Genomic DNA, 72,089 nt, shown 5'->3' with positions numbered 1-72,089 from the left:
GGGTTTCATTTTATGTTCTAGAGGGGAGTCTGGAGTGGTTCCAATAATTGAAATTAGAAATATAAAATCCATTTATTAATATACACCTTCTTTTCTCAGAGTTGCATGGAACCAGTTTGTATACTGGAGACAGCCACTTGCACATAGCCTAAAACAAAATTGATTACCTACCTTCACTTGAATAAAATTTGCATTTATTAATTATTGTGATAGAGGCACTTTTTAAAACTATTATTAGAATTTAAATAGATAACAGCAGATAATTTTTGACTAGGCAGTTTTTGTAATAAAGGATGTCTTCAAACAAAAGCTGTCCTCTGTAAATTAAAGCAGATATTACTCCATTCGGAAAGTATGGATTCACATGTTGTGTTAAGCCATGAAATATTTTAATTATAATTTGTTGAACAATTCATAATTATTTACTTCATGAATAAGATTAAGCTAAATAACGTGGCTGGGTTCACACAATTAACAACAATTAGGTCAATGTCAAATAACTACATTATAATTTAGTGTGATGTGTGAAAAGTCTGTTGTGTGTTTGCATCATTTTCCTGAAAGGCATTTATGTCATATTTGCACACAGGTTCAGTTCCCCTATTGTACAAGCTATGTTTTGTTCTAACCAGGGTTTGATTAGTAAACAACAATAATCGTACATTGTGCTATGTCAAAACAAACAATTCATATTATTATATAGTGTAATCTACTTGTTGACTACCTTCTTTATGGACTTATACCACCTATGAAAATTATGTTGAAATATACTATTTTGCCACAGGTGCCCTGGATTACATGGATTTATAGTTTAAAATATGGGAGAGCTGGAGGGGGTGTATCTTCTTCCAATGTGAGATATTAAAATGGAAAGATATTTTTGGGCACTCCTAGTAAAGATGATGGCCTCTGAAATCTTGAACTTCCCACAACAATTTTGATTGCAATGATCATCCTTAAGCAATCAAAGTTATTATTGCCAGTCAAACCTTGCTAAAAAGAAATATTAAGAGATGAGGAAACCACAAAGCAGATCTTTTCTGGAAAATTCTGCAAAAATAGATTGTCCATAGTTTGTCACGATGCCCTGATCAAGAGCCAAATGGGTATTGACTTACTCCTGACTTCATCACCATGTGGAAAATAAAAGCTTTGTTTTACAGCATATTAAATAAACTTCACATAGTGAATGGCTTTAGAGATTACTCATTGCCCAGCACAGCATGTTCCCTGTCTGTAAAGCAGACAGGGATTGAGATGTTTACTTTGTTCCTGCTATTAGATGGTACATTCATCTGAATATTTTAAAACAATTTCAAAATCAAGAAGTTTAGAATGTCTGAGGTGCCCTTGACTCTTCAGAAACATTTGTTCTTTCCAGTGCAAAACACAATTTAGAAGACCTCATCACTAGAGTTACTGTTGTGCATCATAGAGGCAAATTGCTTCTGTTTTAAGTATTTTCTATTGGAAGAACTATTAAGTCAGTTTGAAGATAAAGAATTATTTTCCATTGAAACCATTTGGATAGCAGTCTCAGCTGCAGGCAGAGATTATGTGATCTCAGAATCCCTCTTTATGGTGAAAAACTATAATTATTATAATTAAACTTGCAATGTACAACGACAATTGGTCTGAGAGTTGAAGTCCAGACATCTTAAAGGTGCTGAAGTTCAGCAGGAGATCCACTGTAGGACTCTAAGATCAATGATATACCTTTTTGCCTGAGGTCAGATGAGGTACAATGAATCCACTAACAAAACAAACATTACGGGAAGCATGGTCTGCAACAAAGTGGGATTTACCAGAAAGCAAGCTAAATCTCCCCCACCCCAGTGAGAGTTTTCTGAGACCCAACGGATCATTAAAAAATAAATACATTTAAGTATGGGTGTCTGCAGCATGTTAACTTCCTGTGTAAAACAAAAACAAAAATCCAAAATAAACATTTTTAAAAAATCAGATGGAACAGTGAATTTGGAGTGCATCAAGAAAGATTTCTGAGGCTACCCTGAGGCCTATGGCATCATGTGTTTTACCTTATTCCATCCTATCTGATTTAAACTCTAAAAGACAGGTGGTTTGGAGAATGATGGGTTCATATGTGGGGAGTTGCAAAGTATGTGGTACTCTAATATATCATGTGAATAAGAGACTTTATGTTTAGTTCCAAAATTTTTAGAGGGAAATTAGAGTTAGGGTTCTTTTCTTTTTTTCTTTTGTTTTTTAAAGATGTGTAGGTGTTGTTTGCCACCAGGTGGCAGCACCTAGCCAATCTTGAAAAGTAAATCAAGTTTGGCCTAACAGTATTTGAATTTAAGACCACCAGAAATTACCAGAATTATGAGGCTGGACTGGTAGGTTAAAAAGCAACAATTTGCAATAGCAAATCATTTCCAAAATCCTCTCCAAAATTTGCATAAGCACATCCACGTTACAAACTTGAGCTGAAGAAGACACTTTTATTTAAATCTGTTTTAGCTTTTTATGCTTCCAGTTTCAGTGTAACAATTTACTGAAATCCATTAGTGCAGTTACTGGAAGCTCTCAGGTTATAAAAATAGAGGGAGATGTAGATTATACATCATTTTCTTGAAAATGTACTTTTCCATTCTTTGCATAAGATTCTTTGTGAGTGAGAATCACAATTTCCCTATGTTCATGCTTTCAGTAATACAAAATATATTTCCTTTATAGACCCTTCGTAGGCAACAGCTAGTAGAATTGACAATTCTGTACCGACAAACTTCTGTAACTTGAGAGGACGAATTGGCATGTAATTGATCTTACAATTTCTTTATTTTTTTTCTGCAAATATTGAGGTAAATCTAGAGATAAACCTAACCTGAATGTCATCATCACCCTCATCTTTGTCACCATATCAAGGAATGACACTTTAAATAATACCCAGTTACAATCCACTATTAAACCAGCCCCAAAGGCTTTTGGAATAGCCTGGTTGTGAGTTTTCCTAAAGACCAGCAGACTTGGTATTAAGTAAAGGAAGGCTGAGATGTACAAACAGGGATCCCATTTCTGTCTGTTTAACTATCACCTATCTTATTTAATTTTTCCCCCCAAATGCTTTATACTTTTCAAAGTATACAAATGATCCCATTTCTCTCACCAGTAGCCCTTATCCACATACAATATGAAAGGGCCACTGACTTTAACCCACAGAAGAAAAGAAGAAGATTCTCAAAGTATAAGGTGAGACCAGACAGAAATGAATGGGCTCAACTAATTTAATTATTGACTGTTACAGAGGACAAATGGAAAACTAATAAGGGGGAAAGAATATTGTGTCACTGTAATCCTAAACAAAAACATTCTCTATGCTATGTAAGAAGTGGTAATTATTAATTATGAGCATTACATTTTGCTCTCCCAGGGCATGAAATCCTGCCACTGAATTAATAGAGAAAGCTTTTGTATGCTAAAGCTTCTGGGGAATCTATCAGCGAAAATAATGAAACAGAAATAAATTCCTGTTTGATGCATTGCAGATCCTGTTTTTTGCGGACGTCTGGAAAGCACTTGTGGGATTACTATAATATATAGGCCTTTAGTCTAATTTTTAAAAAGGGGGTTCTTTCAAACTTCGTAATGTCCATGGAGGTATAGTGCTGTCCAGAAAATAGTTTTGCCCTGGTCAGTGGAGGAAACAGTGTTACTCAGCTTGTTCTAGATATGGTTTATTATTTATTTATTTGTTCTTAAAATTTATAAACCGCCCCACTCCCACAGGACTCCGGGCGGCTAACAATAAAAACACCATATAACATGACAAAACAAACAATACATTAACAGTCATCCAGGGGTCAGATTTTATAAACCCCAGGCCTGCCGGAAAAGCCAGGTCTTAAGCAGCTTGCGGAAAACCAACAGGGTGGGAGCGGTCCTAATCTCCGGGGGGAGCTGGTTCCAAGACGTGGGCGCCAACACAGAGAAAGCCCTCCCCCGCGGCCCCGCCAAATGGCACTGCTTGGCCGATGGGACCTGAAGGAGGCCCAGCCTGTGGGATCTAACCGGACGAAGGGAACTATGAGATAGTAGGCGGTCTCGCAAATAGCCTGGCCCTGAGCCATATAGAGCTTTAAAGGTAATAACCAACACCTTGAATTGGACCCGGAGACCAATAGACAACCAGTGCAGCTCACGGAGGATAGGTGTAACGTGGGTGTACCGAGGAGCACCCACTATCACTTGCGCGGCTGCATTCTGGACCAACTGTAGTCTCCGAATACTTTTCAAGGGTAGCCCCATGTAGAGCGTGTTGCAGTAGTCCAGACGTGAGGTGACAAGGGCATGAGTGACTGTAAGGAGAGCCTCCCGGTCCAGGTAGGGTCACAATTGGTGCAACAGACGAACTTGTGCAAAGGTCCTCCCAGCCACAGCCGTCAAATGATGTTCCAAATTCAGCTGTGGATCAAGGAGGACACCCAAGTTGCGAACCCGCTCTGAAGGGGGTATGTTTTCCCCTGTAGAGTCAACACTGGACAGTTAACATGATCCTTGGGAGGCAACATCCAAAGCCACTCGGTCTTGTCAGGATTGAGCCTGAGTCTGTTAACCCCCATCCAGACCCTCACGGCTTTAAGGCAATGGCCTATCACATCAGCCGCTTCACTGAGAGAGCTCGGGGAGGAGATATATAGCTGGGTATCATCAGCATACTGATGAAACCTCACCCCGTGCTGTCTGATGATCTCACCCAGCGGCTTCATGTAAATGTTAAATAGGAGGGGGGAGAGCACCGACCCTTGCGGCACGCCGCATTCAAGTGGCCTCGGGGTTGACCTCTGCCCCCCCACCAATACCGATTGCGACCGGCCAGAGAGGTAGGAGGAGGCACCATAAAACGGTGCCTCCCACTCCCACCCCTTCAAGTCGTCGCAAAAGGATACCATGATCGATGGTATCAAAAGCCGCTGAGAGGTCAAGTAGCACCAAGACAGAGGAATAACCCCTGTCTCGGGCCCGCCAGAGATCATCCATCAGCATGACCAAAGCAGTTTCTGTGCTGAAGCCGGGCCTGAAGCCAGATTGAAAAGGGTAATCCGCTTCATCCAGAGACCGTCGGAGCTGGAGCACCACCACTCTCTCTACAACCTTCCCCAAAAAGGGGAGATTGAAGACTGGACAGAAGTTATTTAAGTCAGCCAAGTCCAGGGTAGGCTTCTTGAGAAGGGGCCTCACAACCGCTTCCTTCAAGGATTGCGGGAAAGACCCCTCCCTCAACGAAGCATTGATCAACACCTGGAGCCAGCCTCGTGTTACCTCCTTGGCGGCCGAGACCAACCAGGAAGGACACGGGTCCAATAAACAAGTGGAGGCGCTCATCGCTCCCACCGCTCTGTCAACATCCTCAGCGGTCACAGACTCAAATTCATCCCATAAAACTGGGCTAAGACCTGCCCCAGTCATCTCAGAAGGCCCTGCCCAATCGGAGTCTAGGTCTGTCCGAATCTGAGTGATTTTGTCTGATAGGAACTGCACAAATTCTTCCGCCCTACCCTGTAAGGGCTCCCCAGCTTCCCGAACGTTAAGTAGGGAACGGGTCACCCTAAACAGGGCGGCGGGGCGAGATTCTGCAGACGCAATAAGTGCAGAAAAATGCGAACATTTTGCCGCTCATATTGCCACTAAATAAGTCCTAATATAGGCTCTTAAAAGTGTCCAGTCGGATTCGGAGTTACTAGCCCTCCGGGGTCACTCTAGACGTCTCTTCTGACGCTTCATCTCCCGTAGCTCCTCGGTAAACCAAGGTGCCCTCCGGGATCCACAATCACGGAGAGGTTGCAAAGGCGCGATCCAGTCTAACGCCCCTGATGCCACCTTATTCCAAGCAGCAACCAAGGACTCAGCCGGTTCGTGGTTATCTATTTGTGGTTGTATTTCCCTTTCTGTTCCTTATCCTGTTTTTATCCTGTGACTAAATAAATTTATAAACCATCTTTTAAAATGGACTTTCTACAAGCAGCATACAGCAGTTATAATTTTAAGTAATCACTAAAACCAGCATCTAAAATAGGTCTTGGAATTCTTCTAGTCTAGTGCAACCCCCTGTCAGGAGATCCTATACCACTTCAGACAAATGGTTGTCCAATCTCCTCTTTAAAAACTTCTAATGATGGACCACCCACAACCTTTTGGGGCAAGTTGTTCCACTGGTTAATTGTTCTATCAGGAAATTTCTCCTTAGTTCTAGTTTGCTTTTCTCCTTGATTAGTTTCCATCCATTGCTTCTTGTCCTGCCTTCAGGTGCATATTCATGTGGTAGCTGTATTAGAGAAATTCTTGCTTGGCATAATGTTTGAGAAGGCAGATTTGGCCATAGTATACAGGATAGCTTTGTCCCCAGGTAATTGGTGTAGATGCCATCTTTTTATTATCTTATTCTGCTATCGTTATTTCCTGCCTTCTTACAAATGATAAGCTTAAGCAGTCTTCAACCTGATGATCAGATTATATTAGCTGTGTGGTTTTATAAAAACCTGCTCTTTTTGATTCCAGTTAATTGTAAATTTCATTCTATAGATAACTCACCATTGCCCTATTTCTGCTTATCACTTCAATACAGTTAAAATTTGTTGTAAATTATATGAGCGCAAGCAATGGTCAATAAATGAGTAGCTTCCTAGAATGGGAAGAGAATGGGATAGATAACCAAGAATGCTTCCATCCCATTAATTATTTCATTATTTTTTTACCTTTTATTATCATTGATATTAACATTCAACAAGAAGTCATTTGCAATATCTCTTAAACTGCAATCTGTCCATTTATCTAGTTGTGAGTCACTCTAAACTCCATAACACTCACTCTATCTAGAACTACATATGTTTATTTTATATTTGTAATTTTGTAATCAGGCTTTTCAGCATCATGCCTGTACTTTATAATTGTTTATTCAATCCAGGAACTTCATTGAACATCGTGGTTTTAAAAGGTTTCAAAAATAGCTGTATCTAGTTTAAAAGGCTTTTCTGGTGTTTTGCAATTTTTCAGCTGGGTTGAGAAGATACTCAAAGAAATGGTTAAATTTGTATGCGCATAATTCATTCGAAAGATCTGGAATGTATAAACATTGCATTTTTCTTTCTCTCTCACTTCGTTAGGCCCTTTAAAATTTGATCCAAGCCTGGAAGTTTAAAAATCCCATTTTGTGTAATCAGGTTTGGGTTGAACATGATTGCTGAATTATTTTAAATTGAAGACATATGTTTTAGAGGCTAAGCTCTGTATATTATTCCATGATGGTATCCATTAGTTCTTATCCACTGGGGCTATCTTCATTCCTTATGCACTGGGATTAACAAATAATGAAGCATATCTATGTGGACACAGTAAAAAGAATGTGGTACTAGTTAAGAGGGTAAAGTTGGGGAAATTATCTTGCATGCATTGCTTAAGACTTTTCCATCATCTTCTCCCCCCCCCCTTCCGCCGCTCATTGTCAAGGATTCCTGTGATTGCCTGAAAGCATTGTTTTAACTCAGACATACAGGCATTTGCAAATTTGTGGCACTCATCCATTTTTTAAACTTGTACTTATTTTTGAATCAACAATTTAACCCTTTTGTCACTTCTAAAAGACTCTCAAGAGTTTCGTGTGCATCTAATCATTGGTTTGTCATATGCCATTCTTTGATAACATCCCCAGGATCTTTATTTTATATTTATTCGTATCCTGCCTTTATTATTTTTATAGTTAATTCAAGGTTCAATGTGTATGTTTTAATGCTGTATTTTTCACAGACAGATGAACCTTTATACAAATAAAGTATATTGCCATTGGTATTCCCTTAGGTTTGAGGATGCCATTTTGTACATATTAGTCTTGGAATGCGGTGACTTAAAGTTTCCCAATTTTTTACCTTTTAACCTTTTTACCTTTTAACAAGGATTCCCTCAAGCTCATATTATCAAAGATAAACGAAAAATAGGCCTCAGCAGATGATAGCATCTAACTGATCTTAGAAGCTAAGCAGGATGAGCCCTGATTAGAATTTGGATGAGGGAATCAGTTGGAATTTAGGAGCTATTGACAGAAGTTTTAAAAACAATCACAGAAGACCTAACATTCCTATAGCACTGCTGAAATACCCTGTATACTCTAGACACAATCACAGGGATTTGACTCAAGGTATCTCTACTTTTTGTCTGTTTTTAAACTAGAGATTATCAAAATTTAAAAAGAGAGACTTCCTCATCAAAGCAGTTATCTTTAGAGAAAAGGAGAGATTCTAAATAAAATACTTATTATTCATATGCTTAAAGTTAAAATATCAACCAATATACAGAAGTTTTACTACAACAAAGAAAAAAAATAGTCTAAAACATCATTAGTAGTGATTGGATGAAATAAAGTATCATTAAATTATCATTGGATTTTTCTGTACTTTTAAAATTGTAAACCAGAAACAAAATCTATATTTTTTTTCAATTGAATTGATTTTCTTTTCCATCATGCAAAGCTTAATTATCATCAGAATAGCCACCAAGCTACCACTCTATGTTCCTTACTTCTGTTTAGAACAAAAAGTAATAATAACCCACAAATTTTGTTTAAAGATGGTTCCTTGAAGATACCAAAAAAAAGCAATTTATTTATTTGAATTGTCTCAAATAAATAAGAGGAAGTCTTCAAGGAGTTCTCCATTCAGGTATGGATAAAACCGTAACCGTTTGTCTTAGCTGCAACACTTTTCCTGCACTGAAGGCAATTCTTTACAGGAAACAAATGCATAATTTCACTTCATTTTCTTTTAATGGTGAAATGACAATTATATTAGTGTATTATTTCCTATTTTATTATTATATTTTATTACTTTGATTTTCCCTCAATTTGGTGACACATTGATGACATTATTATATTTTTTTTCCGTTTGAATAAAACTTGTTTTGTCTGGATGTATATAACAGTCTATTCATAAAGAGATTTCTTATAAAAACATTTAGATAAAAATATAACAGGATGTTTATAGCACAAGCTCCCTGATTTACTCCTCTTTTTATTTGTCCTTAATTTTTTTAAATTAAAGTTGGCATGTTGCAAAACAAAGTACCATTTTCTGTTTGAATGGATTGCTTTTTTTTTCTCGGTATCTTCAAGGACGTTTTGATGCCTGGCAAAGACAATAGGACAACTGGCTAACTCACAACAAGACAACTCTCTGTAGGACAGTTCAATGCAGGACAACTGAAGAGAGGGACAAGCAGAATTGCAGTTCACTTCAGTCTCATGGACTTCTAACTTTAGAAGATTCAAACCTAAAGCAAGACACTTCAGTTCACCTGTTCCTCTCTTGAGTTATCCCGCACTGAAGTGTCCCACAGCAAGTAGTTCTGCAGCGAATTGTCCCATGGCAAATCAGCCAGGATGAGTTGACCAATGCAAGACGGCTGAGGCAAATCAACCTGCGTGAGTCAGCTGTGGCAAGTTGTCCTAGACCCCTGACAAATGATTAGACTGCACTGCATTGGTTTGGAAAGATTTTTGAAATGGTTTGTCATTGTCTCCTTCCTAGGGCTGAAAGGGAGTGACTGGCCCAAGGTCATCCAGTTGGCTTTGTGCCTAAGGAGAGACTAGGATTCCCACTTTCTATCTAGTCTGATGCCCTAAGCACTATACCAAATGGGCTTTCAAGATGATCTACTGTAAAGCTGTAAAGACATATCATTTCCAATCCTTGTTACTGAAGCTAAAACTCAGCCATTGGGGCAAACAAATTATGCCAGTATACTTTTTTTGCCAGCTTAAGGACTGGAAGAATGCACATTTATGCAGCCATAAGGAAGAGCCCAAATAGGCTGTATGCTTCATAAAATTGAATCGAACATAACTTAAACGTCTATTCCAGAATTATTTCTTACCTATTATTACAAAGAGCTGTGTTTTATTACTTGTGAAATTCTGCAGTTTCCCATATCAGAAGAGTATATCCATAACCTGAATTTCTCTTTTCCAAAGTTGCTTCCTAGAAATGCTAAGACAATTGATAGTTCTTTAGCAAACAGAAATGAATTTATATCTTGCCAATGTCACGCCTTTTAAAGTATTTGGTAATGTTGTCCTTTCAGAAGAGGAGATTAATTTCTTCACTTCTCTAGTCATGGGTATCTGCAGGAATAAAATAAGTAAAGATAGCATCTGTCACAGTGTGATCAATGCCAATTCAACTATTTTTTTTTTACCACACCCTGTGGACAACTCTGCCTCTAAGTCTTGTGATGTCCACTAATAATGGATACTTGTTCTCTGCATTTCTGCTGTCCTGTTCACATAAGTCTACAAAAACAGACTGGAATCTTCCAGCCACTAAAAACCCCTATCACCCAGCACCCAATCATCTTGCATTTTGGTAGGATTATCACTTAACATATCCAGTGTCTCCTCTGCTAGTTCCATCTGAATCATGAATGATGAGAACCAAATTTTTCCCACTCAATGAGATGTTATTGTACCATTTTTATGATAGTCAGTGGTGAGTTAGATAGAAGACAAATGTCTCATCTTTTCATAGAACGCCCAGAACGGAGTTCCCGCACCTTTTTTAGATGGAACCTTGTAGGGTAGACAAGGCAGGTTGTATGACATGTGTGAGTTCCAGCATCTTTTTTTTTTTTTTTTACAAAAAAAGCACTTTTTTCATTTATTCCTTCTTCTTTTTCTTCCCCCTCTTTGTTATATTCTCATGATTGCCTTTTGGACAAACTATTACATTTACTATCTTATAGTTTCCTGTGATTCTGATGGGCATGATAAATTTTACTCCTTGATTTTTGTGCTAGTTACAGTATCTAATGACATATTGCTTCTGCCTTGCAACACAGGCCTTGTTATATATAGAGAAGGTATTCCAAATTATTGTCTGTGGTTATTTCTTTGATCTTAACTCTGCTACTCTCTGCATTTACAGTAAAGCTAACATACTTGCACATGAGAATTTGACAGCATGGTTCCAGCAGTGCCTGAGCATCTGTAGCTCCCCAAAATTATTTGGTTGATCCCCAAATAATATTAAAGTTAAAATAATTATTTAATTTTCTTTTCATGGCCAAATCTCCCATAACTGCAGACAAGAGAACTACAATCTCCTCAAAATTTGACATTCACACATGCAGTCTGTGAGACTCCAACATTCACTGCATGGACAATGGAATATATACTCACTGGGAGATTTAATTAAGCATTTTTAAGCTGAGCTTGCTAAAAATATGGTTGATATGTTATGGTAAGAAGATTCACAAACTAAACTAAACTTGTTGACTTCAAAATGATGGGCATTCAATACAAGCATGAAATGGAAATATATAAAAATACAAATCACACTAAGGCATAATATAATAAGTTTACTTTTGGTTTTATATGTTGTGTAAACTCAATAAATTAGGGCTTATTTAACAAACTATAACTTAGTTCCACAGATGATCCTATTCTCAAATTACCACAATTCTCAAATTACTGCAAAAAAAGAACATGACTTCCATTCAAAAATAAAATTACTCTCATTGCCAGTGCTTTTTTTGTAAAAAAAAAAAAAAAAAAAAGAAGAAGTGCTGGAACTCATGCACAGCTCCAGCTCCAGTTGAAAGCGCTTTACAGAGCAGGGGGGGACTGCTTTAGGGAGCATCCGAAATGCAGATCACATGAGCAGCATCAGCTGATGGACGCCATTACCGCGGCTTTTGAGAGGACGCTTGTTCCGAGCATGTCTTCTGCCACTTCATCCTCCTCCGCCTCTGATGACACAAAGGCTTCCTCCAGAGCCAGAGTGACCAAGGCAGCAGCAGCGCTCCTGCTTTGGGAGCGTGCTTAGTCCCTCGAAGAGAGTTGCTCCAGGAGTCAGTCCTGGTCCCTGGTGGCCAACGCGGGGGTGAGGACAGGTGGCGGCAGTGGGGAGAGTCCCATGAACCAAGACAGTGAAGAGGATCTGCTTTCAGGGCCATAGAAGTGTTTCTGGGTCGACCTTCGATGCCGCCAATTTTCCTGGGCAGTTTCCTTTCACCGAGCCAGAGCTTTACTCGTGCTGGCAGCTTAGAAGGAGCCGGTTCTTCCGTTCAAAAAAAAGGTGCTGGAACACTGTTCCGTGCATTCTATGACAAAAAAGCACTGCTCATTGCTATAAAAACATGTGCAATTCCACTGAGTGTGTACTCCACAAACAGCTCTCATGGTTCCTCCTTTCCATTCTTTTAATCTTTCTTTTGCTCTCTTTGTATCATTAGTAAAGGCTGCTGACAATACTAATAATTGTATTTTCTTTCCTTTTTTTAAAAAAGAAAAAGAAAGACTTTTTCATTTTCCAGAACATTGATGGGAATAAATTCATATGTGGAGTGTGTATAATTTATGCTTTGTTTAATTGCTTTTGTGATAGACAGAATCTAAGTTATATATGAAAGGAACTCTTTTTTGATCTTCTTCCAATGCTTAATTATAAGTCTGCTCCAACTAATTTACTTCATGCATCCACAGCTGCTATTCCTTTGTCATCCGTTTATTTTTGTTTTGAAATCTGAATGGCATCAAGGCCTTGCCTGAAAGTCATCAGTCTCTGAACAACTCTCCCAGATGTCTCATTTACAGTATTCATTTCACAAGGTTATTTGGCTGCTTAGCGCCTTGCATTCATTTTCCCCCTCTTTATTGAGAGAGAGAGAATACGAGATGGAGAATGTTCCTTTGAAAAACTCTGTGTGGAATATTTGGCTTGTTGCAATCAGCAGATTGTTTGACTTTGTGATACAGAAGACACAGACTGAATGGAAAATAGGGCTGTTTGAGAAAAAAAGCCCTGCCTAATATGATTATGATTTGTCCAAATAGAGGAACTTCCTGCATAGATCCGAAGCCATTTCTGCAGTGCTCTGTATCTTCAGTTGTTTTGTTTGTATTTAAACCTTATGAATGGTCAGTATGAGATGATAGTTTTTAGGTGTTTCATCCATTTCTAGTAACAGCTAGTTTTCTGAATGTGTGGTTGTACTTTCAAGGTTCAACCATGCAATCTAAAAAAGGGATGCTAAAATTGTTTTGTTTATTATTAATTACCTTGGCCATCATTGTGTAGAAAGAGGACGAGAGGGTAGTGCAAAATCAGCAAGATTATAATTTTGTGGCTATACTTCCAAATATACAGTAATTTGCAGTCTGTCGCTGCAAATTATCATGTAAAGACTTCCTCCTTGTTCATTAGCAAGCAATCCTGCTTGAAGCACTTGAGGCAGCACATTTTTCAGCTTGGTGGTGCCCATGGAATTACTTTAGCTTATCCCATGAGATAACAATGTCCATCAGGCTACTATTAAAGATTAGCCTGACTCTTTTTTCAAGTGTCTTCTCACCTCTTTCAGTGTAATTTCGGAATCTCTTCTGCCCTTGATTGTGAACGTTTTGCTCTCTTTAATGGCAGGATCTCTGTCCCCTCTCTATTAATTGCTGCTCTGTCTCCTGATCTAATCACAGTGGCAGGAAGTAGCCAGGATGCTGAAGAATTGCCTGTTGGAGCCATAGATTGGGAAATAACATATGTCTGCAGCTTCTAATGTTAATGAAGACAACTTTATCACAATGATCCCATACAAATGCAAATGTATGCAGATTGTTTACTTAGACAAGAGCTTTCATGCATCAATCTCCTCTTCTCCCTCCCCTTTTTTCTCCTCCTCCAGGAAAAGAGATTGTTGTTATTCCAGTCATATCACCCCTGATTTTATTATCTCTCATGGCCATAAAAATGACAAGAAAGTGGATTTTTTTCCTCTAGACAAGATTCTTCTGTTCCTGGTGTACTTTCATGCACTGAACTAAAAAATACTGACACTATCGGATAGTTCATAGACTTCTCCTTAATTAAATTAAATTAAATAAGGAGCCAGGGTTTTTGAAAGAAGAAATATATCTCTCTATCCTTTTTAAATGTAAGTATAGCCTGATACTTAGAAAAGAAGGGTAACAGTTGAGGATTTGGTTAGTGGCACTAACACATCATGTATTTAAAGTAGGGAAAAGAGGTCATACCTTTACCATAAGGGCATTATACATTTTCATATTTATCTTTACTTATACCTGTAATGTTTGTAGAATAAACCATTTATTATTATATGCAATAACATTAAGGTTACATATATATATAGTGGGGCTAGACATACTGGAAAAGACTGCAGATAAAAAGATAAACTTAGTGGATAATTTTGGAAAATTCATTTGATTTTGATTTTTTTTTTCAGAACATCACAATTTGTGTTTTTTCTTTTGTCTTGAATCACTAGTTCAATCAAACTATCTTGTGTATAAAAGCGTAAACAGCTTTACTACGGTGAGCAATCCTTTTGTTTCTATAAGCCAGGGTCCAATAGTACATATTTTCCACTAGATGTTTGTAGAAACCATCTAATGTACCAGTAGGTGATATTGTCCTTCTTGTCTCCATGTGGTGACATTATTACATATTATCTACATATTTCTATGCTTGGAATTAGAACTATTAAGAAACATGACAATGTAAAAATAGTATTTTACATATCTGTATCTTATTGGACATTGGTTTATAAATCTTGTACTGGAGTTGCAAAAATTCAGTGATGATTATTATAAATGCAAAGAATTTGTGAGTGAAAGAAACAACCAGATTCAATGCCTTGTAAGAAGCTACTTGAATAAACCAGGTTTCTATTCCACTGGAACATATGATTGATTGCACATAAACATGCTTTCTTTTTTTCCAAGTAATTTCAGTGTTGGCTAAAAGTATTGCAAGTTTGCATTCTGCTAAGGGAGACAACTGATGCTCATTTTTGCTCATAATTTCTATGAATGAATTGTCCACATCTCCCAAAAGAGTCAGGAAAAAGAAATTTCTTCAGACTGTGGGAATGGATTGTCATTGCCTGTAGACATCAGACCCCAAGCATGATGACCACATGCATCACAGTATTCAGCAGATCCTACTTTACTCCTTTACAACTTACCTTTTCTCCTTGGGTACACTGTGGAGGGCAGTGTTTGAATTGGATTGAAGCATGAAGATGGCATGTAGGAATCCATAGCAACTACCTCAAGTATAATCTGAAATCCCAGGGAAATGCATAGAAAATAATATATGGCCAGAATTATGTCAGGAAGTGTGCCCATTTACTAAGGTAGTAGAAAAGAATCAGTGAAGCTAAAAGAAGTAGAATCTCACTAGTTTGCTTTCTGATAATAGCTGTGTTGTGATTGGCCAACGACTCCATAGCAGCCATTTTTGGAAAGAATGTATGCAACGTGTTTTCAAAATTCCAGATGTACCTATTGGCCGAAAAACATTAAGGATTGCTGAGTTTAAAGGACCATATTCTGGCACAGTAAATACAGCTTCTTATTCCAAAACAGCCTTGGAAATGAGGCAGATCCCAGGAGGATCTGTGATAAACAGTTATGTTTCATTGGAAGGAGGTACTCCAGGAAAACAAAAGGCAAAATGTGATATAATAAGGCAGGGGAAGAGAAATTAACCTCAATAAATATTCATCTAAGGAAAGATAAATGGCTTTCTTTAAAAACATCAGGACCATATTCTGCTAGCAAATTTCATAAAACTGTTATTTAGCTTAAATTAAATGACAAATGTTCAGGGAGGAAACCTTCTTGCTTTGATCTAGTTCCAGAATAATGTTTCATCTTGTGTCTTAAAGCCTCGATTTACTAGACCACAATCTGTCTGAATTTCTTATATTAATGAAGCTGAATTTGGATAGCATTATATTTTCTTAGTCATCCAACTATAGGGGTTGGGTTATTTATTCTACAGACCTGGGAACTTTGCTTGCACAACTTGTAAATTTCAAGCAGAAAACCATCTAAATTTCAGTCATTCTGGCCAATTAAAACCAGCAGAAGTGAATTTTACAACACAGTTCTGTTCTATTAGATATATTCATTAGTAAAGTGGAAATTATAGTTTCAGACTTCCATGAAAAATAGGGATGATTGGATCCAATTTTTGAGCAGCTTAAATAAAATAATATTATATTTGAGTATATATAGATAATGCCATTTAGTTAAAAGATCATCAGCTGCTTAGATTATTTTATGTCAACTTACTTGCACATATATATTTGTACTGCTAAAGGCCAAGTAATAGATTTATAGTCTTACAACAAATTCTGTTTAACATTGTGGTCCATGAATTCTTATAACCATTATATCTAAATCCAGTTCTGAAACTGCATAAAGGTAAGATGTGTATTTCCTGCACTCTTTTCCAAAGCCACATTTCCATCTCTTGAACAAAAAACTTTTTTTTAAATATATGCAGCAATTGTAGACTTCAAGCAATATTCAACAAATGGATACAATTATTTTCTTGGAGAAAAAAAATATACTTAATTGCAGCAATATTTCAGCAATTAGTCTTTAAAAAGAGAATGCGCATGTTACCATTTTTCTTAAATAATGTCTCCCCACAAATCATATATTTATAGTTCACTGCTTCTGGTTAGAATGCACACCACTCTAATTTGTTTTCATAGAATCAAAGGATTATGGAGCTGGAAGGGATTATTAGACCATCCAGTCCAACCTCCTATTCTATGAAGAGATCTCCGAATCTTATTTTACTCAGAAATCTCACAAACTGCTCTGATATGAAGGCATCCAAATAATTAATGTGTTTATATAAAATATCGTTTCTCCAAAATAGTACGTATCAAAAGAGAATTGAGGGAAGAATTATTCAGTCATTAAATTTTTAAAGATATGTTTTCCAAGCTCCTGTTTTCAAGTTCCCTGTCGATAGGGTTAGTCTAAAATAACTTAGCATATCCATAAGTTAAATTTGATTTAGTCCAATTTCTTTCTCTGCCTTATACTTTATTTTGCTCTCCAAAATAATAACAAATCTGCTAGAACCACCACACTAAAGAGACATCCAGAAAAACTGGCGTCCATAATTACTCCACATTTTCTTCCATGACCATAAAATTGGTCAAAATATATCTCAAAATAATATTTTAAACAATAGGATCCAGAATCAAATTTAAAAAGAGATCTCATGTAAATACGTTTTTTGCCTCCTTCACATGTGTAATGAATTGCATGCAAAGAAGTATAAATTCAAAAGAAGCATATGAATTCTTGTCATGGACACACATAGTTACTCACAGAGACATATAGACATCACACATATCACACACACACACACACACACACACACACACACACACAGTGCTAATAGCTAGAATTGCTCTGCTTGACTCTCAGTGCCACCACTAGTAAATCTGCTTTAAAAATCAAGCAATGGCTGGAGGTTGCCCAAAGCTAAAGATGCCACCTTTAATATACCAAACTGTCAAGAATTTGTTTTTTGTCATAAAAGAAGCATGGGGCTATGCTTTAATTTTCTTCAGTGGCCTCTGTCAGGTAATAGCCATAAATACTGTCCCAAATCATTAAGTCACAACCTGAAAGGTGAGCTTGCCCAGCTCCCAATCAAACAGCCATCTGGAAGATGAAAGAATCCTATCCCCAGTTTGGAAAGATCCAGATTGTAATTTGTAATAACATTCTTAGTAGGCTGTTGCAACGATATTAACCAGAGACTGATCTCTTTAACTAAAGGAAGTGCTATTGTCTGAGAGGCCGAAATAATTCCTTGAACACATAACTTGCTACAGGCTTTTAAAATTTGGAAGTCTCAGTAGCTTTTTAACATATGCTACCTTCTTCAATGGGCACCGGAGAGCCAGTCATGATAAGAGATATAAACAAAGCAGTTGTTAAGTGTCAGTATCCTGCCTAGGCATGAATCTGTATTTTCTAACTCATACAGCAAATAAATGATCATAATAATATATTATGGTTGAAAGACATATTTCCACTATAGAAGCATGTTTGTTGTACAGTAAATGATACAAACCTGCTTGTGGCTGAAGGATTACCATTTGTCAAGGACCTCACAAAACATCTGAATTGGAACCAGACAAAAGAGTGGATTAAACAACAGACAATTTGTAAAATATTCTTACTTGTTCTTTTTCTTAGTGAGCTAATACACTAAATTTAAACTTCAGATGTAATAACTCTTACATCTTCCTTTAAAACTATATGATATTTGAACATATTTTTAGAAATTTGCTTTCTCAGATTTTACATCTACACAAAGTCATTCTTTATATGTGATAAATGATGTAGATTAAAATAATTCTGAAGTACTAAACTGGGGTTAGGCTTAGTTCTAAAGTTCAGCCCACAAAACATTTTCTTTGGGTGGTAGCTTTAATAGTGTGGACATCTTGGATCAAAGTGACAATCTAAATTTTGTATCTCAGCCATTATATTTCAGTGGAGAGCATATCTTTATAGATCTTCACTTCTGTATTGAATGGGAGCATACTGAAAAATCAGAGGGCTGATAAGATTCCAGGTAGACCAAAATTAGGAAACTAGGACTAGTATTCATTTTGCAGGTTGGGGCAAAAGGTGAGCAAAAGGAATGTTGTAAAATGTAGTACATTGTAGTACATTAAAATCCTATGTTCAAAGAATTCATCTTTACCAACAATTCTTTGTGGTAGTGGAACATGGAGGGGAGGTAAATGCTGGTCATCTAAAATAATATTCATTACCTCTAACCTGAGGTTTAGTGTTGCTTGAAATAAGACAATAAGATAAAAATGGGTAACTTTTTGGAGTAGTACGCAAGCTTGCAAAAAGAAGAAGCAAAATAAACATTTAGATGAATAAACAATTTAAGGAATACATCTACAAGAGGTGGATGAGAATTTATTCTAACACCACAGTTACAACAAAATATGACTTAGCACCTTACTGATTTGAAATTCAGGATCCTATTAATGCATAGTCAAGTGTCAGTGAATAATGTCCTATTCTTGGACATCATCTTAACCTGTGCTTGGAAACAACCTACATTTTTCAGAGTTGAAGGTACTGCAAGAAAAGCCCACCAGGAAAGCAACCCAGCACAATTTTTTCTGATATTTTTCACTATGCATCAAAAATAATGTTTTCTGGCATCTTTTGCACTTGATAAAAAATCATTGTTCTGTTTCCCCGCTGCACTTCACTTCATTGTAGGCAAACACATTAATCCAAGAGATATCTACTAGGCCTTACACTCTCTTCATTCCCTACATGCCCAACCTCTTGGTCAAGAATATCTGCTTCATTGGACTGGGGAGAGAGCAAGTTTTTTTTTTTAAAAAAAAAAAGTTGTAATTGATGGAACAGTGAATTGAAGAAGCCATCTCTTTTTTTAAAAAAATGAAATTGGTGAAATTGATCAGAAATAACTCATCATGTGGTCCTCACTGGAATTGCATCTACATGGAGGGAAGTGTGTAGTGAGGTGCCTCGTGGCTCTGTTCTGGGCCCAGTGCTCTTCAACATCTTCATCAATAACTTCGATGAGGGGATAGATGAGGAACTCACCAGATTTGCAGACAACGCCAAGCTGGCATGAATAGCCAAAACTCCAAAAGATAGGCTTAAGATACAGAAGGATCTTGACTGACTTGGGTGCTATCTAACAAAATGAAATCAATGGTGAAAAAAGTAAGGTTCTACATTTAGGCAAGAAAAACCAAATGCACAGGTACAGTGCCTTGCTCAATAGTAGTAACTGTGAGAGGGATCTCAGAGTCCTAATGGACAATCACTTAAATATGAGCCAGCAGTGTGCTGCAGCTGCCCAAAAAGCCAATACAGTGCTAGGCTGCATTAACAGAGGGATAGAATCAAGATCATGTGAAGTGTTAATACCACTTTACAATGGTAAGGTCACATTTGGAATACCACATCCAGTTTTAGTCACCACAACGTAAAAAATGTTGAGACTCTAGAAAGAGTGCAGAGAAGAGCAACAAAGATGATTAGGGCTCTCTCTCTCTCTCTCTCTCTCTCTCTCTCTCTTTCTCTCTCTCTCTCTCTCTCTCTCGTGTGTGTGTGTGTGTGTGTGTGTGTGTGTGTGTGTTAGTTACTGATTCAGGATGAGCAAAGAAGTAAGATGGGGCTTCAAATACCACATTCCTGCAGATACATTCCTGCAGAAAACTAGAAAAACAGTGTCTATTATTTAGAGCAGTTCTGACTGTAGATAATCTAACTACTGGTACCACCTCTGTTCAAATACCCAAATTTTACATCTTTTATATTACTGTCAAGAGAAGTATTAGGTATTCTCTAATTAAATTTAAGAATGAACTTAATATGAATTGTACCTGGAGAAGCTGCTCTGCTCTTACTTATTTACTTATTTATTTATTTATATCCCACCTTTCTTATTTTTTACAAATACCTCAAGGTAATGAACATATCCAGTATACCTTTTCCCTCCGATTTTCCCAACAACTACCTGTAAGGTAAGTTGGGTAAGTTGGGCTGAGAGAGAATGATTGACCCAAAGTCACTCAGCTCACTTTCATGGGATTAGAACTCACACTCTCCTGCTTTTTAATCTGGTGCCTTAACCATCAGACCAAACTCTTTTTGAATTCTTCTCATTCTGGAACACTTCCTAGATATATAAAGATATAGTTCTTCAATAAAGGTTAATATTTAAATGCTGATTATGACATTTGATTATGACATTTCTAATTATATAGTCAAACTCACAATACATTTAAATTCAGCAATTCTTTTGCCATTAATACATGTTATCCTGCTTGCAATAAGTGATGTTTCAGCAACTGTCACTTAGTTGTTAGTTTTGTTCTTATCAAACCTTCTCTTTCCACTTTATTTTCTTATTTTTTCAAAGAGAATGAATAGGAATCAATGACAGTCTTGTGTGTGTGAATTCATCAGTCAAATGTAGTCAGTCTATAGATAAATTTTAAATGAATTAAACTTATGAACATATTTTACTGGAATAGTTAATTGAATCAAGATTGACTTGAATTAATATAATTTTCTTCTACTGAATTGGTACTCTCATTTCTTCAGTTCTCTCCTGATTGGATTAATTCTTCATCAATGACTAAACAGGAGGTCTACAATGATTTCCTAGTATAGCCCATTACTTAGTTCAATCAACCAAATAAACCAATTTCTGTGACTTAACTTACAAGAAGAAATAAAATCAGTCTTGCTGGCTAGCTAGCTATCTTTCTTTTATTTATTTGAAAGGCTAAGTTGATATTACAAATAAACTTATTGATAAGGTCTAACAATTAATTGGGCAACTGACAGTTCCAAATTTTTTTTTAAGTTCGGTTAGCTGACAATACAAAGAAAAGGGGAAAAATATGTATGCAGTAACCAGAGCATTGTGCATGCCAACTGGAAGAAGCTTCTCACATCATGATGTTGGGCAAGGCTTGAATATTAGTCAAAGGAATCACAGCATATTAAAAGTTGGATGTAATTTATAATATTGAAATTGTGCATGTTAAAACTCGAAGCAATGTAGCAACAATATGTTCTTGGGGTGCAATAAAGTTTAAAGCAACCTGATTTCCTACCAGCTCCATGGGGGAAGCACAACATATGTATGTGTTCATTTATAAACCACCTAGAACCTTTTTCAGATACAATCATGCGTGAACAGAGGAAAAGAGAAAGCTATTCAGAACGATTAGTATTGAAACAAAATCTTGGAAATGTTTAGTTTTGGCGGGAGGAATTATATATATATATATATATATATATATATATATATATATATATATATATATATATATATGTTTTCTGAGGTTTTCGCGGATATTTGTATGTAGGTCTTTGGTTGTTCGGGTTTTCTCCCACGTAAAATTGGAAGTGTCTTGGCGACGTTTCGACGAAGTCCCATTCGTCATCTTCAGGCTGGTGCTTTCAGCTTGTGCCTCGAGCAGCAGTGTGTGGTCTTGGCTGTTTCTTCCTTTTAACTGCCAGTGGAGGTATGAACTGAAACAGCCAAGAAACAGCCAAGACCACACACTGCTGCTCGAGGCACGAAACTGAAAGCACCAGCCTGAAGATGACGAATGGGACTTCGTCGAAACGTCGCCAAGACACTTCCAATTTTACGTGGGAGAAAACCCGAACAACCAAAGACCTACATATATATATATATATATATATATATATATATATATATATATATGTATATATTGGAAATAAAAACAAAAACATGACTCTTGGGAATATTCATGTTAGTCAAATAGTAATGATCACCAAGAGAGTATCTATAAAAATAGAATTTTAATCCACCGAGCTTTCGTCAAACACAATTGACATCGTCAGGGTTAAAAGGTAAGTGCCGGGGGAGAGTCTTATATACAGCTGTTTAGTGTCTGCTTCCGGCTCCTGGAGCGTGTCATAGGCCCCAGCTGATCGGGTTGGGTCTCCAGCCTACATCCCACATTACTAATCTGCATTCTGTCATAAGTTGTTTCAGAGTTGGGAGTCCAGATCTTTTTGCCTTCCTTGCTCATAGCCTCCCCCCCACCACCATCCCACACACGACTTCCCTCTACGAGTGGGGGTGGGCAATTATCACTTTCAGTATCCTTACAAGCCTCACGGCTATTTTGGTCTTGTTTATCCGTCTCCCGGAATTGTGCCCTAGATTCATAACCCCCGCCCATATTGTTCCTCCTCCCCTCCTTCTTCCCCTGGGTTCCCCTGTACGGTCCGCTGTTCGTTCCCACACGCTCTGTCTTGTGCACCGTCAAGATGTTTTTTGTCGTTGTCCTATTGTCAGTGGCTCGTTGTTCCATCCGTTGCCGGTGGGCAACGTTACCGTCTGTCCTTGGTTCTCCATTCCCACTCCATACGGCGTTCTTCCCTTTTCCTTCTCTTTTCGAGGTCGAAAAGACTTAAGACCCGCCTACATGAGCATAGGCTAGCCATCAGACGGGGTGAACAACACTCCCAGATTTGGGCTCATGCAGTAGAATACGGCCATCGTTTTGATTTTGAGAATGCCCAAATCTTGGCTAACGATATCACAAAAAGAGGCTGCTTATTAAAAGAGGCATGGTTCTCAGAAACTGAATCCATCAATAGGCGTGTGGATTTGTGTGCAGCACACCAGGCTCTGAAAATATGGAATGCTGGTAGCCGCATTAACCGGGAGAGAGGACCTAATTCAAAGACTTACTATCCAGAAGACATCGCCCGACCCTCCTCCTCATGTAATCACATTAATGCAGCCCCCACTGATGCCCCCCCCTTCCTGGAACAACTACAGACCAGTCCTGGCAGACAATTGCGGACGGATTCGCCACGATCCGTAGAGAACGGAACAGCATGGAGATGGAATGGAAATGGATGGGGATTCGAGAAACTGGAAGAAAAACGGAATACAACCAGGTCCGGTAGAGATGAGGAGAACGACGATGAACCCCCCCATGAGGAGGCTACCAGACACAGCATGACAACTCGATCGCAATCCAGCAGGAGAATGCACCCCCCTTCGACACCCCCAGCGCAAAGTTATGGGATGAAACAGCGACTACAATTAAAGGGGAAGAACGCCGTATGGAGTGGGAATGGAGAACCAAGGACAGACGGTAACGTTGCCCACCGGCAACGGATGGAACAACGAGCCACTGACAATAGGACAACGACAAAAAACATCTTGACGGTGCACAAGACAGAGCGTGTGGGAACGAACAGCGGACCGTACAGGGGAACCCAGGGGAAGAAGGAGGGGAGGAGGAACAATATGGGCGGGGGTTATGAATCTAGGGCACAATTCCGGGAGACGGATAAACAAGACCAAAATAGCCGTGAGGCTTGTAAGGATACTGAAAGTGATAATTGCCCACCCCCACTCGTAGAGGGAAGTCGTGTGTGGGATGGTGGTGGGGGGGAGGCTATGAGCAAGGAAGGCAAAAAGATCTGGACTCCCAACTCTGAAACAACTTATGACAGAATGCAGACTAGTAATGTGGGATGTAGGCTGGAGACCCAACCCGATCAGCTGGGGCCTATGACACGCTCCAGGAGCCGGAAGCAGACACTAAACAGCTGTATATAAGACTCTCCCCCGGCACTTACCTTTTAACCCTGACGATGTCAATTGTGTTTGACGAAAGCTCGGTGGATTAAAATTCTATTTTTATAGATACTCTCTTGGTGATCATTACTATTTGACTAACATATATATATATATATATATATATATATATATATATATATATATATATATATATATATATATATGTTTTCTGAGGTTTTCGCGGGTGTTTGTATGTAGGTCTTTGGTTGTTCGGGTTTGGTTGTTCGGTATATATATATGTACTCAGCAGCACTTTTTCGTGCGGCTGCTGATAAAAACAGGATCGCCAACATGATCGCCAACGGTCGATAACGAATATGGCACAACAAGAAGAAGACTATAATGATCCACAGTAGTAAGAAAATGGATCAGAAGCATTTTTCCCTTTTTCCAGAATACTAGTGTTAAGAATCATGAAGGTAAATAGTAAGAGATTCAGAACATACAAAAATAATTCTTTGTGTCTGGCAAAATTCAGCTATGAATTTTTCTTTCTCAACTTGTGATAGTGATCACCAACTTGGGCAGTTTTAAAAAGATAACAAGGCAAATTCACAGAGGACAAAGTTGCTAAAAGTACTGATGGTTATATGCCCTCTATATAAAAACAATAATCCTGTTTCTAATTAAGTGCTGCTAGGAGTACCAGTGTAGCAGAAGGATATTATGTTTAGCTTTCACTTGTGGGACTTTCTAAAGATGAGTGATGAGATTAGGTAAATTTTTTGTCCACCAGTGTTCTTCTTACATTCTTATTCTTCTTACTGGAATATACAGATGTAAGCATATACACCAAAATGCTTATGGAGCCAGATACAAGAAAAAATGAATATGTGCATTATTTTTTTATACCACAGTTCTGTAAATATCTAGAAGAGAGCTCCACCTATTTCAATAGGATATACTCTCAGGTAAGGATATGTAAAATTCCTCCTTTCTTTCTAAAGAATTACCTTAAACTTCCCATTGTCATTTAAATACAATGTATCCTGATCAGTAACTGACCTAACTCTTTCCCACTTGTACTTAACAAATGTCAAACACAGTACAAAAAGCATGTTCTCTTTCACTGAATATCACTCATTTAATAATCCTTAATTTTCAGGAGTCATTTAAAAGAACTCATAATTGGTTTTAGGCTTTAAACTGGAAATTTTCACCTATTTCTACTGACATTGTTCTGATACACAGCTTTATATTTACATTAAGACTGAAAATATTTTGAGGATAAGTCTGTCTTGCAACCCAGAAGCTGTGCTCTGCTAATATTTTGAAAACTTCTTTGTAATTATTCTGGCTGAAATGACAACACACAATCTAACCTAATATATTCATCCATGACGCAAGCTAAACACAAATGAAAACTATGTTTAGGAATAAAACATATTTAGAGAATAAGAAATGTAACAATATCTGTTCTACAATTTGAATAGTATAGATACTGGTTTTCCAGCTAGAATATGGCTATGTCTATGAAAAGTTCCATCATTTTATAGTAAAGCAAAGGGTAAAACATTCTTCATTTTCTCCAGTTAGAAAGCTATTTGTTTATAGAAGTATTCCCTTTTAACTTTATATAATTCTTATTGAAAAACTTGTTTTCTTTTTAAATGGTGCAATTTTCATTTGGTTAAAGCAAAAATCACAATTGCATTCACATCACTGAAGCTTTCTACTTTTCATGTTACACTAATGAAGTCATTAAATTACAAGGTCAGAGGCCCCAATTCACAGAGAATAATACTGGTTTATTATTTCTAATCTTATTAAGCTTGAAAATGGTCTTGAGATACAATGTCAGCTGTAATGGATGAAGTATTGATTATATTAACCTTGAGCTCATGGATAATTCACAGGCCATTTCATTTAATTCCTATAATTTTTAAATTTATCTGATCCAATTTCTTCAGGGCAAACAATCCTAAATTATATTCATAAATAATGTAAATTTATTGATTATATAGTGGTATTTTCCTGGATTCCTTAGAAAACCATTTTGCATAACCATTTAAGAAAGTATGAAAGAAACAAACATTTTTAGAAAAAGTGTTGTATTGATCCAATAGCAGCCTAATGTAACATTTCATACTGGGAAATATGTTTCAGGCTCTCATAAATGAATTTCATACTGGGAAATGCAGCAAGCCCTCATAAAGAAATATATTACCAAATGGTATTAATAATTACAGTATTTCCCCAAAAGGAAGATAACATTTTCCCCAAAATAATTAACTTTGTGTTGGGATTGTCTGATATATGCAGAATAGACTACTTAAAGATAGAAGATGCTATTAATATAGATGGTCTTCACTATTTTGCCCTTCAGATATATTCTTTAGTCAGCTGTAAAAATGGTTTCAGCTATAGCAGGCAACCATAGGGAAATCTGGTGATTACATAGGAATTGGTGATCTGGGTTATCTAAAATTAAAGGCCATTTCCCTTTTGGCTAAATACAATCTGTTTTACTCCTACAATCCTCTAAGACTAAGTATAAAATACCATGTTGAAAAGACTATCCCCTCCATTATGTATATTCTAGTTGATGCTTTCAGGAATTGGTAAACTACATGTACGGGCCTCATCTTTATTCCAACCTGGTTTCAAAATTTCTTTCAAAAATGAATGTAGTCTTTCTTAACACCTGCTTTGTGAGGAGGAAAAGAAAGCCAAGTGAGAAAGTGTCAGTAAGAGATGAAGGATAGGTGTAATGATTCCCTAGAGTCTGAATATGACTGAATACGACTGTTAACTGTTCTGCTACATTGGTTCTTCTTTTGCTAAAAATTGTCTAGGGAATATGCTGCATGATGTCATTCTTAAAGTACTTTGGGAAAACAAAGGAAAAATAAATCATTTACCAACAAAATAAAACTTCAACATTGATGATGGTAAAAAACAATGAGATGCTCACCCCCCAAGTAATTTATATATACAACTATTGTTATCTCAGAATCAGAATCTCAGAGTCAGAATAGAGCTCAAAGGGACCTTTAAAGTCTTCTAGTCCAACCCCTGCTCAAGCAGGAGACCCTATACTACTATGTTTCCCCAAAAGTAAGACCTACCCACAAAATAAGACCTAGCTTATATATGGGGTGGGGCCTAATATAAGTTCTACTCCAGAAATAAGCCCTAGTTTTGGGGCAAGGCGTATAGCTAAAAATCAAGCTAGGGAAGGGGTGGGGGGTGGAGCTGCCCCACACACCACACACCTGCTTACCTTAGGACTGCTGCAGCCAGGCCTCCCATGCCCAGACACCTGTCATGCTGTTGCTTGGGTTTTTCTGCGGCTGCTTGCAGCCAGGCACCATGTGGTGCGTTGTGCTGCTGCCACTGCTCACACTGCAAGGCTCATTGTACCAATCATGCCACTGCCACTGTTCACCCTACAAGGCTCATCGCACCAAATGCACTGCGAGCAGCAGCAGAGATGCAATCGGCACAAACCTTGTGGTGTGAGTGGCGGCAATGGGGCAATCAGCTCAATGAGTCTTGTGGCACAAGCAGTGGTAGCAGCATAACAAGCCACTTAGCACGTGGCCACAAGCAGCCACAGAAGAACTCATGCAGCAGTGCAACAGGTAGCGGGGCATGGGAGGCCTGGCTGCAGTGGTCCTAAGGTAAGTGGGTGCAGAGTGTGTGGGGCAGTTCCATCCTCATCCCCAATCTAGCTTGATTTTTAGATATATGCCTTGCCCCAAAACTAGGGCTTATTTTTTTGAGTAGGGCTTATATTAGGTCCACCCCCAAAAATCAAGCTTATATTAGGTCCACCCCCAAAAATCAAGTTTACTTTCCCAAACATAAGAATTTGGGGAAATTCTTATGTTTGGGAAAGTAAATATTTTCTTGTCCTGCCCTGTGGTGTTTTGGAAAATAAGTTAACTCCCTCATCTTCGTAATAACATCTCATATACTGGAATATCATGTCCCACCCAGTCCTTCTTTTCTCTAGATTAGCCAAACCCAAATTCTGTAACTATTCTTCATATGTTTTAGTCTGCAGGCTTTTAATCATCTTAATTGTTCTTCATTGCACTTTTTCAAAGTCTCAACATCTTTTTTGTAATGAGGTGACCAAAATTGGATGCAGTATTCCAGGTGTGGCCTTACTAATGCTTTAAAAAGCAGTACTTATACTTCCTGTGATTTTGATTCTATGTCTCTGTTTATACAACCAAGGATTGTATTAGTTTTTTGGGCTGCTGTCACATGCTGTTGGCTCATATTTAAGTGATCGTCCATTAGGACTCCAAAGTCCCTCTCACAGTTACTGTTTTTGAGCCAGGTTTCGCCTAATCTGTACTCATACCTTTGGTTATCTTCTTCTTCTTCTTCTTCTTCTTCTTCTTCTTCTTCTTCTTCTTCTTCTTCTTCTTCTTCTTCTTCTTCTTCTTCTTCTTCTTCTTCTTCTTCTTCTTCTTCTTCTTCCTTCTTCTTCTTCTTCTTCTTCTTCTTCTTCTTCTTCTTCTTCTTCTTCTTCTTCTTCTTCTTCTTCTTCTTCTTCTTCTTCTTCTTCTTCTTCTTCTTCTTCTTCTTCTTCTTCTTCTTCTTCTTCCATATCCATTATTAGATGTTGGTGATCATGTTGGCGATCCTGTTTTTATCAGCAGCCGCACAAAAAAGTGCTGCTGAGTTTTGTTCAAACCAGTCCCTTAGATTTTGAAGCCACGATGTTCTTCTTCTGCCTGGACCTTGTTTGCCTTCAATCTTTCCCTGGAGGATTAAATGGAGTATGCCGTATTTTTCTGGGTGTCACATCACATGTTTAAAATATTCTAATTTTCATTTTTTAATTGTTTTGATGATTTCCTTTGGCTTTCCCAGATTTTTCTGCCTGCATGTAAAACCTTGCTTTTCTCCACATTAAATTTCATTTTGTTGGATAGGGCGCATTATTCAAACCTGTCAAGATTGTTTTGGATCCTGAGCTTGCCTTCTGGGGTGTTGCCTATTCCTGCCAGTTTAGTGTCATCTGAAAATTTGATGAGTTCTCCTTCTATTCCCTCATCTAAGTCATTTATGAAGATGTTGAAGAGTACTGGGCCTAAGATGGAACCTTATGGTACATCACCACTTACTTCTCCATGTAGATGTAGTACCATTAAGAATGACTTGTCAGCCAGTTACAAGTCCATTTGGTGGTAATGTTCTCTATCCCACATTGTTCTAGCTTACCAAGAAGTAGGTTGTGATCTACTTTGTCAAATGCCTTGCTAAAGACTAAGTATAGACATTTTGCTGGTTTACTAATTTAGTCACTTTGTCAAATAATGAAATAAAATTGCTTTGGTATGATCTATTTTTAATAAACCCATGCTGACTTTTAGTTATAACTTTATTTGTTTCTAGATGTTTGCAGATCTATTTTTGATTATCTTTTCCAGTATCTTCCCAGGTATTGATGTTAGGCTGATTAGTCTGTAGTTTCCTGAGTCTGTTTTTTTTTCTCCTTTTTTGAAGATGGGAACCACATCAGCTCTTTTCCAATCCTCAAGTAATTTTCTGGTGTTTCAGGATTTTTGAAAGATATGGTACAATGGTTCTGAAATAACATTTGCCAGGTCCTTCAGAACTCTGGAATGTAATCCATCAGTTTTTGGTGATTTATATTTGTCAAGATCAGATAGGTGTCCTCTAACCATTTTCTTGCTTTTATTTTTATCTCTAGTCTGTTTTTTACAGTTATGTTTTGGGTAGCTTGGGCTATAGTTTCTTTTCGTGTGAAGACTGATGCAAAGTATGAATTAAGTAGCTTTGCTTTCTCTCCACTTCCTTGCTATCTTCTCTCTTAAGTGGACCTACTGTTTCCTTGACTTTTTTCTTGTTATGTATATGTTGAAAGAAATTTTTTAATATTATCTTTGACTTTTGCTGCAAGTCTTTGTTCATTCTGAGCCTTTGCTTTCCTGATTTCATCTTAGCAGATTTGGGCTATCTGCTGATATTCTGCCTTAGTTATATACCCCTTTTTCCATTTTGTTTGTACTTGTTCTTTTTCTTTCAATTTATCAGAGAGATCTTTGTGCAATCTTGCTGGTTTCTTCTTGGATTTCTTGTTTTCACCCTTGATTTTATGGATTTCTGTAGAGATGTAATGATCTTTTATATATAATGCAACTCCACCTTCTCTTTTGTTAAATCTGTTTATTTTGACTAGTTTGTATCCTTCCACCGGTACATTCCAATCATGAGTTTCATTCCACCATGTTTCAGTAATGGCAACTATATCATATTTACTTTCATGTACTAGTACTTCAAGTTCACCCTGTTTGTTCCCTAAACCTTGAGCATTTGAGTCCTTTATGGGTCTTGGGTATCTTTCTTATAACTCCTACTTTATATCTAGTTTTTCCATCTTTTCCATTACTCACTATTTCATTGTGTTTCTTCTTCTTCTTCTTCTTCTTCTTCTTCTTCTTCTTCTTCTTCTTCTTCTTCTTCTTCTTCTTCTTCTTCTTCTTCTTCTTCTTCTTCTTCTTCTTCTTTCTCCTCCTCCTCCTCCTCTTTACTCCCTGCCTATTGTATGATTGATTATCGTGCTTTTTGCTTGGAATTAGGTTCTAAAGATCTTGAAGATTGGACCCCTCCCCCTCAATTTTACTTTAAAGCCCTTATGATTAGATGAGCCAATCATTTTCCAAATATATTCTTTCCAGTTCTTCCCAATAGACCCTTCATGTAGGTAATGCAGACCATGGTCTAGGAAACCAAAGTTCTCTTGACGACACAAGTTTTTTAAAACTCTTACAATACTAGACAACACAATATCAACAGTAGAGACCTGTGAAAATATATACAGACCTCTCACATCCTGGAATTATAAATTATTTCAACTTCTTTCCTCGAAATGACACTATAGGGTATTGCATACCAGAACAACTAGATAAGGACAGTTTTTCCCCCACTCTGCTTGTATCTTAGAATTTATATTGTTTTTTAATATCCTAGTATGATTTATGTTGTTTGTTTAGCTAGTGTTCTATGACTATAACTTATGTTGCATCTTATGATTTATGAAGCGTTGTATTTTATGATTGATGATGAATGTATTTTATGTTGTTTATGATCATGATTTATTACTATTACTTGTATGTAGAATATTCTATTCTATTCTATTCTATTCTATTCTATTCTATTCTATTCTATTCTATTCTATTCTATTCTATTCTATTCTATTCTAAAAATCCTTTGCTCCCTCATTGGAAGTTTGCCTTTTGTTGGAAGTATAGATGAAATGAGCTCCTAATTCTTTAACCTTCTTCCCTAGCTGTTCGTAATCTCTTGTTATTGGTTTTAGATTCATTGTTGTGTCATTGGTCCCCACTTATAGGAAAAAAGAGGTAGTAATTTTAGTAAGGTTCTCAGTTAGATTTTTGATTTTTGATTTTATGTCTCCTTATTGCTAAGGTAAATGCAAAAACTTCAAACCATCTATAGAATTTGATGGTAACATCCTTCTCCTTAACCTATTTCTCTCTCTCTCATTCTTTTATTGCTCATTTATTCACAAAATATTGTAGATTCTTGGTACCACATTACTCTCAGGAGCAGAAAACTGTAGTATATCCACACATTATGTTTCTGCTATTTGTCCACATGGCATTTTTTACATTACATTTACTCAAGTGCTGAAGAAAATGTGATACCTTCATCCATTTTTCTGTATGAATGGTAAAACAGATGTGGACTTAAATGAGAAACATCTGGGAAACAACTTTCTGCCGATCCTCTTCCCCTATAACTACCACTTTAGCCACTTCTTCTGTCCCAGAAGTGATGAACGGTTGTCTGGATTTTAGCACTTTAAATACTTGGTAAAGAATTTTCTGATGAAATATACACACATATTAAATTTTCCTTTTGTGAATTAAAATTACACAACAGAGAACACACTTCTTTTTCTTGACTTGAAATGTCTGTCTTTAAGGGAAAAAAGTACTTATACACACTGTTTAAAGTATTGCCATGGGGGCATGTGTTTATTACTGCTTTCAGTATCTGAAACAAGGACTGAACTATACAGTGCACTCTGCTTTGGGAAAGAAATGAGAAATATTCATAAAAAAATTCCTGCCTTGAATTCTTAAAATTGTACAAATGAATCCTGAGTTCCTACTATTGTCTTTGCCAAATCCAATGGCCCTGATCAGAATAATGTTATTTTTATAAAATCCTCCACAAACATTTTGGCAATAAGTAAAGTAAGTAACAACAGGTTTCCAAATGTAAATTACCTCTCTGATACAGCTCTGCTTTATAGTAAATCTGGTCCTGTAAATTATATTTTCATGAAAATCACGTTTCCTGAATGTTCAAACCATAAGCATCGGAATTATCAATAACAAATTAAAAGTGAAAATAAAAAGAATAAAAGAATGATGATGATAAATTTTTGATAGAAGGTTGCTCAGTCTTGTTCTTTATAGCTGATTTTCTGAATATACTGGTATTTTGGGAAAATATGATTCTTTTCTTTATTCTTCACTGCAGCTTTGATAGAAAGGTGAAACATGGTGACCTGAAAACAAAAACTGTGCATCAAACTACAAAACCAACATTTCAGGTACTTCATTGAAAATTATTTCCTAAAGGAATATTTATTACTTCAGAGGACATGTATGGGCAGACCATATTATTTAGTGACCTGTAATACCAAAGTAATGATCACAATAAATCAGAGTTCATTACTATGTGAGGAAAGGCTGGATCAAGGATTTGCAAGTAGATAATGAGGCCTAATTTAGTATCACAGCATTATTTTATACTCATTTGTCTTGGGGGGAGGGGGAGCTGGGCTGAGGGCATTTAATTTATCCAACTTTCTTCAGGACTCTTGTCATCAGTTCATACGTTCAAGCTTATAAAGGCTCTTTTGCAATTCTGAAAACCATATAGGATGGAATTATTTCAACATAGATATTCTTATGAAAGAATTAAATAACCTGTAGCCCTGTAACCACATACAATTCTCAGATTAATATGATATGGCCCATAAACTAATTTCTGAGGTGATTTTCAAGGAATCATCTCTGATTTCTATTATTTGCAGGTTGCAGCTTATCTTGAAAGTTGTTTAGCTATGTTTTATTTCAATGATTCAAGTGCTATATCATTTCCATACTTATAGATGTGTCAGGGTAAGATATATTATGAGATTCTATATGCTTGTCATTTTGTCTTCCTTTCTTCATTCCCACTAACATAAAAATAGTTAGAAATTGTTTATATAGCTATTTTCCATAGTTGCATATTTAATTTAATTTAAAGTTCTATAATGTAATTTGTTCAGTTTGAATGCCATTTGACTCTGGGCAACTCACAATAATAAAGTGATATAAATAAGAGCCAATTACAAAAAGAAATAAATGACCAAAACAAGTATAAGAAGGTCTACAGAATTATTACACAATGGCAGTCAAACAATAAGCAAACATTACAAACAAGGGAGTCCCAACCATCTATCCCCACGTTATAGAATAGCCATGTTTTCAAGGCCTTTTGAATGTCATCCAGGTAGGACTTCATGGCTCTTAGGGACATCTTATTCTAGAGGTCAAGCATTGATATGTACTTTTTTTCTTTATAATATTTAAAGTTTATATTATAAATATTATGTATAATATACATTTCAGAATTCTGGAAGTCTTAAGAATGTAATAATTCTAAAATCATGGCAGTGTGAGTGTCATACGGTATTGTCCAGGCAAAGTTCTTTTCATATCATATCATATAGTATTGTCCAGAAAAAATCATTTTCTTTTCATATCATAAATATTTATTTTCTCCCACCCTTTTGCAACTCCATCAGTTATTTCCAATAATTGTTCTTAAGGGTAGAGGTAGGGTTTTTTTTGGGGGGGGGGTATTTTTGCTCAAATTAAAGAGAAAAGGAGGAAAATCAAGGAGGCTATTTAGTAAATGGAATGCTAATAAGATTTTAGATCTTGTTTGTCAATCTAAGTTTGCCAAATCATATTTTTATTTCTTGGAAAATTCACCTTGAGATTATATTGCTTAAATAACTTTAGCAAAGGTGGTAAGAAAAAAACTGAGAAATGTTATTTAAGATGTAATGATATATACATTTCTTAAAATATGTCTCCCGTGTGTATTTACTCACAACAAGCAATCCCACTTCCTTCTTTTCATTGGTTTATTGCAGGACAAATTCAGAAATGTGCAAATTTTAGTTGATAAGTAAGTTTCAGTTTATGTATTAGTCTGAATATTTAACCTCAAAGGTGGAACTAATTTATTGTTTTTCAAGTCCATGCTATGAAAGTTTGTTATGATGCTTCTTATTGTGGGCGTAGGCCAATATATCATATGAAAAGGGCTTCACTGTATGATTTAAAATGCTAATACTGTAAAGGAAAGTATTTAACAAATCAAATTATCCACAAACTGCTGCAAACTGAATAGAAAATACTTTTGATTTGATAGAGGAAAACACAGTTTTTTCCCCCTGAGACCACTTGCTGCACATCTGGCTCTAAATATGGGATAATAACTACCCAAATATGAATAGTAAATGTATTTTCCACATGGACATTGGCTGATAGAACTATGTTATAATGAGCAATAACTACATTCATATCTCTGGATGATTTAGTGCAGTTCCTCCTGATAATGACTGATAAGGGCATAGATATTGGAGATTAGCACAGAACTAACAGATGTTCTGAAAAATCAAACTACTGCTATTCAGTTATCTGTAAAATTCTTTTATTAACAATAAATAGTTGAGGACAAACCAGAAGTAACACACGGGAAAGGCAGAAAATTATGCTGAATTGCCACTTTGATTTTGGAATATGGTGAAATAAATCTTTTGGTAAGGAAACAGTTATTCCAAAGTTCTTTTATTTGATCATAGATGATAAAGAGCATTATAAAAAGTATCTATTCTGAACCAACAAGTGCAATTATTTTTAAAAATGATAATGTATGGAGCATCGTTCCTTTCCCTGTAACTTAATGTATTACCTCAATTGCTGGTTGAGAAATAGGAAGAGGTTTTTTTTTTTTTTTGTCTACAGTACACAATTCAAATGACAACACTTGCTATTATACTTTTCTTGTTTTGTCTCTGAAATGGCATTCTATCATTTTAGAAAGTTAGCTAAATCATAGATGAATACAATAAAAATTTAGCACTGAATGCCTTTTCATTTTGTCCCATCCCAATCCATAAATAATAAAAGATGGGATTTTCTGTTTATTTGTTTTGTTTTTAAGAGGACAAAGAAAATTAGATGAAATTGCAATTATTGACATTGACAAACATTGGCAACTTTCTTGAAGGGTCTGAGCTGGCAATTTAGATTATGCATTATATGTATATCTGCTTTTCTTCTAGAAATTCAGGGACTTCTAGGTAAGAAATAATGAACTCAAGATAACTTTACCATAAGAGACCACCCACAAGTGCTCTACATGGTTGATACTCAAACACATCACAAGACTGCAGTCTCTTGTAGGTTAAGCGTGCTGGGAGATGAGGGAATAGCTATTTTGCTCAAACCATGGTTGGTGTCTTTAAAAAGCATAGGGTTCTCGTATTCTTTTTAAATTCTAATTCTATTTCTAATTATTTATCAAAATTGCTTGATAATTGTTTTGCATTTATTAGAAACATTTGGATTTACAACCCTAACTCTTAGCAAAAGAAGTTTCAAATAAAAAGTTTAAGAATTTAAAAGTACATATTTTTTGAATAGCAAAGAAGTGATTAAATCTTTGGTTTTAAAAAGTTACAAACTGACAGGGACCCAGATGCATTTAAAATAGGATTTTTTAATTAATTATAAGAATCAATCCTTTAAAAATTCTTTTTAAAAAGTGATAATGAGACTTTGAAGGTTAGACCCTAAAGGAAATTAGGAGGAACTAAAGATTATAATTAAAGGAGAAGAACACTTGAATCTGACTTACAAATACATAATAAAGCAAAATAGTATTTGAACATATAAAGATTATTTTTGAACAATGGTCTCAAAAGTTAATTTTAAAAATGTCTGTTTCTAAAGACAGACTGTCTTTAAAAGATATTATGAGAGGCTAACAAGTTTTACCTGACAACATTAAGATTGGTCTGAAAGGTGATTTAAAAATGAAAGGTACAAGAATGTTATAAAAAAAGATGTTACACTGGATATACAAAAGAAACCATCTTGGAAGAAATGAAAAGAAATCAAATTCTAGGAGGCTATTTGAATGGACCAAAAATCAAGATTGCTAAAAGTGAAAGGAAAGATTTTAAAGTTGATTTATTTGATCAAAGTTAAAATAGATATATTGTTAACCCTTAATAAATTTTGCTGACATCAGAACTGAAACTTAAAAAGTAGGATATAATAAGGAGAGGTATTTGTTATATTTTAAAAGGAAATGAGTTAGTAAAATTGTTTATATTTGTTGTGGTGAAGGGGAAATATCACCAAGATACTCTCAATTTTACACAGGAAAAGATCCGAATACACCAAGACCTGCATGCATATATATATATGTTTTCTGAGGTTTTCGCGGGTATTTGTATGTAGGTCTTTGGTTGTTCAGGTTTTCTCCCGCGTAAAATTGGAAGTGTCTTGGCGACGTTTCGACGAAATCCCATTCGTCATCTTCAGGCTGGTGTTTTCAGCTTCGTGCTTTGAGTAGCAATGTGTGGTCTTAGCTGTTTCTTCCTTTTAACTGCCAGTGGGGGTACGAACTGATTGGGTGGGAGCTTGGCTGTGTTCTGATTGGGTGGAGGTGTGTTCTGAATGGTTAGGGGCTTGGCTGTGCTCTGATTGGCTGGGGGAATGTTCTGTTTGGTTGTGCTCAGGTTAGTCTGAGTTGCAGAGGGGTTTAAGATTTTGGGCTGCCTTGCTATTTTTTGGCTTCGCGTTCGTGGTCGTGCCTCCTCTTCATGGAGGGTGTCAGTTTGCTTCATGTATGGATTGGAGGGGTTTAAAGTGGCTAATGATGCAGCTGTGGTCTGGCTTCTGGTTTGTGGTCGTGCCTCATCATCGGTGTGGCTTTGGGTTTGTTTTTTGCATGGATGTGTGGTGGTGACATCCTGTGTGGTTTTTGTGAGTGTGGGTCTGGTGTCATTTTTTGTGTTAGGGAGTCATTTGTCAATAAGGGCGGGTTTCCAAATGGCTGGTAGGCGGGAGGTATCATCTCGCTTGTTCATGCTGTGTGGGCGTTTTTCTATCTCGATGGCTTCTCTGATTATTCTGTTATTAAAATGTTCATTTTTGGCAATGGTTCTGGTATTTTTAAAGTCAATTTCGTGTCCTGTGGCTTTAAGGTGTTGGACCAGGGAAGATGTTGGTTCCTCTTTTTTGACTGAGTTCTTATGTTCTTCAATGCGTGCACTTATTCTTCTGTTGGTTTGTCCGATGTATGTGGTGGGACAAGTGGTGCATGGGATTTCGTATACTCCTTGATTTTCTAATTCAATTTTATCTTTGGGGTTTCTAAGGATGGTGGATATTTTTCTGTTTGTGCAGAATGCTGTTTTGATGTTGTGTTTATGGAGGATCTTACTGATTCTGTCTGTGGTGCCTTTTATGTATGGGAGGAGGGCTTTGCCGTTTTCTTGTTCTTTGTCTTGGATTTTAGTGGGGGTTTCTTTTTGGATTAGGTTTGTAATCTTATTTCTATGGAATCCATTGGATGTTAGTACATTGGTGAGAGTGTGTAGTTCGGGTTTTAGGTGTTGTTCGTCAGCTAAGCGTTTTGTTCTGGAGATGAGTGTCTTGGCTACAGAGTTGATCTGTGCTGGGTGGTGGTGTGAGAGAGCATGCAGATAGCGGTTTGTGGGTGTTTTCTTCTGGTAGATGGTGTGTTCTAGGGAGCCATTGGATTTCTTGTAGACTAAGACATCCAGGAAGGGAAGTTGGTTGTTAGTTTCTGTTTCCATGGTGAACTGTATTTTGGGGTGTAGGCTGTTGAGGTGTGTGAGGAAGTTGTCCAGTTTTTCTTTCATATGTGGCCAGATTATGAAGGTGTTGTCTACATATCTGAGCCAGAGTTTGGGTTTGTGATCCGATTTTTCTAGAGCTTGGGTTTCAAAGTGTTCCGTGTAGAGGTTGGCAATGACAGGTGAGAGGGGTGATCCCATGGGTGCTCCTTCTGTTTGTTTGTATTTTTGTCCATTATAGATGAAGTATGTGTTGGATAGGCAGTGGTTGGTCAGATCTAAGATGTGTTTGGGGGGGTTATATTTGTTTTGAATAGCTGTCAAGGCTTCTTTGATAGGCACTTGGGTGAAGAGGGATATGACATCGAAGCTCACTAGTAGGTCGCTGGGCTGTAAGTTTTGTTTCTTTATGATCTCTATAAACTGGAATGAGTTTTTTATGTGTGAGGTGATGGATTCTGCATAGGGCTGTAGTTGTTTGGCGAGAAATTTGGCTAGGTTTTGTAGAGGTGAGCCTATGGAGCTGACTATAGGTCTGAGTGGGGTTCCTTCTTTGTGTATCTTGGGGAGACCATAGAGTTTGGGGCATCTGGATGATTTCTCTCTGGGAATGATTCTTTGCTGGATCTCTTCGCTAATGGGGGAGGCTTTTATTTTGGATCTGGTGGTTTTTTCCAGGTAGGTGATGGGATCTGTATTTAGGGGTTTGTATGTGGAGTCTTGGAGTAGGTTGGTTAATTTGGTTTGGTAGTCAGATGTGTTCATAACCACCGTGGCGTTGCCCTTGTCTGCTGGTAGGATTATTATGCTGGTGTCTTCTTTCAGGTTACGTAGTGCTGTCTGTTCCTCTTTGGGTAAGTTGCTTTTGGGTGGCTTGCTGGTGCAGAGGATGTTGGTCATTTCGAGTCTGATTCTGTTGGCGTCGTCGGGGTTGATTTTGGTCAACCAAAAACTTAAAAATACCAGAACCATTGCCAAAAGTGAACATTTTAATAACAGAATAATCAGAGAAGCCATCGAGATAGAAAAACACCCACACAGCATGAACAAGCGAGATGATACCTCCCGCCTACCAGCCATTTGGAAACCCGCCCTTATTGACAAACGACTCCCTAACACAAAAAATGATACCAGACTCACACTCACAAAAACCACGCAGGAGGTCACCACCACACATCCACGCAAAAAACAAACCCAAAGCCACACCGATGACGAGGCACGACCACAAACCAGAAGCCAGACCACAGCTGCATCATTAGCCACTTTAAACCCCTCCAATCCATACATGAAGCAAACTGACACCTCCATGAAGAGGAGCACGACCACGAACGCGAAGCCAGAAAATAGCAAGGCAGCCCAAATCTTAAACCCCTCTGCAACTCAGACTAACCTGAGCACAACCAAACAGAACACTCCCCCAGCCAATCAGAGCACAGCCAAGCCCCTAACCATTCAGAACACACCTCCACCCAATCAGAACACAGCCAAGCTCCCACCCAATCAGTTCATACCCCCACTGGCAGTTAAAAGGAAGAAACAGCTAAGACCACACATTGCTGCTCGAAGCACGAAGCTGAAAACACCAGCCTGAAGATGACGAATGGGACTTCGTCGAAACGTCGCCAAGACACTTCCAATTTTACGCGGGAGAAAACCCGAACAACCAAAGACCTACATATATATATACACGTTTGTTTTCTGAGGTTTCATGAGAAAGAGCCTGTGGCCTAGAGGTTAATACAGTTGCCTAACATGCACACAGCCCAGGCTCGAATCTCAGAAGGGTAAGTCTGGCTGAAGAGAGTTAAGAAACTCGAAATAGCTATCCCAGTTCTCCCTTTATTCTTTGTTAGCAATCTAAAAAAATGTATATGTAAACAATGTCGCAGTTGGCGACTGCTGCCTGTGGATGGCTCTGGATTGAGCTGATACAGGCAAAAGAAAAAAGAAAAAGAAAGAAGATTGCTTTCTCCCATATTTGGGCCGACAGGGTGCATCAAGAAACACTCAAAGTAAATATATATATATATATATATATATATATATTCTATGTTTCTTTCCTTTTTCAGATTGCATTAGTTTTTATTGTTGCAATTGGAATTTTTAATTTAATTTAATACTATTAAAAATAGTAATAAATTCAGGCTGGTGGATCTTCTCATTTTATTTCTACAACCTGATCAAGTAAAATGGTCATGCTGACAGAATGATCCCAAATTACTCAGATCTAAATCCAATATAATTGCTAGCCCTCATTGGTTCTTTGGAAGATGGATCCATTGGGGAATGAATTATTTGAGAAAACAAAATGATAATCAGTGAAGATAACAAAAAAAATATCAAAAGGTATGTCCCTAAAATAATTTTGAGAAAATATTAGGGTTAGGGTTAAATCTTAGGATTTTAAAAAAAAAGAATGACATGAAGTGGAAAGGTAAGATTTCCAAATTTTAGTCTAAGAGAAGAATAAGAAATATAGTGAGTTTGTAATACAGTTTGCTTTGGGTAAATTTGGAAATAAAAGGTTTAAAACAACTATCATGGGTGGGTTGTATATTTTTTTGTTCCATCAGCACCAGCAAAACAAGCCAATTCTTTATAATCTGTCATAGAAGGGACTTTATAAAATGTGGCCTAGTAATTTACAACTTTCCAACATTCTTACCATCCAGCTGAGTAAGAGAAGGGGGTGTGCTTTGATGCTCATGGAAATGCATCATTTTCATTGCTTTCAGAATAGTTTAAAAACTTTTACAACAAAATCCTACAAATGAAATCTCTTGTTAGCCAAATTAACTATCAAGATTGACTGCGGACACCTCTTAGAAGGTGACAGCTTTTAGTTGTTGTTAGTTTATAGCAAATTGAGACACTGTGGTATTCTTATCAGATACTAGAATAAACTCTCTTTTTTAAAGAGAAGAAAAAAAATGCTGGAGCCCCACCGTCTCATTTTTAACAAGGACCAGCTGAGAAATGAATGCAAGCTGAACACAAACCATCCTATGTCTGCCAAATCATTTCCTGGCCCTGAAAAGTGAAGTAGGGGGAGAACCTCTCCAGTTTCCTCTTAACAGGCCAAACATGGCAAAGCACCAAGGGAATTCTGAATGGAATCAATTGCACTTGTTACTGAATTTTCTTTATTCTTCTATTACTGAGGGCTGGATATTCAGCTGCAAACAATTATAATGAAGAGTTACTGACTAATGGTTTCCAGATTGCTCTATGAGGGGGCATTAATTGGAAGGGACAACTTAAGAGTTTAGGCCATGTAAATGCATTTCTTATCCTGTCAGATTGAGAAATTTTGGCATGCAAGGGGCTGAAATACTCAGAACAGATAAAGACTTCATAGTAGCAATTTAAATAAACATTTGGTAACAGGGGTTATACTGATGGGATCAAGAATAATTAAAGTATCAGGCTAGGTTGCTGTTTTTTAATGACATAAAAATTTATAACAGTAATCTGAGGTTGGCTCTCCAGGAAGTGTGAAACTCAATTTACACTAGATCAAAACTTGATTTAGCATTTATCAGCCTGACTCAGGGACTGCTGATCTATAGGTAAATCTGCTTCTCGTTGTAGCTAACAGGAAATGATTCCAGGCCAGTTTTCATATTGTACGTTCTAGGCTTAAGGCACCTTTCAAAAACAATTCCTTTGACAGAATATAGGAACTCATTGCCTGAGCAAATGCCACATTGTTTGATTCACTGCATGTCTTTCAGTTGTGAATCCTGTTCTCAAGCATTGCAGTTAAATAGTTTCTTGAAAAATAAATTACTTATTAGACCATACCAGTTCACACAAAACATCCAGTGACAAAGTATAGGTTGAAAAGTTTTTTTTGGGATTTGAACAATATGGGATATGAACAGCACATATGAACTATTTAAACCCCATTCAAATGAGAAATAAAACATTCCTATGATTCTTTACTTTTGTTAACGATAAGATCTGAAGCTGGGCTCCAAATCTAGCTACCTTCTGGTCTATAAAGCTCTGAACACTTTATTTTGAGCATGTTAACCAGCTATATGTAGAAACTATATTCAGGTTTTTGTATTGAATGTGTAAAGCTCTAAATAAGAAAATATTTAGATTTAGAAAAGATTTTGTACAGCGGGATTACTTTCATACTTCCTATATACTGTTAAGGCTCAGTATGCACCAGGTAAACACAAAGCTAAATTTTTTCCTTTGCTTTGCCAGCATGGATTATATTAACACTATATTGTATTATTTTTCTAGGGACACATAAAGTCAAACCATATGTTAGTCTAAAACTTACTATGGGGCCCCTCATTTGAACTAGGATCGTGAATGCACAGAGGTGAGTCTAATCTTTGCCATCATACTATGGCTGCAATCAAACATTTCAATTTCAAGTGGTTTCTTTTTCAGAAAGTGAAAAGAGACATCAAGGGCTCAAACACAGACATCCGTCAGCACTCAATAATACAATTTCAAATCCCAAGCTGTATATTCAACTAAAAGCAATGAAGTACAGACCAACACAGAGATTGGTAGTCATAAGTACTTTGATTGAGAGGACCCTGATTTGTTTTTTTTTAGTTATTATGTTAAACAAATCATAAGGCTCAAAATGTCTCTTTAAAGTGTTCTTTTCTTTACCCAGAGGAAAAAAGCAATAAGCCTCATTGTTTATGCAGCTGGTGGAAAAGGTTTATCCCTCTCCCTTACAGTGTGATCTCAAAAGATTACATGGACACACTCATACATATATACCCGCAGCTGAACTTGAAATACAACTCTTTGCTATGTTGTTGAGAGTTTTCAAGCGTTTAAGATTGTTTGTGTGTGTGTGTGTGTGTGTGTGTGTGTGTGTGTGTGTGTGTGTAAATATATAGGAACGTGTATAAAAATTTGTTAAGGCTTTCCAAGAATCCACACATCTATTTTGTTTTCCTTTGCTCCCAAAATGGGCAGGAAATTTGTACCCTTATTTTTCACTTGTTTGCTTTAGGTATGATTCCAAAAATTCTGAGAGAACTTCTGGGGCTGGATATAGGTTATATGGCCATAGTATAAAATAAATATTTATATATTTAGCAATGACAATTATGATAATATAGAGAAATGTATGCATCTGATCATTAATGTCTCTTATGGTTATTCAATAGTAATCCATAATCAAAGAGTAAAAATATCCAACTCATTCTGCAACCACCAAAAATAAGTTTTGTTTGTTTTTATTTGGGGGAAGAAAGTACATTCACATGCTGTATTTTACCTATATTTCTCTTGTACTGAAAAGATAAATCACTCTTCTTGCTTTCCAAGCCCAAGGAGTTTAAAAAAAAGTATGAATAATTAATTGATTCAACAGGCCATGTGTCCCCAATGGGTTGATATGTATTAGTGGTCAGTAAGAGAAAGTGTGACATAAATAACCAAAATAACAAGTTATAAGCCTAGCATCCAAAATTTAAGTCAGAAATTAAATTCTTAATTTAAGAAAGAATTCCCCCTTTGTGTGCTGTTCTGAACCATTATTGTTTGTTATATACATGCGATAAACATAATTACTAACTCTCCATAGTACTGCTTTCTTGAGAAAATACCAAATTTTTGAATTTTTTTAAATATACATATGTCTTTCCCTAAGATTAGGTATTCTCATTTTGCCAGATATGCAGCCCCTTTTAAGTTCTCATTATTGTAATAAGGAGTAAGAGAATGAAATGCATGTGAAAGGGCCAAAGACAGGAAGTTCCTCATGCATGTTTTGTAAATAGTACAAAGAAAACAAGGGATAGAAGGCAGAAACTTTCAAACCCAGGAAACAAGCAGCTATTAATTTGAAAAGATGCCCAGATTTTAAGTAGAAAGGGCAGCCTTCCAGATATTATTACACCAATTACTTCTTTATATGTGCCGCTTTCTAATTCTTTGCAATAAATCAACTCATCTTGTACTTGCTTGAGTAGATGGAACAGGGAATGAGTTTAGTCACTATATTAGGTATGAAGTCCTAACAATGCATTCCTGTCCCAATCCTTTAATCTCAGATCATTTCATATTGAAATTAAAGGATTGGATGTTTCACTCAGTCTGGTTAGTTTCACTATTGAGCTTTGAGGCCAAATGTATTTTTTTTAAAAAAATCACTACTTGTGGATAAAAAGAAAAAAAAACAAGTTATTTCACGTAATTTAAATCTTTGAGACAACTTCTGGAAACTTAAAATTGTTTGTATTGTTTGTTGGTTTAATTTTACTCTAAGTCTACATGATTTTGAAATGTAATGTCATTATATAATAGGTAGCTACAAAGCACAGATTCTTAGCCTTGATGATGTGCAGAACCATTCATCTTAATTAAATAGATTTTCAGTCATTCCTTTACCTACCAGACAAAAAGAGAGGGAAAGTTGGATTAACAGTCAGCATAAACATCATTTAGCAATTCTGCAATGCTGTCCAGTGTGGAACTGGGCTAAGGCATAACACTGACAAGCAGTAAAGAGTAAAGAAATGGGGTGAATGCTGAATTTTAACTTTAAAATCATAGTCAGTTGAAATCTCATAATCACTTAGGAATGGCTAGCCTGAGATACTCAATATGTTCCTCCATGGAAGGATTAATCCAGAGATTGAAGATAAAAGTGGACTTGAATGGCTTTATATGAAAAGAAAAGATGCTAAATTTTAACTTTAAAATAATAGTTAGTTGAAATCCAGAGATACGTGAATCTCATAATCACTTAGGAATGGCTAGCCTGAGATACTCAATACATTTCCATGGAAGGATTAGTCCAGAGATTGAAGATAAAAGTGGACTTGAATGGCTTTATATGAAAAGAAAAGGAAAGGAAAACCATGAAGATTTAAATTTTAAAGTATTCACAAAAGGGGAATGTTCTGTTCTTTGCATTGATAAGGCATTGAAACGAGGCAGGAGTAACAACAGATGCTTCTTTATTTCAGCTTTAACAGAACAACACAAAATGGCTCCATTCCCTTTTATACCTTCTGTAGGGAACAGTGTCAGCCAATAAATGCAGCGTATTTTTCCGCTCTGGCATGCTCAATAGGCTGGAGACAGCCTATCTGGCCCAGGCAGATCACTTGGTCAGCCCGGGTCTCACTGCAGCTTCCTGCACCTGCTCTGTCAGTCACAGGCCCAGGACATAACAGGGAATATATTTGATTCTAAAGAGGCAAACTAGGCCAAAGATAACTAGGTGCTGTTATCTGAGGCAGTTGATTGCTCTATCTAATGGCAGATTAGGCCACAGGAAAAAAATAATGTAGAAACAGCCTCTTTCTTTTTGGGATGGATTATTCTTTTTCTTCTTTCCTTTTTTGAGGGGAAGGGACTACCTAGAACTACCTAGTTTTTCCTGGCAGAGGGAATCTGTAATAGAAGGAACAAGGCCTTCAGCATTCAGCCAATAAATATAAGGATTGTTCCTTAAGTCTGAATATATATACACATACCATATTCCCTTGCAAGACAGTTGCTTGTTTCTCCTAGCTTGGGATGTGCTTATTTTGTTCTTTGAGGTTTGAAGTATGTGATGTCCAATTTCTTCTTCTTTTCTTTCTAAAAGCAATGATATTAATGGCAATAATAGCAGAAATAGGTTTAACTGCAAACAGATGGGACATTGCCTCAGTTTTCTTTTCCAGAATAGACAGTGTTTTCTGAGTTGTGTTTTCCTTCATTGAAAAGGGATTTAAAGCAGCTTAGGCATACTTCCTGGCAGTCATTTAATTACATTTGCAAAATTCCAAATTTTCTCCCCAAAGATAAATAGTCTCTGCTTGACCCAACTATTAGAGAGCTGTCTTTTGCTAGTTGCTGACTAATAATGTGACTGCACAAACATATCTACATAGTGCTGAGCTCCGCAGAAATTCTGCAATCGCCTTTTTCTCCTATTGCTATTAAAAAAAAACACCTCAAAAATGGATAAGAGAGCCAAGTTTGAGATGTGAAAATTCAGCATTACATCATAGGTAAGACGAAGGTCATTTTTAGTAATATTTCCATATGTAAAAAGTTTTCTGATCACTCTGCTATGCTAATTTGGGGGACCCCAGGATTGAAAAATGAAGACAAACATACAATTTGAAGTAGTATGATCATTTCAGTTTACTCCTTCCTTCTCTCCGATAGAGGAATGAGTTTATAGTACATATAAGAATGAGTTATGTTACAGCAAAGGGGGTTTTCCCCAATCTAATTGCTGCATAAAGGTAAGGTAAGAAGTGAGCTGGCTTCTAAAAGTGCTGTGGGCAGGATTTGGCATATGGGCAGATGATTCCCCGTCCTTTGGACAGGCTGATTCTGTCCAATTCTGAAGGGATTCTGCATGTCTAAGAAATCAAATTAGTGTATCCTCCCCTAGTGTAGAGAGCATGGAGAATGGCTTTGATGGAGATGAGCAAGAACTATAACTAAACAAAAAAGAAAAAACATAAGTACCTAACAAGCAGAAAATATGTAAAGGAGACTCAAACAGATACTTCATTAATCGACATAAGTATAAGAAAGAAAGAAAATACAGCATAATGAAACTTGCAAGATTATGTTATTGTAACCCAGGAGTTATAATATGGTCCTATGGTCCTATGGCTGGTTCAGGAATTCTGGGAGTTGAAGTCCATAAGTCATAAAAGGGCCATAGTTCCTCTCCTCTTGTATAGCCAATCTCAATAAAAGTATTTTTAGCCTTCCTGTAGAATTGATTTCTGATCTGGACTATATCTCCCTTTAGAAGAATTTGAACTACAAAGGGATAGTGGCTGTGCAGGAAGAAACAAATGGGAGAGATAATCGGACAAATATATATATGACTTTCATCTGTGTTTTACTTTTTAGAAATAAAATAATTTTAGAAAAGGACTTGTGGATTAGAGAGAAAAGAAAGTAAGTTTTACAAAGATTGAGTGGTAAACTGTGGATAGCATTTATAAATCAATTGTCATGTACAGGTAGTCCTGAACTTACAACAGTTTACTTAGTGACTGTTCAAAGTTACAGCGGCATTGAAAAAAGCGACTTATAACTGTTTTTCACATTTACAACCACTGAAGCATCCCCTTGGTCACATGATCAGAATTCAGCTGCTTGGCAACAGGCTTGTATTTATAACTCTTGCAGGGTCCCGGGGTCATGTATGATCTCCTTTTGCGACCTTCTGATAAGCAAAGTCAGTGGGGAAGCCAGATTCACTTAACAACCATGTTATTAATTTAACAACTGCGGTGATTCACTTAACAACTGTGGCAAGAAAAATCATAAACAACTGTTTCGCTTAGCAACTGTCTCACTTAGCAACAAAAATTTTGGGCTTAATTGTGGACATAAGTTGAGGATTACCTGTATTTTTCTAAACTTCATTTCATGTCACTGATTTCATTTTTAGATCGGTATGAGGAAATACCTTCTGTGTGGTTTTGAGTCATAAACTGGTTCTTCTTGCCATGTAAAATATTATCCTGTTTTTTTCAAGTTGAAATTGATATGGAATACTTTATGTGACATTTCCTTGATGAAATTTATCCTACTGTTTTTAGAAATTTATGTGACCAAGTAATTTGCATGATGGTTAAATGCATGGCACACCTTTAAATTGTCTTCACATGATCCATCCAGATGTAGGCAGCACAGGCCCTACAATATTTATGATAATTATTGGCTTTGTTTAAGTGCAGTTTATTCCTTTCTAATAATAGAAACATTACTAAACAGAAAATCAGATTTTATGATGGGATAATATTATGATTCCTGAATAGCTATTGTCTTCATTCAGCTCTATTTATTCCCACTGGCATCACTAAATTAAATATAATTCACTATATGATATTACCATTTTTAGGGAGAAGTTCCATTTGGACTACAAAACCAACCCCCCCCCCACACACACACCCCACACACCAGATTTTGAAGAATATTTTAGCAAAAGGTCTGGCATTGAGAAGATCTGTTTTTGTATTTAAAATTCTAACTGGAAATTTGGCTGGCTCTTCTTAAAAATTTTTACCTACCTTTGTTTGCCAGTAAAATAAGAACATAGCGTTCTGTTTAAAGAGCATGCATGCATCATAACTTGACAATATGAAATATATTTATTTTTAAAAGATATTTTTGTCATCTAAGGAGCCACAGAAATGCTATGTCAAAGCCCAAGAAATCCAAAGAAATAATATGAGCTAGAGCTAAACCATGTCACGAAACTGCTAAATTTATTGCCCAGCAAGTACAGAATAGGTATCTTGCATTCTGCATGTTGATGAACAATGAGACTGGGTATAATTTAACTCCATAAAAGTCTGCAACAAGACTCTTATGAGTGGTTCTTACTGAAGGCAATAAATGTTAAACCAACAGGGCATCTTATAAACAATTTTGCAGTGTTACAGATTTACATACTCAGGTGATGCGTAATTAAATTGCCCTAAAGAACTTAATAGCATGACATTTTTATTTCATAGTTAAACTTTAAAAGTTTTATTCCTGTTTATTGATTTCATATAGTGCATTTCCCATAAAGAAAGATCATTGGAGAGTCCATTTGCTTAGCAAACAGTTTATAATGCTAAAAAAAAGACAACAGAAATTCATGTCTTTTGAGACAAAAATATTGATGACTAACAATGCCACTGCATGCCATCAAGTACACTTTAGAGAAACAGGAAACTGTTGAAAGAAGTCACAATCTATACTGACAACACTGCTTGCCTCATAGATGCCATTTTTTTTTTAAAAAATAATGCTTTATTTTCTAATTTCTTTTTCACATTCATAGTAGCTCTGGGTCAATTTTGCTTTTTGTTTATTGACTCTCTAAGTCACCTCATCCTGGAAAGCTTCATAGAATTAAACAACCACACAGTGAAAAACAATCACATCTATTAAAATGGAAACCATTGGAGAAGCAAATATTTTATCCATATTCACCACAATTCAGAAAGTCTATCTAACCAAAGACATGTTTTAAGTAATACAGTATTTAAAGATGCAAAAGATGGGAGCCATGTGCATTTCTGTGATAATACTCTTCCAAAGCCCAAGGGTCATAACAGAAAAGGTTCGTCTTTTGGATATCACTAAGAGATATTACTTAATTGCAGAGATCCAAAGCAAGCCCACACTATTGGAGTGCACACGATGGGCAGACATTGCAAGGTATTTTGGTGATTGATAACCAAATAAAGAGACTTGTCTTCAGTGGTGGGATTCAAATATATGAACAACCGGTTCTCTTGTGGATGCCACTTTCAGAAGTCCATTCAGGGCTTGGGCAACAACAACAAAAAAATAGCTACCAGTTCTGCCAAAGTGGTGCGAACCGGCTGAATTGTTTGTCTTGATATTTCATGATACATCTAGTAAATAAAACGATGTCTTAGTGTCCTTCATATTTCATTCATCACCTTTCTTATTCATACATGTGTTTTATTAAATTTCATCATACAAAATACAAATAAAAATAAAGATAATAGACAAGAGAGAAATGTGGGGTAGAGGAGAAAAGAAAAAAAAGTATTAACTTCCATCTCTTTTAGCACGGTAGAATAAACATAGTAAGCTACAACTTCAATCTTTTACTTTTACATATGTACTATACTAGCTATTTCTATAACAGATTAAACAGCAAATCACAAAGTCAAACTTTCAATTTTTTTCTGTCCTGAGCACAAAGTCTAGAAATTTCCAAGCAGAAACAAAACTATTTCTATTCTTTTCTTTGATTAAAGCAGTTAATGTCTCTATCTTGCAAGCTCCAACAGTTTTTCCATCCATTTTTTCATTATAGGGATTAATATATCTTTCCAGTTTTGCACATAAAGAATTTTTGCCACAATCAGCATATACAATGACAAAATTCCAGATCTTTTTAAAGTTCCATTCAGATTTCCTAAAAGAAAAAAAAAATATGATTTCAGTTTTATATTTCTTTTAAGAACCTTCTGCATTAAAATATGAATCTGGCCCCAGCATCACCTATATTCTAAGTACTTCTAACTTAAATTAATAAAATATAATATTTAATCAGTATCTGCTTATAATATTTAATTATAAGAATTGCCTTAATTGGGATTGGGAAGCATATAAATTTAATAAATAATAATGAATAAATTTTAATATTTATTTAAGAACCTTATGCTAGGGTATTATCCACTTTAGCATTTTTATTATAATTGTTTATAAAATATCATTTTATATTATTTTAAAAAATACCAATATGTGTGTTTTTCCTCTCTGGATTAAAGTTATAAGAGAATTCAATCCTTCATTCTATCTGAAGCAAATTTCAATATTTGATTCCAATGAAATCTAGAGTAGAAAATGAACAAGTATGGTTAGCATGTTCCTAACATAGGACATGGTTTTGTTTTGTTTTGTTCTGTTCTGTTGTTGAGCTTTCAAGTAGCGTGTCTGGGAATGGGTGAGACTGATATGCAAACTTTGTTGGGAATCTTTTTGCATTTTGGAATGGTCCTAGGAAAGGATAATGTCTCTACACATTGGTGGGACAATTAGGAAGGGTATAAAAATGTAAAATCAATTTTAGGGATAGGCAGCCAATACAATGAACTATATGAGCCCTGACTTTCCTGTAGAGCAAGAAGAATTTTAGAGAGCAAAGATGGGAACTACCAAAATCTCTGTTTTTGAGAATTGTAACGTGGCCACAACGTTATTATCAAACCCTGCTCCTTTTTAATGAATCTCTTAGTTCATTTCATTCCAATCCATCACAGTCATAGAATGTATGTTTAGAACACAATACATATACACAAAACTATTGTCAAATACAGCACCATAAGTTTACTAAAAGAATATAGGTAGAAGTAAGAGAATGTTTTCTAAATAATGATTCTGAACTCATCATTGTTTTCAGCCTTGCTCCAGGAGGGTCATATTCCCATTAATTTCCCTATGTTGGCCTCCAGTTAGATGACAAGAAAGCTGTATACTGAAGAAGATAAAAATACAAATAATTAATATTTCTTGATTAAAATTACTGTTCTTCTTTAAATAAGATTGTGTTCTTTTCAAAGGCAGTTGTTATCTTCTCTAATGATTTACTCTTTTTTGTGAATTTTTCAAAAAAGTGACTCAAATAATAATAATAATAGTAAAGTTGAAAGGGACCTTGGAGGTCATCTAGTCCAACCACCTGCTCAGGCAGGAAACCCTATACCATTCAGACAAATGGCTGTCCAGTCTCTTCTTAAAAACTTCCAGTGTTGGAGCAAATGATTAACAGAAATTAAAAATCTAAAAATCTAAGAAGACTTCTGAATCTAATATATGAGATCTACATCCTGGAGATCAGATATGCATAATCCAGTTGAAACAAGTTTATATAAACTACCTGGATTTATATCTCAGTCTGTGATGGAGAAGAAAAACCATGGCACCTGTGAGGATTGTTTTATTGTCTTCAGTGCATTCAAGAGAGCCATTTTGCTTCATTGGAGGAAGTAGGCTTCCTCTTATGCAATACAGGTAAATCCTTGATTTATGACTGTAATGGAGCATGCCCATCATGGTCATAAGTCATGATGGTCATAAAAAAGGTTGATTATATGACCAATCTCATTTTATATGATGGTTGTTTAATGGTTTGATCTGGGCATGGTTTTGTTGATGTAAAATGCAATCACATGACTGCAGAAAACTGCAGATGGTCTAAATGCAGCCTAATTGCCAAGCACCTGAACTCTGGCCCCTTGATTTGGGGGGGGATGATGACTTTCGGAATTTTGAATCTGGGTCGTAAGTAGGCCCCCAGGTAGGTCCGTTGTAACTTTGAACAGTCATAAGTCAAGGATTACCTGTACAGTACCAATCCATATTTCTGGCTAGAAGAAGGGACGTTTTGATATATACAAAAATCTCAATTAAGAAAGTTATTCACCTGTATATACAGTATATATGTGGTGAAGCACATTACTAATGTATAACAGTCCTGCCTTGCAATAGTAATAATAATTGATCAGAAGTAAAATAGCAAGTACTTTTATAAAATATTGGAAAACTTTTATAAATTTTTTACTGAAAACTTGAAAAAAATGAAGGAATAATTTATGGATTTTATGATTGAAAAGGGATTTAACAAGGCACTGGAGGAATTTTTGTGGTATTAAAGAGGCAGAAAGTATAATGGCTTCATTCATAACTATTGAAAAAAGTTAGAAAAGCTTTCTTTTTCTGATTCTTGTTTCTCTAGTTCTTTTTCCTTTTTATCTTGCTTTTCACAATACTTTTTATTTTTTAAATTTTTTAATATTCTTTCTTTACATTTATTTTTACGTATATTCAAGAAGATAATCAAACACCAGGATAAAATACAAAAGTGTTTTAATACACTTAGCTTTGTCATCAGAGTAAAATGCCGGTGTTTTGGGAGCTTACTTATAAAGCCATCTATTTTTGTGCTCTGCTCATGGAGAAAGTTACCGGTCTGCCCGCCCCAATTGGCTGTATTGTTTCTAGCTGTCCTGCATTAGCTAGAACTCAGGGATCATTTCCTTCCTTATGGTTGCTCTCCTTATCTGCCTGGTTCGTGTCCGAGTGCCTGTTACTGTGGGTTGGTTCCCTAATGCCTCCTGTCCTATGGCCACCCCTCCTTTTGGCTGTACCCTGGCTCTCCCCCTTTGTTCTTGCACAGAATGCCCTGGGGATTCCTTCCTTTCGGCAGTTGTCACATGGGCCACCTGTTCCGATCCTGCATGGCCGGCGCTCGTTGTCTTCATTGCAAGTTGTTACATTGTTCCTCCCATTCCCTTAATGCCTGATAAGCAGGCAGTAGGTCTATGTGGCAATTCATCAAGTATCTGTCAGATAGCCAGGCCTCCTTAAGTAGTCGGCCACCCTTGGTGGTATCCTGGGCAATGGTCTCTGCCCCCACAAGTTTGAACGTATGGTTACAGCCAAAAGGAGGGGTGGCCAATATGAGTATACCCGGGATTTGTATTTTTAGCGTAATTAAGGACAATTTTTAAGTACAATTTATACAATTTTCAATACAATTTATAGAGTGGGGTAAAAAAAGTATTTAATCAGCCACCAATTGTGCAAGTTCTCCCACTTAAAAAGATGAGAGAGGCCTGTAATTGTCATCATAGGTAGACCTCAACTATGAGAGACAAAATGAGAAAACAAATCCAGACAATCACATTGTCTGATTTGGAAAGAATTTATTTGCAAATTATGGTGGAAAATAACTATTTGGTCACCTACAAACAAGCAAGATTTCTGGCTCTCACAGACCTGTAACTTCTTCTTTAAGAGGCTCCTCTGTCCTCCACTCATTACCTGTATTAATGGCACCTGTTTGAACTTGTTATCAGTATAAAAGACACCTGTCCACAACCTCAAACAGTCACTCTCCAAACTCCACTATGGTGAAGACCAAAGAGCTGTCGAAGGACACCAGAAACAAAATTGTAGACCTGCAGCAGGCTGGGAAGACTGAATCTGCAATAGGCAAGCAGCTTGGTGTGAAGAAATCAACTGTGGGAGCAATAATTAGAAAATGGAAGACATGCAAGACCACTGATAATCTCCCTCGATCTGGGGCTCCACGCAAGATGTCATCCCGTGGGGTCAACATGATCACAAGAACGGTGAGCAAAAATTCCAGAACCACTCGGGGGGACCTAGTGAATGACCTGCAGAGAGCTGGGACCAACGTAACAAAGGCAACCATCAGTAACACACTAAGCCGCCAGGGACTCACATCCTTCAGTGCCAGACGTGTCCCCCTGCTTAAGCCAGTACATGTCCAGGCCTGTCTGAAGTTGGCTAGAAAGCATTTGGATGATCCAGAAGATGATTGGGAGAATTTCCTATGGTCAGATGAAACCAAAGTAGAACTGTTTGGTAGAAACACAACTCGTCGTGTTTGGAGGAGAGGGAATGCTGAGTTGCATCCAAAGAACACCATACCTACTGTGAAGCATGGGGGTGGCAACATCATGCTTTGGGGCTGTTTTTCTGCAAAGGAACCAGGACGACTGATCTGTGTACAGGAAAGAATGAATGGGGCCATGTATCGTGAGATTTTGAGTGCAAACCTCCTTCCATCAGCAAGGGCATTGAAGATGAAATGTGGCTAGGTCTTTCAGCAAGACAATGATCCCAAACACACCGCCCGGGCAACAAAGAAGTGGATTCGTAAGAAGCATTTCAAGGTCCTGGAGTGGCCTAGCCAGTCTCCAGATCTCAACCCCATAGAAAACCTTTGGAGGGTGTTGAAAGTCCGTGTTGCCCAGCGACAGCCCCAAAACATCACTGCTCTAGAGGAGATCTGCATGGAGGAATGGGCCAACATACCAGCAACAGTATGTGCCAACCTTGTGAAGACTTACAGAAAACGTTTGACCTCTGTCATTGCCAACAAAGGATATATAACAAAGTATTGAGATGAACTTTTGATATTGACCAAATACTTATTTTCCACCATAATTTGCAAATAAATTCTTTCCAAATCAGACAATGTGATTGTCTGGATTTGTTGTCTTCGTTTTGTCAGGTCTACCTATGATGACAATTACAGGCCTCTCTCATCTTTTTAAGTGGGAGAACTTGCACAATTGGTGGCTGACTAAATACTTTTTTGCCTCACTGTATATAAGAAAGCAATAGTAATAATGGTAATATTAATTTATTGAATTTGTATAGCCATCCATTTCCTGTATGTTCATCTCAACATAATTCAAACAAAATCATTAAAAACCTGTTGAAAATAGTTTAAAAACATGAGGTTAACTTAAATGAATGGCAGAAAGGTATCAATAAATTTATTTGGGCAGGGAAAAAACCAAGAGTAAAGCTTAAAATTATGCAAGATATTCGTGAGAGAGGTGGACTCAAGGTACCAAATCTGAAATTGTATTATGATGCTGTGGCTTTAACATTACTTAGTGACTGGGTTAATTTAACAAATGCAGAAATACTCCATTTGGAGGGTTGGGATTTACTTTTTGGATGGCATGCCTATTTAATTTTTAATAAAAAAGTTGACCGGGTTTTTAAATCTCATATTATAAGGATTTCTTTACTTCGGGTTTGGAGGAAATATTATAAAAGTGATTTTAAAATACCATTATGGGCTATACCTTTGCATGCGATAGAGGGGATAAGGAGAGGAGTTAAGATGGATAGTGTTTCTTATGTACAATTACTCAGATGGGATGGTAAAAATTGGCACTTAAAATCTTTGGAAGACTTAGCACATGAAAATATTACATATTCATGGTTTCAGTATAGACAAATAGTGGATAGATGGAAGATAGATCGTAATATGGGTTTGCTTAGAGAAGATGAAAATCTTTTTAAACAAGTAAAAGACCAAAGACGAACTCATATTAAGAGAATCTATGGGGTGCTAGTAGAACTGGATTCAGAACCAGAACTAATTAAAGAATGTATGATTAAATGGGCACAAAATTTTGGTGAACCAGTTCTACTAGACACTTGGGAAACCATCTGGGTGAGGAATGTTAAATTTACGCAAGCCCAGAACTTAAGGGAGAATTTTTACAAAATGTTTTATAGGTGGCACCTTGATCCACAAAAAATGTCTCGTATGTATCCTGACTTTCAGCCTAAATGTTGGAGATGTGGTTGTTTGGATGCTACTTACTATCATATTTGGTGGTTGTGTAAAAATATAAAAGCTTTTTGGATTAAGATATGGTGGAATATTCAAAGAATTTTTAGAAGGAGGGTAAAATTTACCCCACAATTGTTTTTGTTGGGTATTGTTACTGATTGTAATGTTAAGGAGGTTATACTGATGTTAAATTTAATCACAGCCACAAGGTTGTTAGTAGGGCAATACTGGAAGAAGGAATCTTTGCCTACCTTGCAAGAATGGTTTTTTAAAGTTTCTTATTTGGCGGAAATGGCAAAGATTTCAGCTTTTTTAAAGGATCAATCGCAAGAGAAGTTTTTTGCGGTATGGGAAAAATGGATAGATTTTATACAACATAAGTTGGATATAAAAAAGTATTACTTAGTTTTTCAATAACCTATATATAAATTTTAATATTTTATAGATTGTATTTTTTTTTCTTCTCTTTCCTTATATTTTTTATTTTTATCTCATCTTATTTTACTTCTTTTTTACATATATATCTTTTCTTCTTTCTTTTCTCTTTTATTCTCTTTCTTTTTAAGTAATTTTTTTTCTCTTTTTTAATATCTATGTTTTGTTTTGTTTTTTCATATATATTATTGTTAATTATCTTATAAGCCTAGGTAATGTATTTAGATATATTAATGGTTTATATTTTTTAATTTTTTTTAAGATTTTTAGAAATTTTAATCAAGCTTATATTCAGCTCTGGGAAGGTGGGGGGGATGGACTGGGAGGGTTGGGGTGGTTGGGTAGGGTTGTTTTTTGTTTTTTATTTTTTTTTCTCCTTATTTGTAAAAACTTTAAAAAATTTTCAATAAAAAAAAAGAAAATAGTTTAAAAACTATAATAACAAAAAAGATGGAGAAGAGTGCCTTCTAAACTTACACAAAATGTAGCCATTTAATAATATGTAATAACAATATAACAATAATAATTGCAATATCAAAGCACTCTTCTCTAATTGTAGAGAAATTATCCTACTAATTGCACTGCCCTTAATAATTAGTTAGAGCATATTATCTTTCACTGAATGTTCCTGGTCGTCCCACTCTTAAACTAAATCACAGGAAAGTCTCATGATAACATGTCACCAGAATCATTCATAGGAAGGATTAAAAAAAACAACCTTGCAAACTTGAAATCAAAGCCATATCCATTTTTTTATGTGCATCAGGGTGGAGTTTCAACCACATGGGCAGGGCCACCATCCTAATTTTCTTCATTCCCAAAGTCATTCCCATATGCTACTTATGAGACTTTTTTTAAAACAAAAAATATTTCAGAAGAACAACAAAATATCTGGTCCCAGCAACCTCACATTAATAAAAGTAACTCAATAAATTCTAACATTCTTCAAATGAAGTAAATCAGCCTCAGCACATCAGTATATGTGTATAGGCTATTACTGGATTTATCTTAAACAGAAACATAAATAGTTATCAAAAAAATTTCTTTGGTTTAAAAATGGACAGTGGAAAATTCCTATTTTATTGAACAACAAAAGAGATATAAGCAAGGAGAGGGAAAATAACAGAGTCCATTGAGCCAAACTCCACGTTCAAATCTCATTTGTTGATCATTAAACTTCAGCAGTTTTAGAGTCCAAAGAAGGAAACCTCTATTTTAATTCATTACCAAAATCCCTTTAGTATAAGTTAAAGAATTACAGCATAATTCCACACATAGCTAAAATGAGACAGTATGCCAGCATGCAGATACAGCACCTTTTCCGAAGATACAATGAGGATTTTTTAAGTTTTTAGCCTGAATATCGGTGGCATAAGATAAGCTTTGAAAAAGATCAAGATAGCAGCCATGACCATAAACTCACTCATTTTTAATATGCATTAGTTACATGAAATAAAAAGTGGTGGCTGCTAGCGTGACTTTTTTGATTATTGGCTATGGTGACCTTGAGTAGAAGCTTATCATTACTCGAAGGAACTTGGTTAAAGAAAAAGATTTATGATATAATTTTCAGTCTTAAAATAATGGACTTTCTTCAGCTTTCTTGGGATAGAACATATTTTTTAGTGTATCCATCATTCTAATTTTCTCCATGATCTTCAGTTTACTTTGACCTTTTCATTAGGCTTTGGAACAAGTTTCTGTTTATTTCTTAATCTGAAAACAAAACAAAGCATCCAGTTTATGTAGTTGGCCCCATTTTCCATTCTAGGATGGTTCCTATTCCAACTTGCAGTTGAGATTTATGCAGCACACAATATTAAAACCCTATCTCATTGGGGTTATCTGTCATGCTTCTCAAGAACATATCTCTGTTAGGGCAGTCATTGTGTTACAGGACAATGACTGACAATACAAATAGACTGGCCATTCATATTTTGTAGCCTACTCTCCAAATAATTCTGAACAGTAGCCAGGTACTTTGTATTTAATCACTAACAGCAGGTGGTATTTGTCCACTACCACAAAATGTGGGGATAATTTTAAGTGATAGGTTAAATTTATTCACTCTGATCACACACTTTGTCCAGCTGCTCGCAGGCAAGATCAAATGGAAAATCTGTCAGAAGGTATCTGAACTTCCAGATTCATAGTATCTTCAGATTCCCTCCGAGAGAAGTTTTAATTGTTTTTAACATCTTAATCAAAGACGGATCTTCCTAAAAGATATCTTGACTTATAAAAGATTTTATTTTTAAAGCACAAGCTTGAAATGAAGTGGATGGTTCCAACTGTTGTTTTCTACACCTCACTTCAAAGATGTCTTGTTCAATTATTGTAATATCACAGCTACGCAAAATTACTGCATCTCCAGCTGGGATAATAAAGCAGCCCACAGGACACAGCTGCCATATGGTCAATGGTCAAACAAGCATAAAATGCATATGTGTGGAAACCAATGTGCTTGTCACTAGTAAATAGATGTATGTCATGAAATCAGATGGGAATATGACCAACAGTGCTTCCAGACAAGACTTTTATTATGCAGCCACACTGCCTGATTCACATAATTGTGCTTCTTTTTCTCTTCTAGGAATGATTCCAGGAGTAGAGTTTTGTGCAATTGTTTCTTTTTCTCTTTAACTTTGTATTTTCCTAGTATGGAAAAAGGGAAGGAAGAAGCAGAGGTAAAATATGAGACAGACAATCCTATTTGAGCTATCTGTAAAATCTGCTAATGAGAAAGAGTGATGGCAGATATAGGTGACATCTGGAGTCCTTCCCATAAATCTTTTTGTAACTCAAGTAAAATATCACACTTATGGTTTTTGATAGCATGCAGAATATTTTGAGCTGTATTTAACAGGCGGATAAAGTATCATAATTAATTATAGAAGAAATCACACATGGAAAGATAAAAGAAAAGTATAAATAAAGTATTAGGTGCATGGCATGGAAATGAAATAAATCTATGAGGCATAAATTTCTTTGTTGAGATGAAAAGATCATCTATGCAAGGTTTTCCTTTTTCCTTATTCCACAATCTCTTCTTTTTTTTATTTTATTTTCCCTTTTCTTCTCTTTAGGTGGAAGCTGTGAGGTTAAGACTCTCAACTCTAAGAAAAGAATGGAAGGACCTAAGAATTTAAAATAAATCTCCCCAAGATTCCTGTAGGGATCTATTATCAGACTCTACCAAAGTAGAACTATGGATACTGTATGAATACTGTTCATTAGTAGTTATCTGGTCAAAATTCCCCATTAAAACTTCATCCCTAAAAAAGGAATAGTTCTAAAAGTTGAGTGCAAAAATGTTTTTTAAAGGTTTAAATAGGGCAATGTTTTAGAAGGCTACCTGGAGAAACAGCTTGGGAAAAAAAATAAATGTATTTTTAAAAAGGAAGCAGTATAACAAAATCTCCATAACTTAGGAAACATTGGGAAACAAACACAAACCTTTTTTCAAGTTTTTGCTTAATTTTTATTGGACCAAATTATTAATTAATGTTATGAGTAATGAAAAAACATCATTCTGATTAGCACTGATTAGCCTCCACGGAAAGATTTCAGCCCATTTGGATTCTCTGCTCATTTGCAAAAACAAATATCCTGGAAGTCTGACATGTGTATCCATCTCATTCCCTTTTAACCTAAAATAAAAATGTACAACACAGATGGTTTAAGTATGTGGCTCGTGCTTTCCATGTTTATGAATCTTCATTTTAGTTACTTTTATGAAAAAGCATAAATTCATATTTCTAATATTTTTTCACTTTTTAAAGTTTCTTACAAGATAAAATACAAATAGAAACAAAATGTGAGAAATTTAAAGAGAGAAGTACAGAAAGAAATGAAAAAGAAAGGAAAGCAAGTGGTTTCTGGGCAGTAGAATATAAAAAAAGTCACAGCCTTAACTTTTTGCTAAATGTTACAAACCATTTCTGCAACAACAAAGTCATTTTAAAACTTAAAATTAAAGTTTCATTTTTTGCAGCTTTGAGTACAAAATCCAGAAGTGGTTTCAAAATGGAAACAAAACTAGATAAATTCTTACTGTTAATTAGTACAGTCAATTTTGCCATATTTTCCTAGTGAGCGTATTTCTAATATGTCAGTTCTAGAAAACATTTTACAGTGAGAAAAGTGAAATCTGAATATCATTATACTGATGACAATTTCCCGCTCCACTTATTTAGTTATTTATTTAATTTTTATGCCACCCATCTTCCCTATATAAGGTAATTAAGGGGGGCTTACAAGTTATAAAACAAAGAAAAATAATTGAAATATATGAAAATATTAAAACTATGCACATTAAAATTTAAAAACTGTACAAAAACGAATATTAAGAGATGGATGGCCCAAGGAAGAGATTTTCTTATCCCGTCAACCAGCTCCAGTGGTGAGTGTCCCCCTTGGGGCCCCAGGTTTTTGGACTTGGCTTGGTCTAAGATACTCAAAGTATTTATGAGGACAATTTGGAAATAAACCTCCATTTGGTTTTCAATGACAAACACTTGCAGATACAGATCTTTTATTATACACATTAGAAAACTACAACATTACATTACTTTTTGACATAATTGCCATTCAAATTGAGGCACTTGTCATAATGTTTTACTAGGTTTGAAATTCCTTCTGCAAAAAAATCTCCCACTGGGAATAAAGCCAGCCTGTAACAGCATTGTGAAATGCATTATCATCTTTGAAGCGGTGCAGTGTAAGCCACTGTTTCATGTGCCTGAAGAGGTGGTAGTCGCTCGGCACCAAGTCTGGGCTATAGTGGGGGGGGGGGGCTGAACAAAAACATCCCAATGGAACTGCTTCAAAACCACACCGGAAGTCAGCATTGTTATGGATGGCTCGTCTGAGCTTTCATAATTCTTCACAGTAGACTTCTGAACTGATGGTCAAACCATACTCCGTGAACTTCACTAGCAGTACTCCTTTGGCATTCCAGAATACTGTTGCCATAACCTTTCTGGCAGACAATGTTTGCTGAGCTTTTTTGGGTTTCTTTGGTGAGTGTCTATGACACACCATTGATTGCTGTTTGCTTTCGGGGTACAACACTCAGGTTTCATCACCAGTCACAATTCTGTTAAGAAATAGTTCTCCTTCCTCAACATAAGGAAGCAGACCCCATTTGGTGTGTTTTGTGCTTCTCAGAAAGGAATTTTGGTACCCAACAAATACAGAACTTGTGATGTGTCAAATTTTCTGTCACTACCTCATACAAAACAGGCTGAGAAATTTGGGGAAAGTGTAAAGAAAGTGCAGATATCATGAACCGAGGGACTTCACAGATCTTTGTATCAATTTCCTGCACGAGTTCATTGCTGACTACAGACGGGTAACTACTTCTTGCTTCATTGTGCATGTCAGTTTGTCTATCTTTAAGCATGTGACACCATTGGCATGTGACATCATCACTCATCACATTTGGTCCCTACACATTACACAGTTCATGATGAATCATAGCTGCCCAAAGTTTTTTCACACACAGGAATCGTATTACTGCACACACTTCACATTTGGCGGAATTTTCTATGGAAGGGTTCATTTTCAATTGATCTAGCAGATGAATCAATCTCCTTCCACTCCTCACTGCCTACTAAACTACTGCACATGATGTCATAGGACGGGCATTGCTATCCCGCCTATTTCTCACACATGCTCAAACGGAGGTTTATTTCTGTAATATGCCCTCATTACAACATAACTTCACTGTAGCACACAAACCAACTGAAGTCCTCCAAAATATTGTAAGTAAACCAAAAGACCCAGCAGCCCCTGAAGAAAAAATAGTGTCAGGACTACAACATCCATTATATAGGACAAACAGGCAGAAAACTGGCAGAACGCATCCATGAACACCAACAAGCAGTCAGAAGACATGATGAAAACTCCTTAGTTTCATAACGCACAAACAGACTTAACCATGTTTTAACTTAGAACCATCAACACACTAGACCATGCCAAGTCCAAAAATGCAAGAGAATTCATTGAAGCCTAGTACTCAGACATCAGCAGGCACATGGACATAAACAACCTCTACATACCATTGAAAAGAGATAATCAAAAAGTCACAAAGAAAACAAAGAGACCAAAACATCTCCTCACCACTAATCAACACCCAGATGATCAGACATTAACACCAAGATTAGGCCAACAAACCATAACAATATTAATCAAAGAACTGCCAAACAATCTACCAGTAAACAAAAACCCAATCAAAAAACTAGTAAGACGACTCCCACCAACACTAATAGGGCAAGCTATTAGAATATAAACTGAGAGCAAGCCCCACTCCCAACTAGCTCTGATGATGTTACCTAGTTTGGTGATAACATATCTGGAAGAAAACAACCAAACTCAGAGAGTGCCAAAGACCCCCCACATCCAATGAAAAATCAAAGGATATGATAATGATGATGGCGACACACATTTTAAAAAGGGAACAACTTCATACACATGGTTACAGTTGCCACTTTGATTTTTTTTTACCCATCATCTCATCCCTGATTGCCCCAAATGGCCCTAAGACTTTATCAATCGATGCTAGTGAAGTTCAGAATAGAGGAGGTGTGGCTTTATTGTTCTATACTGTTGTGTTCAGTTATGAATTTACTATAGACTATGAATGGGAGTCTTATTGGAAAACAGATATCTTTCAATTACTGTTTGAAAAAATTGTTCATCAATCCAAATCAATCTTAAACTGGATTAATTTATTCATTTGCTTTCCTGCAGACTACATTTGTATGGCAGGATCACATCCTCCCAGCACAGCATAATAGTTAATGAAAAGATACTGTATGAGGCAAATTGTGAGGAAAGCCATTGTCCAGAGCATTCACCAGGCTGTGAAAGGAACTGGCAGAAACATGCTGCCTTTAAAATGGTCCTCTATTACTGAGATTTTGTCAGTTTTGATCTCTGGCAAGATCCAGGCCTTTTTTTCTCATAGAACGCCCAGAACGGAGTTCCGGCACCTTTTTTGGATGGAACCTTATAGGGTAGGCAAGGTGGGTTGTATGACGTGTGTGAGTTCCGGCACCTTTTTTTTTTTTTTTTTTTTTAGAAAAAAAGCACTGGCAAGATCAATACATGAGCAGTTTCCTCATTTGAGTGAAAATATTGGAAGAGATTGTCTGAAGACAGCCATTAAAACCAATAGTCTTCTTTCAATAGCCATGATTAATTTTAGTCTTATTGATTTAAAGTATCTACTTTAGGTATATAAAGCCAAAACTGTTCATTTGAGAAAGCAGAGTAATATAGGTTGTTTACAGTTTTTGAGATCTCTGATAATAACAATAAAAAAGAGCATACATAAAAGTGGGCAAGCCGTTTAATTTTATAAAGAACAAAAAATAGCAAATTTGACCTTCCTCACTTAAGTTATAAGTTGCCTCTTCCCCTTTCATCTAGTCGAAAGAATTTGATTAGATAGTTTTCTAAATCAGTTCTGAGAGTAGAAATTTGCATATTTGTATACCTTAGCTGAATTGTAGAAAGGGCTTGATTTTTTCCTCCTGAAATTTCACTATCATCCATAAGCTGGGAGGACAACAAGCAGGCAATCAGCACAGAGTGATACTCACTACCTGACAATTTGGGGAAAATATAATCCATAAGAGCCCAAGAATTTGAGGGGGGGGATTGAATAGTAATAAATTGAATCAATAAGTAAATGTCCAAAATCAACTGCCATGTCTTCATGGACCTATCTTGTTGTCCTAAATTCAGAAGGTCAAATAGGTATATTTTCCAACTCTTTTTGGGCCACCCAATTCTTCACGGCCTGTCATCTCCCTGTTTAACACGAAGTAAGAAAGAGATCTGGGTTTCTTACCCTGTTGCCAAATCCGGCCTTCTTAAAACATTACATGAAATGTTTCTTTTGTGGCTCATTATTTTGAATAGTGACGGAAACCAGCTCCCCAGGAATTTGTTGACTTTTTTCCTAACGAAAAAGTATTTTTTCCTAAAGGGAAAGTCCGTGTCAAAAAGGGGGGGTATGGCAGTCCCATGTTCCTGAACTAATGCATTGCCCACGGGATCTTTGACAGAAACTTGGCATCAACCAGTCCTATTAAAATGACAGGACGCCTGGCAGCTCTTAGCCCAGCCTGCAGGATGTACTAATATTTACAAACAAAAAAGAATGTTTCTGGCTTTGTTGAAATAACACCACTTTCTTCATTTGACTGTTCTTTAAAGCAGACCTTTGCAAACAGCTACCAGAAGGGAACTGGCAGGCAGCACTAAAGCAAAGATCTTTCATCAAATACTAAAGTTTACTTTGAACCCCAAAGTGGTCAAAACTATATCAAACAGATTGTGAGTCTATAAATGCAGCCATAAGTTATACTATTATTCTAAGTGTGTATTTGTGCGTATGTGTGCATATTAAGTAAACAAGCATCCATTTATTCTAGATGTATGCAAAGAAACAGGCTGTGATCACAAATGCATACACAATGAAAAATTCATTAATCTTCACAGTGCTAAAAAACCTCTGCAGTTTAAAAATGCAGAGTACATACAGATCTTAACAGAGCCTTAAAACGCAAAGGGGGGGGGGTGTAAAATAAAAAGTATTATTAAACTCTGTAATTGTCAACAATTTCTGATTTGTTTGATCCCTTGATCATCTGGGGATGTAAGGTAGGGACATTTTCAACTTGCAAAAGCCTGTCTGAAGCCTGAGGACTGCAGAAATATTATGATACAAAATTATAAAAAATAATAATAATGTCCAAATGATCCTTTTTATCCAGACGTTCAGGTTTTTCTCATCTACAGTACCTCAGGGCTGAAATGTTTAGCTCCCTATGGAGTATTTAGCATTGGAGATGAAGGAACACATTTATCTTAGAGGCTAAGTATGAGATTTGTAAGTTATTAGGTCCTGCAGACCTTTCTTGAATATCATTGACTATGAATTACTGAAGTTTCATTCTGTAGACAGGGAGAAATTTTATTATTTCACTCTGCAGTGTCATCTCTATCACGGCCCTAACCTTTGGCATGTCTAGCTAATACCACTGGCAATTTGCTTATTTTTCTACACCCTTTACCACTTTTCAAACACTGTAAATCTCAATAATTGTCAAGCTTGACTTAAATCATTTATTTCCTAGGAAAGCGTAGATATTTCAAAATACAGTAGTACTGAAATATCAATATTTTAAGGTTTTTTAAAATAAGGATCTTGATATATTCAGATTTTGGGACTGGAAGCATTTATGCAGTGTGTGTGTGTGTGTGTTAGGGCTCTGCATGCTACTTCTGTTTTTTTTTTTTTTAAAGAAATAGTGCTTTGAACTTTGTCTGAATGCTGTGCTTTCTTTCTCTTCATTAAAGTAGACCCAACTTTTGTTAAGGCTTCCACAAGGAGTCATTGCCTGGTTACAATCATTTTAATTAGTTAAGAACTTTTTAAAAGCAGCATCTTTCTAGTCTGGTTCATGCAGAATACTGAGAAAGGATCCTGTTGATTTACTGTATAACAAAGAGATGCTGGATATATGCAATATACCTTTTTAAATATAGTTTAATTTACTGCATGCAGCAATCTTTAAGCCAATATCATTGTTGCGATGGGTCACATCTCATTACCCAAACAAAAATCACTTTTGCCCAATGTTGGGTTATTAACCCAGGTTTGGGAAGTGCTACTGTAGTGGTTGCATTCTAGCTTTAGTTATTCTGTAGATACAGCTTGGTCTAGATTTAGGTGGTCAGGCATAAATTATTGAAAATGTATACAACATTTGAACATGAAACTATTAGACAATAAAGAGATGAGAGCATTCATCTCTTTATGAAGAAATGGACATGTGCTCTTGGCACACACACACACACACACACACACACACACACACACATATGGTTGTTGGAAGAGAATGCTCCAAATTTCCTTACAACATATGTCTACGTAATATTTTCCCTCTTCCTCTGGTAATCTGTTGAGGTCAATGACTCATTAAGTGGGAATCTGTAATAAAAATGCTAAAATTTGATGGCATTTTCTATCTTGAATTAAAAAAAAACAATGTGGTGTCATCTGATAATCTCAAATATTGAACTATAGAACAGCTCTCTCAATATAAGGAATCCCCCCATTGCTCTTCTTTAAACAGAGTTTTGTTAGTAAATTTTCCCAAAGCAGGAATGCACAGACTTCAAAAACACTTATTGCTACTTATAAGGAAGTGTGGAAAACAAAAGGCTAGTTTGTTATTACTATATTGAAGTGGCACCTAGCAAAAGAGAAGAGGCAGCTGCAATGATATAAAAATCATTGCTTTGTCTTCCACTCTCCTTATTTCTTGCCCTGTCATTTCAAATAAATAAATAAAAACAGATTCTGGATCTGGGTTGTCAAAATCCAGATATCAACTAGATGGCAGCAAGCAGCAATTTTTGTATTTCCTTGTAGCCAGCTAGTTGTTGTGTACCCTTTTTGAAGTTCAAATTGTTTATTACACAATTGCACAGGATCCCAACAAGAGATGGTCAGGAGGCCCAGCAGCTAACATCTACTTTGCTCGCAGGGAAGGCAGCTTCCCTACCTCTCAGGATCTCCTTCTTGCTTGCCTTACACATAAAACCTAGTCTAGGCACCTATGGAATAGAATAATCTATTTTTCATCCTTTGTACAGTAAGATCTCATATTGTTACCATAAATAGATTTGAATATATTTGTAGTTTCAGAGGTTTTGTTATTTATATACATAGATTTATAATTCATAACTTAGTTACTGTATTAAGATTATAGGTGGTCATAGCTTGTGATGTCACAGAGCTCATCAATCAACCTCAACTTTTAACATTCAAAGTTTAACATAACATGAAATGAAAATACGATTTTTAACATTAGGGAAAAATATTTGTATTCCAGATAAAAATATAAAATTGTAAAAAATAAAAAAATATATCTCATTATGATTTTATTATCCATTGCAATGTAGAGTTAAGATAAGGGAGAACCCAGTTCAGGACCATCCTCAGCTATGTGGAGGCCCACTGAGTTGCTCCCTCTTAGTGCAACCAGCTTCCCAAGAACGGTACTGGGAAGGTAAAAGATGTGATTAATGTCACAATGAAACAGAGGGAAAAAGTCCCTCCTTGATTCCAAAAAGTATTGTTTTAATTAAATATTTTAATTATCATCTTAATTATGCATCTGGTTTCAGTTGCTAAATGTTACTGACTTTTTGTATGGCAAAAGTCTCTGAGAATTCTTTCCTAACCAGTATTGTTTCCATTTCAGGAAACATCTCTGCTTCCCATGTAGTTATGGGAACTCAGGATGTTTCCAATGCTTTTCTTTCTTTCTTTCTTTCTTTCTTTCTTTCTTTCTTTCATTCTTTCTTTCTTTCTTTCTTTCTTTCTTTCTTTCTTTCTTTCTTTCTTACAGTCATTTTAGGCCAAGACAGATGTTCAGCTGGATTCATGGTTTATCTAATTTAAAAATTAATTAATTACAGTAAAACAATAAATAAGTAGCAAACTAGTAAGCAGCACATAAAACACTAGCCTTTAGCATAATCTTTATTTCAGACAAAAGCTCTGGGTACTGTATAACCTAAATTATAATTTTATAAAGTAAGTTAATTTAATATGTAGAATCACACAATATAGGCCAATTTCCTTTCATGCCCAAATATGGATTTTTTGCATTGCATTTGTACAGTTATTGAATTAAAAAGAAAATGAAGGCAAATGCCACTACAGCAATTAAAAGGAAGAATTCTCATGTGTCCCTAGAGATGGGTATTATTGTTGTAAACATTCATCTTAAGACAATAACTGGCCTTTCAACAGGGCACTTAAGTGTAAATTTGCACTTTGGGTTCCATAAGTGAGACTCTGCTTTACCTTTCCATGTTCTGAGAGAAATGCTTTTGAGAACAAAGACAAAAAGGATAGGCATTGTTAGAAATCCTTTATCTTAAAAGATAAAAGTACTTTAGAATGGAATGCATCGTGAGTACTGCTCTTTCGGCATATAGATTTGTGCTTCTGAGAATAACAGCTTAATAACTTCAAAAATCAAAGGGCAATTTTTAAAAAATAGGTTTTTTTTAATAGCTTAGATATACATTGCATTCTACCACTGTTTTCAATTTCCTATAATGCTGAGTGTAAAACTGTCATCTCCTCTGGAGAACAGATGGTAAATGCACTAAAGTTGAGAGTAATGCTCCAGTGAGCTGTAATTCACTAATATGTGCCCCAAACTGGTAAAAAAGAAGTATGACATTTCTGTGGCAAAAACAATGCCCTTTGGCCACAGGTTAAACATTTGCTATTAAAACTGAAGTATGTCAGAAGAACTGTTTTTAATGCTTAACTGCATTCAGTATTAATCAATATGGCTGGGTGATATATGCCTTTGCTACTATTCATAGGTTTTGATAAAAAGATTTCCTTGATGACATCTTGGAATCAAAGTTTTAGAAGCCTCTGATTATCATGTGATAAGATTTAGGAGCAACATCTTATTGCATCCAGTTTTGGCTGGGACTATGGAAAGTGAAAATTGGCTCATCCCAAAGGTGCTTTTTCCAAAAGGCAACTGGATTTTCTGGTTTTTTTTCCTTTGAAAACATTTTGCTTGTCTTCAAATGAAATCCACCTTTGAAATTGCTTCAGGAACCAACATGGCATTACTCTTTCTGTTGAGTTAATGAAGAGCAAAGACAGATCACAGCACAATGTTACAACAATGCAATTAGAGTAATCTCTGAACCTTCTGAGGTAAATAATGGTACCTCTGCAATATAAAGGGCCCAATCCAGAAAAATTGCAGACCCACACCCATACCTATTACACTTCTATAATGAACAACTGTGCATTCCTTAGTTTAACTTACATTTCTGAAGAATTGTAGTGCTTAGCTATATAGGAGTCTCTCCCTGGAGTTTCATCTGGCTGGCTGACCCAGAACCACACTTTATTTTTATTTTTATGGGCTTAAACAAAATACTTTCTTGCTTGGGAGGAGTTTGGAGTGATGTTTACCTATTTTGATGCTTCCATTACAATTTTATTCTATGTTCAGTCACAAAATAATAAAAAAATTCAGCAATCACAGAGAACCTTCTGAATGCTGACAAAAAGGGGGGAATATATGGCCAGAGGGGATGTCCCTTTGCTAACTCAATAAGAGTGCAGTAAAAATATATTCATTGTATGAGAGGTGGTATTTCATTAGATAGTCTTAGATAAGATATCTTATTTTTTTTAGTTGCAGTCCTTCCATTTAGGAGATAATAATGGTTCTTATTTAATATGTTATGAAAATAATGTTTGTATAGTTTTAAAATACTTAAAATAAGACTAATGCTCAGATTTTTATTTCTATTGTTACACTCAATAGATTTTCCCCATGTGACTTGTTTCTTTACAATAAAGAAACTAAAATAAACAACAAAGAACTACATAAATCTACAAATGTATTTGTTAAAGCTCTACAAAAATTCTTGGGTTTCAAAGTTAGATTTTGAAAAGCCTGGTTACCCTTTTGAACCTCATGTATAATTTTAATGCTATGACCACTGATTGCATTATCTGTTAAATTTTGCTTGTCAAAATTATCTAAACAGGAAAAGGATATTTAATGCTTTATTTTGATCTCTGTAGCTCCTGGCTGTATTTCCCTGTGCTGCACACATCTCCTCTCTGCAATCACACTTTGACAACATAGGAAATCAGAAAATGAGAGAGTTATACAATAACCTGGAAAGAGTTCATCGGTCAAAGAAATGGCTAATGTCTGCTACTCCAGGTTTGTGGAGGTAGTTAATTTTACAGCACACATCTATAAAATGAAGGAATCCAGGTCAACACCCTAGAAAAATCACAGCCAACCAGTCACTTTAGCTTAGCTTTTAAGGATATGACACAGTGTACGCAAATTAATCTTGTTTTAAGTTTTAGAACTAAGCTTGAGCAAAAATGATAATATGTGTTTATGTGTGTACGTGCACGTGTGCATGCTTGTCAAAGGAGATCTTTCTAAGTCAAAAACAATGTTAATCTTCACTTTTTACATCTGTGTCTTTCTTATTTATTTGTTTGTTTTACATGTTTCTAACCTGCTGCAATCAGATTCTTGGTAGCATACATGGAACGTTAAAAAATTATTCAAACCTCAATAATACATATTTCAGTAACAGTCAAAACAACAGCAGTCAAATATAACCATAGAAACAATACAAACAGAAGTTAAAGATGGTGTTATAAAGTCAAGGGAAGGCACTCTAAAGCAGCTTTGTCTTTAGTAACTTCCAAAATATTGAAAGAAGAGAACTAGCTTGATCTTTACTGGGAGACTATTCCACAGTGTTGGAATTACCATGAAAAATGAATACCTCGTCATTTCAGCTCCCAAACCTCATGAAATTTATTTATTTAATCCGTATGCCACTTAACTTATTTTTACAAATAACTCAAGGTAGCAAACATTTACAGTATGCCTTCTTCCTCCTATTTTCCTCACAGCAACCACCCAGTGAGGTGGATTGGGTTGGACTGAGAGAGGGTGTCTGGACCAAGATCACCCAACTGGCTTTCATGGCTATGATGGGACTTGAACTCACAGTCTCCTACTTTTTGGCCTAGTGCCTTAACCACTGGACTAAATAGGCAATATTTTAGACTTATTCAAACTGGCAGTATAACAGAATTTTCCATAACAATATCTCCCTTTTTTATTCTTTACCAAGTGAAACAAAAGAATATTTAAGTCCTATTCAAGAATTCTATACCCAATAAATAATATGATCATACATACTTTTGGCACAGCTTTTGGGAGGTCCTGGTCACTTCTAATTACTTTTCCTAGAAATGGGTATCTGCCATAGAGAATACATACCCTCACAATAATAATAAACATTATGAAATAATAGCATAATTAATAAACCAAAGACCTGACTCAATACCCTAAAATCCCAAGAATTTTGCTTCATTGCCCTAATAGAGAATCTTTTGAGCAGGGTCCTGCTTGAGCAGGGTCCGTAAGATTATCTGGGACACTATACATCCTCTTCACGACCTGTTTTCCTCGTTACCTTCTGAGAGGAGGCTTCATGGTATCCATAGCAGAACATCCAGATTCAGCCATAGTTTCATTCCATACAGCATTAACCTTGTGAACTCTCAAGCTTCCTCCTTCCATTATTTATTCAAGATGGACAGTGTTTAATATTTATTTGTTATGTATATGTAGGGGTGTGGGCCTATACATATGTTATATATAGTATGTTTAGGTGTGTGTCATGTATGTGTTTCACTTTGAGAGCGGGCAACTAAATTTCATTTTTGATGTGTGCCGTTGTGCCCACAGTAAAAAACAATAACAATAAAGGTTATCTTGCCTTGCCTTGCCTTGCCTTGCCTCGCCTCGCCTCGCCTCGCCTCACCTCGCCTCGCCTCGTCCCACCTCACCTCACCTCACCTCATCTCATCTCATCTTATCTTATTTTATCTTATTAAAGCTCCCCATTGATTACATTGGTCCCTTCATGCAACTTCAACCAATAAATTGTGAGTAGAATCTAATAAGATAAAAATACTATTAAAGAGTAGTTCCAGATTCCAGTTAGTAGAAAATATGGTTTGTTTGAAAAGGGGTTAGACTCTCAGATACGTTGCTTGTAAGTATTCTTTGAGCCACCATTGTGGTGGTCCAGTGTCAAGGAGCGTCAGCTCTGACTATTTTGTCAGGAATGGATCTTCCTGAATTACTGTCTGGGTTCGGATTACTGTAATATCTTCTATGAAGGACTTCCCTTGAAATTGTTCAGAGGAAAAAGGTCATACCTTAGTGTTGCTGCTCAGTTCTGAGTGGTAAACAAGGCCAGATTTCTCTTATACCTGCTCTGTTCTAATGCACAATGCAATGTACAATGTAATCTGCCCTAGTTGACCAGATGACTTCAATGTTTTGTCATAATCTGCTGGAATATGTTTCCTGACATAGAAGGGCCTATTTGTCATGAAGAATAACTGTGAGGGGATAGGACATTTGCCCATGGTAGGGTTTTGTCAGCTTTTGCAGTCTGCCATCTCAGAAAATCCTGGCATTCAAACAAATGGAATTTCATCAACTGCACCCAAGAT

At 36.3% G+C, this 72,089-nt stretch overlaps 1 long non-coding RNA gene across 1 annotated transcript; it reads left to right on the top strand.

Moving 5' to 3' along the window:
- The first annotated feature begins 32,484 nt into the window (after positions 1-32,484).
- Positions 32,485-59,499, top strand: LOC120307355. Its single transcript, XR_005556499.1, has 3 exons — positions 32,485-32,559; positions 42,160-42,241; positions 59,035-59,499. It is a non-coding gene; the product is annotated as an uncharacterized LOC120307355 (long non-coding RNA).
- Positions 59,500-72,089: the final 12,590 nt, after the last annotated feature.

This window comes from Crotalus tigris, unplaced genomic scaffold (genome assembly GCF_016545835.1).
Source record: "Crotalus tigris isolate CLP2741 ecotype Arizona unplaced genomic scaffold, ASM1654583v1 scf7180000017774.6281472, whole genome shotgun sequence".
Taxonomy (NCBI): Eukaryota; Metazoa; Chordata; class Lepidosauria; order Squamata; family Viperidae; genus Crotalus; species Crotalus tigris.
This window is presented reverse-complemented; position numbering and strand designations above follow the sequence as displayed.